The sequence below is a fragment of the Heloderma suspectum genome, chromosome 1, assembly GCF_057233095.1.
Source record: "Heloderma suspectum isolate Gila_16-S chromosome 1, 16-S_ref, whole genome shotgun sequence".
Taxonomy (NCBI): domain Eukaryota; kingdom Metazoa; phylum Chordata; class Lepidosauria; order Squamata; family Helodermatidae; genus Heloderma; species Heloderma suspectum.
In genome coordinates, this window is record NC_139458.1 from 133822813 (window position 1) to 133894901 (window position 72089).

Sequence of the window (72089 nt, forward strand, 5' to 3'; positions counted from 1 at the left end):
TGTAGAAGGACCGTGAGCTCATCGGAGTTTTTCTTCTTCTTCTTCGGTGCACCCGGTTAATGGCTGAAGGAAACTTGTGACTTCCTTGCTGCTATGGAGCAATAGCAACCAGACTGTCAATCAAGAGTATTACTATCACTTGACTGTGCATTACTCTTCTGTGTTTCAGTGAGAATTATTTCTTTTATTTCAATTTAATTTAAATTTGATCTCTGATGTTGTTTCTTTTCTTTGTTATTGCAAATATGGATGGGAATCACACTGTCAGGAAAGACTGAACCTGCCCACTTCTATCGAATGCAGAGATATTGTGGGTTACATTTGCATTTACAAAAATTTGCACTTGCAAAAATGTGCAAATCCCTCCAAATACAGAGATCCCCACCCCTTGCACATTTTCATGCTTTAGCCTCTGGGGGAAATGTGCTTTTTCGGCCAGTGTTATTTCATTTTACATATTTTTCTATTAATAAATTTGCGTAAAATTCCAGAAAGTTAAAAAAAAAAGTCTTCAAGTTTGTGAAATCTGTGCAACTCAAGAAAAGCTGGTCCTCTGCAGAACCCGTGGGTTGGATTCATAGAATCTGAACTCATTTGATTCTGTTGTGGATTTGTCCAATGTCCCTAGGGAAAAGAGGAAAGGTATGCCACACTACACTATGAGACATAATCATTCTCCATGCAAACATTAGTGACTCCTTTGGAGAAAAACCATTGTGCTGCACCATATTAAAGACTAACACTGACTGTTCTAATGGAGGTTTTGTTAAAAATGGGGTTAGAAAATTGCTTTCTTAAAAATATCAATTAAATAATAAACACATCACTTGGGGCACAATCCTATGGCCTCTGGACAGCAGCTACGCAGCCATAGGGTTTTTTGTTTTCTGGGAACTGAGCTCAGAGCCAGCACTCCAAGCTCGGATCCCAGAAACCCCCCCCCCACTGCCTCGTAGGCGGCACAGTTCATTCTTGGCTCGGCACTTGGAAGAGTAGCCCGGAGCAGCCGAAAAGGGGGTGTTCCTGGAGGTGGGGAGGGGTGGCAGAAGCACCGTTATGATGCTTCCTATGTGCCATCTGGCCTCCCCCCACCTGCTCCAAAGTGCCCTGGTTAGACAGTCAAAATCAGCTGTCTAGCTGCAAATACAGGGCAGCTCAAGCTCAGAGGAGAAGATCCCCTCCATGATCCACCCACCCTGCATTGGATAGGCAGTCACCTCTGAATTTGGAGGTGGCCGACTATCCCCATAAGATTGCACCCTCCACCAGGCCATACATAAACACACACACACACACACACACACACATATTTCTACACACAGCACACACCCTCACATTTTCCATAAAATAAATATAATAAATATCAGCAATCTATACATACTATAACAATTTACATAAATGTATACAATTCTTCCTATAATCCCTTCACTTCCACTTTTCAGGTTAAGCTAACCCAACAACATATTATGGACTTACTGCATCCTGAACTTTATTATTCCAGAATCCTATAAAAAGACTCCATTTTCTTATAAAATTGTTCTCTTGTTGTGTCCCTTCCCTAACTGTTTCTGGTCTGAGTTCAAGGGGTTAGTGATGATATCTAAAGCCCTAAATGACTTTGGACCTAAATATTTGAGGAAGCACCACTCCATGTGTACACTTACATGAATATTAAGATCTGCTGAGGGGCCCTCCTCTGTGTCCCACCATTGGGAGTGGCACATTGGGAGTGGTACATTACATGGAGACATGAGAGGGGGCTTTCTTGGGTGTAGCATCCCAGTTATGGAATGCCCCCCAGCCCCAGGCCAGCTAACACCGACTCTGGCTTCATTTCAGCCATGACCTGGCTCTAGTCTTCACCCAGACTTTTGGGACTCAGTGACCATAGCTGGATATTATGCTGGATTGTAAGATTTTGCTGTGATTTCATGATCTTATGATAAATTGTTTTTATTGCTTGAATCCTCTCCTGAGACCTTTTGATATAGGTTGGATTAGAAATATTTTGATAAATAATTAAAATAGGATTACAGCCCAAGGCCAGTGTACCTGGGATTAAGCCCCATTTAACTCAGTAGGACTTGCTTTGAGTGGACACAGTTGTGTTGTAAGGCTGCCACTGGGTGTATCTGGCTAAAGCCCAAGGGACAAAGCTTGGCTAGGCTTAGCTGGTTCCTGGCCTCTGCAACCTTGATTGTAGGTTTGACACAGAAGATAAAGCTATCACCACCACAAAGGAAGGTGCACTTCTTAGAGCTTTTAATTATGTTATTATGTCCTTACATTCTTATGTTAATTGCAACATCTAAAGTTGATCTGGGAAAATTCATTAACCAAGGTGGATGAGCATGATTCATTCTCTATGCCATGTGATGAGTTGCACTGTTGAGAGTCTCCGGGATGAATCAGACATGATGCAGAAGATCCGGAATTAGGATCTTCTTCGGGTTTTTAAAAGTAACAGCAGCCATGAAAAACCCAGTTTGGATCAGGACCATTGTTCTGGAGAGGAGCTTTAATCATTTCCTCTTACTCTGTTTTCCAAACTAAAAACCCCTCTCTGAAAAGCTACTACTTGCTCTGCAGGGCACAACATACAGATGCCTATGAAACTTCTCTGCTTTGCACAGAAGAGCAAATAGTAGCAGATGAGGAACAATTTTAAGAAGGAAATAGTGAAGAGGAGAAACTTACAGTGCAATCCTGTACATGTCTGCACAGACGTAAGTCATTCTTCAATGGTGTTTACAGTGCTGGCTCCAGGTTTTTGAGGGCTCTTGGGCAAGACACCCCCAATGGACCCCCTCATTTAGTGAGCCCACCTTCTCACCTGCATTGTCACCAGCTGCTATGGCTCCTCCTCCTCTTTTTCACCATTGCTACCACTTGCTTGTTTGACAGGCAGAGAGCCAGTGAGCAAGGAGGCAGGGGCATCTGGTGCTGCTCCTTCTCACCACCACCGTTGCCTGGGCAGGCGTGAGAGGCAGATGAACAAGCAGGCTGCAATGATGGAGCCTGTCTGGGGGGCTCTTGTCAGTGGGCCTCTGTTGCGCTGTGTGCCCTCAGCTGGTCTTGGGTGATTACTTGCTTATTCCCACATAACTGCGTATAGAACTGCAACCTCAATCCCCCTTCCTTAATGCCATGGCCCCAATCAAAATTGTGGGTTCAACAGCTTCTGTTACAAAAATGTGAAAAGGATCTCCTGTATCACATCTAGTTTGACCCTGCATGTCTGTATAGATCTGAACTTCTCTTGCAATGTGAATTTCTCCAAGGACAGCATAAATTCTACCATGGTTTTGTGTATTTCCTATCTCTGACAACCCTGAGAGTTCCATTTTCTATATCAGCATCTACTTGGAATCCATACAACCGTACAAGGGAATTATATTGAGACCATCAAAGACACTGGAGAAGATAGCTGTGTAGAAGAATGACTTTGATGGTCAGATTCTATGGTGCTGCATCAACACTTAGGTCCATGGGGTGGATAATAACAACAATTCCAAAGCAACATCACAAAATACGCTGCAGTGCTGTTATAATAAATTTGCTCCTTTGTTAGTTTCTGTAGGCATGCAAATTCATGGCTACTTTCTTAGCTACTTATCTCCAGGTTTTCATTTAGCCGCTTTTGAAAGACCCTAAAATGAATTGCTGATTTTTTAAAAGAACTTTCCTCGATATTAGTCTATTCAAATTTGGTAAACATAAAGATTTCGGCTGTTCTGATTATGCAAGCTTTTACTATGACACTTAAGTGTCTTTTTGGGGGGTGTTTATGGACCAGAAAGCCACCAATGCGTGATGTCTTCCTGAACTATGCACACAGAAGTGATGGCACCATTTGAGCATTGCAAAATATGCCCTTTATGACACAAGGATTAATCTCTCTGCTAGTCAGAAATAGTTATCTGTAAAAAATGAACCTTCAAGATTCATTTCCAGAAATTATGAGTTTTCTCTGGTTTAGGGTGCAATCCTATGCCTGCTGGTCAGCGGCTAGACAGCCATAGGATTGTTTGGTTCCTGTAGAACTGCCTCCCCGCCCCCTCCCCTGCTGCCTTGTAGGTGGCACAGATTGTCCCTGGGGTCTGGGCTCATAACAGCAGCATGGAGTGGGGCAGAAGGGGGCGTCCACAGGGGTGGGGAGTGCGGAAGCGCTGGAACAATGCTTCCTATGCATCATCCAGCCTCCCCACCCTGCACTTCAGCGTCCCGTGGCTAGACAGCCGAAACTGGCTGTCTAGCTGCAAATGTAAGGCAGCTGGAGCCTGGAGGAGAGATCCCCTCCGCGCTCCTCCCGCCGTGCATTGGATAGGCGATCGCCTCCAAGTTTGGAGGTGCCCGCCTCTCCACATAGGATTGTGCCCTTAGCTGACTAATTCCCAGGTAGATATGTAAGGTACTCAGTTTATATCTGGCTCAACACATACAGCAGGCCATATGCTGGAGTTGGTATTTTGTACTGGATAGGATGGAGGTGATCCGTAGGCAGCAGGAACAATTATTACTCTTTTGTCATGGACAGATCACTACTTCCATTCTGTTATCTCCGTTGGTTGAGAAACCAGGTAGCATCCCACCATTGCACTACAGCTAACGTAAATGACTATGCGCTAACATAAACTACGTCTAGTGCAACACCAATAGTGCATGCTGGCATGACAGGTATCCCCGAAAACCTTGTCACACCAGCAAGCACTATTGTCATTGCACTGGAGATAGTTTATTGTTTGCCACAGGGGCTGAGGGATCTAGCTGGTTTTCAGGCTGCCTTAAAGAGTTCTTCGCCAGTGTCGGAAACCTAGTTGCTTTCCAGAATAAGGCGATGTGTTTAGGTGATATTTTTATTTATGTCAAACAAATTTTATACCACTTCTCATTTTTTAAAAAAAAATCCAGAAGAGGTTTACATTACATTACAATACAAAATCATGATAAAATACAATAAAACTAATAAATCAATAAAACAATAAAACAATGTGAAGGACAATATCCTATGATACAACATGATAACTTCAAGGTAACATCTCCCACATGCTAGCACAAAGAGCCTTGTGGTACCTTACAAGCTAGCAAATGTACTAATGCGTGAGCTTTCTTGGACATCAGTCCACTTCATCAGGTGCACAAAGTGTTCCTTGCCTTCTCAGGGAAGAGAGGGGATTGCAGCAAAGTCAGAGGGCACTGAAATGCGGAAAGTACGTATCTCCATTTGTTTCTTATTATTTTTGAATTCTGTAACATATATAAACATAGATATATTTAAATGAAGGACAACTGCTAGAGTCTATGTTATGGAAGATTTAGGACAAGTCCTGCTGACACAACTTAAAACTTATTTGTTAAGCCTATTCTGTAATGGAGGTAAGGAAATTCTGTTTCTCTACCTCCATTCTCCACTATCATCCAGTAACACTGTTCTGGGGGATTGGTACAATCTTATCCCCACAATGCATTTGCAGTACTTACAGTAATCTCTGGATCACAGAGCTGCTTTTGCCTGCTAAGCACTGAGAAAGGGAGCCTATTTCAGTAGGGATGATGGAGAATTCCGCCACGGACTCCAGTGAGGCTGGATTCTTTAGAATCTGGGCCCCTGGAGTCCGTGGTGGAACGGCCTCCCTCCCCACTGCCACCCTGCAGAATCCCCCCAGGATGGACCTACCTGGTAGTGGCAGTGGTGGCAGCGGCAGCTCCGGCGGTGAATGAAGCGGCAGCGGCCGCCGCAAATGGTGGCCGTCGTAGTGGCCGCCATTTGCGTCCCTAAGCTAGCCTGTGATAGGCTACATATATATTTACATAGCCGATCATTGCTAAAGTAGGGACGCAAATGGTGGCCCCTATGCCATTTGCGTTTCCACTTCAGCCGTGATAGGCTACGTAAATATTCACGTAGCCTATCACAGCTAAAGCAGGGACGCAAATGACATAGGGGACACCATTTGCATCCCTGCTTTAGCCGTGATAGGCTACGTAAATATTAACGTAGCCTATCACAGGCTAGTGTAGGAATGCAAATGGCAACCCCTACGCAGGACGCCATTTGCGGCCACAGCAGTCCGGCACCGGGTGGAGGCCCCGCTGTGGGTTGGCCCGGCTGGTGGCTCCGCGGGCTGGCTGCAGAGCGGAGCCGGCCGGGCAGGATTCTGGGGGGGGGGAGGAATGGATCACCTCCCACCACCTGCGGACCCCAGCAAAGCCAGGTAAGTGGGGTTTCGTACACCCCTATTTTTCAGTGCTAAACAAGGGAAAGCACTTATCTCCATTCAGCAGCTGAGATAAGAGCTTTTTCCTCTGTGGCAGAGGGGGTGGGGCCATGGGAAGAAGCTTCTAGGTGGCAAACACTTGTGGTCGGTATCAGACCCACGGGCAGGACATCCCCTATCCCTGCAACAGAACTTCAGAGAACTGGATCATGGTCATTGTAATTAACTATATTGCATAGTTGCAAACACAAATGTTCAGCAATTTTAACCAAATAACCAATTTTACAGAAATTAAACCTTTCCTGTACATGTTTTAATTCATTAGACAATTAAGAATTGCTCATTTCAACTTTTTATAAATATTAAAACATTCTAATGAGTGCTATAACAGTGCAATCCTACACATGTCAACTATGAAGTAAGTCCCATTGGGTTCAGTGAGGCTTACTCCCAGGTTAGTGGGGACAGTTCATGTGTGGGCAACTTGTGGCCCTCCAGAAATTGTTGGACTGCAATTCCCATCATCCCCCATCATTGGCTATCATGGCTAGGGCTGATGGCACTTGGAGTCCAATATCTGGAGGGCCACAAGTTGCCCAACCCTGGTATAGTTAACAGGACACAAACATGCACAAAATTATCCCACATTCATAACTAAATGTAGCTTTGGAGCCTGAAGGCGCACTGCCTGCACATCAGTAGTGGCAAATCCAGAAGTGCAGGGTGCCTTCATGATAGTCACAGCCACACCCCCTCACAGCCATGCCCCCTTCTAAAATTATACAATCTTGTAAGATTATACAATACAAATGAGCTTTCAGTCATTTTGTTTGGAGTATCTGGTCACCCTAATTCCGAATTATTTAAAGGTCCACCAGAAAGGAACACACACACACACACACACACACACACACACACAAAGTCATGTCCAACAACTTGCTAGAAAATATTATTTGGTTAATCATAGAATCATAGAATAGTAGGGTTGGAAGGGGCCTATAAGACCATCAAGTCCAACCTCCTGCTCAATGCAGAAATCCAAATCAAAGCATCCCTGATAGATGGCTGTCCAGCCTCGTCTTGAATGCCTCTAGTGTGGACTAAGAAGGTTAGTCCTTTTTAATTCAAGAAACATAAGAATAATTATATAATCATGGTATATTTATTTTTAATTATTATTATGAAAGGCATTGCAACCAGGTGTGAAGCAATGCCCCATTAAAATAAATGGAACTTGGTCTGTGGTGACCCACAATTCCTTTAAGGCTGCAATCCAATACACACTTATTTGGGAGTAAATCCCTTTAAACATAATGGTACTTCTGAACAGACAAGTCGGATTGCCCTACAAGGCTACAAGCATAGCTGCACTCACGAAGGAAGTAAACTGAAGTCCGAATCAGCCCAGGCCCCCCGCCCCCCCCGTCAGTATCCACGGATGTAGACAAAACACATCCGAGTGGTGGGTTAGGAGCAGATTTTTACTGGAGATATAACAAACTTACATCTCAAGATAAGCTGGCTGAGGTCAGCATCACCTGCAGGAGGAGGAAGGAAGAAGATAGGATAGTAGAGGGAAGAGACAAGGAAAAGGCAGAAGAGGGCTCTCATTCCCTCCCACCTTACTCATATCAACCCTTAAAGTTCAGGTTAAGTGACTCATGGCCCCAGTCCCTCCAACATAAACTCCACTGAACACAGTGGGACTTACTTCTGAGTCAACAAACTAGGATCCTGCTGTCAACCAGAGGGGCTGGATCCAGCCCCAGGCCCCCTCCTGTGCCTTGAAGGACAAACTTGATGTGCAAAAAACAGCAGGTGAAAACTTTTCACTGCATGGTGCTAAAACATGATCCCCTGCTAACGTCTGCACATCAAGCCCACTAGAATACTTCTCCCACACAGAGCAAACCCCACGCATAAGCATGAGCAACAGACAATGGTGGTGGTGGTGGTGGTGGTGGTGGCGGTGGCGGCAGCGCCCCCCCCAATGGGTGGCTGGTCTGCAGAACGACGAGGGCAGCGCCAGGCGGGTGCACAGACATGGAGCGGGGATGGGCAGTAGGGTGGGGAAAGGGTCAGGAAGCTGAGGGGCTGGCTGGGGATGGTAGAGTTGCGAGGCGTGGTGGCTGCTCAGGGGTTGGAAGGCAGAGAAGCAGAGAGCTGAGGAGGAGAACAGGGGGTGCCGCGAAGAGGCTGCAGAGCTCCCTCAGGCTCCCTCTCTCACCCCCTTTGTCTGGTCAGCTCTGCGTGGTAGGCGAGAGGCAGCCGCCAGTCGCTCACACTCCCTCCCTCTGCTCCCTCCACCTCCGTCTGCGTCTGCCCCACAGCAGCAGCAGACTGCGACCCAGCTGAGAGCTGGCTCCAGTAAAAGTGCAGGGGCAAAGTACATTACATCCCTGCCGCACATATAAAGAGCATTACATCCCTGCCGCACATATAACTTTCGTAGCAACTCTTCTGACAGCCACAACAAATAGAAGGCACTTGAGTTTAAGACTTTGAAAACCCATGTCAGTTCATTGGACAAACTCTTAAATCCCCCCACCATCCACTTGTGTATGAACTTCCTTTTCTGTTAGGAAAAGCACACAGACAGAACAAATTTAAATACAGAGGAATTTGTCTTCAAATGGACTTTTCCAAGCCACTTTATTGGCCCTGTGTGTTGTTAGTTTCATGCAGCTCCTTGTCACTTTCATCTGTTCAGTGTCTCAGGTGATTGTTCAGAGAGAGAATCTGAAGCAATTGCCCCCTCTTTTTAATAGTATCTGATCAATGCCTTTAAGTAATGAATACTGGGTATGCTGATTTCCCAACTGAGAAGGACATCCTGTTCCACCTCACCCCTTTCATTTTTCACTGGAATTGCCAATACACAGCAGTGCAGTCCTGCCCTGGGGTCTAATGGTGCATTCTTGAGTACTGCCCAGGGGTGATTTCTCTTTAAGGCATTCTCTATATCCCTACTGGATGCCCTTTGCTGTTTTTTCCCAATTAATTAGAGATCTGGGGGAATGTAAGAGACAGGAAGGGTTCCCTAGAGTTTCCAGCCCTTTGCTATATTTTCCCCTATTTTTATCCCCCCCCCTTTTAAACTTTTTGTCTGTTTTCTGTGTGTGTTTGTTTTTTAACTTGACATCCTGAGTGTGTGAGTGATTATGGAGTGCGAGCACATGTGCGTGCATGTGCACATGCATGTGCGTGCTGAGCTGTCCCAGGAGCCCCCACTCCTTGCTATTTCCCCCCTCTTTTTTTAATTTTTCCATTTATTACAGTGCTTTTTTTGGTCTGCTTTGCATTCATGCACTTGCCACATTTTGTCTTATTCCTGTGGAATGGCTTACTAGTAGAGGAGAAAAATGTGGATCCAAAGCATGTTTTATTGCATTGTGGTGTGGATCTCTCTCTGCCCCCACTACAACCCTCTGCTTTGCAGGAATGTCTAGATATTAACTTGCGTCAGTTTGCCATATTTGGTCAATGTGCTGGTGCTGTGGATTCAGAAGACTGCTTTGTGAGTTGCTGAGTGGATCTTTGCACCACCAGTTTGTGTCTCAGTCTGACTTTTCTGTGTAATGGTTGCTGCTGTGGATTCAGAAGACTGCTTTTGTGTATTGCTGTGTGGATCTACCAGCAACCTCTTTCTTTTCAGGCATGATCTTAATGTTATTTTGCCTCAGTTTGCCTTTTCTATGCAATGGGTTGGTGCTGTAGGTTCAAAGGACTGCTTGTGTATTGCTGTGTGGCTCTCTCCCATCTCCCCCCAGCCCTTTGTTTTTGTTCCAAATACCAACTGGTCCAAACATATTTTTCAAGGATGAGCTCTGTAGCATTTCTACATGAGGCTTTTATGGTGCACTTGGGATTGGCCATACACTGTTTTTTGCTGGCCTTTTACACAATGTTGTCAATCTCCAGGGCCCCTCCCATCCCTTCTGGCGATTATTGCGATTTGTAACTTTCCAGTGAAATTAGGGATGGTGGAGAATTTCTCCCCGAAACTTCGGGGGGCCGAGCGCCAACGTGTTTGGCCCCCCGAACAGGTTCCGGGGAGAAATTCTCCGCACCCCCCCGCACCCTGCACCCCCCCCCCCGGGACGGGACTTACCTTTGCCGAATGTCCCTCCCGGCGGCGGGTCCGGCCAGCGGTTCGTCGGGTCTTCGTCAGGGGCGGGGGTGGCAGCCGGTCTTTCGACCGGCTGCTGCCGCCGCCGTTGCAATAAAAGAAAAAAAAATGCCCCGGTGATAGGCTACGTGACGATTAACGTAGCCTATCACGGCTAGATTTGCAAAGTCAGCCGTGATAGGCTACGTAAATCGTCACTTAGCCTATCACGGGTGACTTAAAAAAAAAAAAAGCACGTATGGATAATGGCGGCCCCCATAGGGAGCCGCCATTCGCGTTCCTTATTTGGTCGCTGTAGTCTACGTAAATCTTTACGTAGACTACGGCGAAAATAAGGGCAACGCTATTTGTGTTGCCCTTATTTTCGCCATAGTCTACGTAAAGATTTACGTAGACTACAGCGACCAAATAAGGAACGTGAATGGCGGCTCCCTATGGGGGCCGCCATTTGCGTACGCGCTTTTTTTTTTTTTTAAGTCACCCGTGATAGGCTATGTGGCGATTTACGTAGCCTATCACGGCTGACTTTGCAGATCTAGCCGTGATAGGCTACGTTAATCGTCACGTAGCCTATCACGGGGGCGTTTTTTTTTTTTTAACTGTTTAGTTCGCGGCCGGGCGAGGCGAGGCGCCTCCTTCCTGGCCTGAATTTCGGCCGGGCGAGGCGGGAAGCCTCCCCCCTGGCCTGAATTTCGGCCGGGCGAGGCAGGAAGCCTCCCCCCCCAGCCTGAACTTCACGGGGGGAGCAACGAAGCGCCTCCCCCCCACCGCGGGAAATCTTCGAGGACAGGTAAGTGACTTTCGTCCACCCCTAAGTGAAATTCTGGAGTTGCACTGTATTGCAGTGCCATCTAGTGGCTGTATAATGAAACATATAGAACTTGCCCAGAAAGAAAAAAAACAGATGAAACCATGTGAAAAGATGCCGGTCTTAATCACACAAGGAATCCAGAAGCAGGAACTCTGGTAAGGGTGTGGGATTTTAGCCTGGTGTAGAAATGCTCCTGCAGACAGGCTTCATTTTGAGGACCAGACAAGGGACACTACTGAAAGTTTTGGGGCCCGACTCCTTGTTCAAGGAATGGCGTGCCTAACTGAAAGATCAGGATGGTCACAGGGTGTGGTGGAGGCCATGCACCTTTTTTCCCAGGACAGAACTAAATGTTACATCACCCAACCCTTCTCAAGCCAAGGTAAGATGCTATTCTTCAGTTTAGTAAGTATGTAATTATAACCATACAGAGCTAAAACCAGAACCTAAACATTGATACTTGAAAGTAATTGCTGCTGTTTTCAATTAAACAGTCAATTGAGTTGAGGAAATCTCATTCCAGGAAGCAATTAATGAAGTCTGATTGCCAGTAGGCCAGGGGAAAGGCCTTGCAGTACAGGACATAAAATGGCAGGAACAGCGGTAGAAGTAGATTTACTCCCATTGAGCTTTCTGGGGGCCATGTCCCCTGCCAGCAGAGCTTGTCTGTGCCAGTGGAGGGGCACTTCCACCCATCTTAACCCCCACCCCCAGACCACCATCTAAAGAGGTTAGGTTTATGTTCTAAAATTGCAGGGAGAAAAAGTGACAATGAAGCTTCCCTTTTCTTAGCTGACATGCAAGTTGATCCATCAGTAATCCTAAAAAGCAGCTGTGGGGAGAGATCCACAGCTGGGCACCACTAGGGATGGCAAAAGATTCCGCCACAGACTCCAATGAGGCTGGATTCTTAGAATCTGGCCCCCTGGAGTCTGTGGAGGAACGGACTGCTCCCCCCCCTGCCACCCCATGAAGCCCAGCTGGGATGAACCCTACCTGGCGCCGTCCGTCCGCTGTCATCCGTCCCATCCACTGCCGCCTGTCTGCGGACGCAAATGGCGTCTGGCGTAGCGGACACCATTTGTGTCCCTGCCTATAGGCTACGTAAATCTTTACATAGCCTATCACGGCAAAGAGCAGGGATGCAAATAGTGTCCGCTACGCCATTTGCGTCCCTACCTTTTGCCGTGATAGGCTACATAAATCTTTACGTAGCCTATCACGGCAAAGAGTAGGGACACAAATAGCATCAGCTACGCGATTTGCGTCCCTGCTCTTTGCTGTGATAAGCTACATAAAGATTTATATAGCCTATCACGGCCAAAGGCAGGTACGCAAATGGCGTTCACTATGCTGGACGCCATTTGCATCCACAGACCGGCCGCAGCCGGTGGCTCCGCGGACTCCCCATGGAGTGGAGCTGGCCGGGGAGGATTCCCAGGGGGAGGACCGGATTGCCTCCCCCCCACCTGCTGACCCCCCCATGGACCCCAGGTAAGGGGACCTGTACATCCCTAGGCACCACCACATCCAGAGCCCTACAAGTTCATACCAGCCAGGATGAGGGGTGCGTGTGTGTGTGTGTGTGTGACTTTTTATTAGCCTTTGTACCAGCAGTCCAGGGAGGTAAGTGGAGCTGATCGCAGGGGGAAATACTGTTTGTTGTCTCAGAAAGAAAAAAAGTGGGTACACCAGTGCTAAAGAGGAGGCGATGTAAATGCTTTAAACAAACAAAAAAAAAGAGGATAATTCAGAATTCTGTATCTTAAGAAACACTCTCTCAGGCAAGATTTGTCTTTTTACTACAAAAGTATCAGCATAACAGCACTGAATACAAAGGCTTATGCATGCATAAATTCAACACATGAAACATCCAGCATCATCCTAAGCAAGGCTTCTAAGCAGAGTCAAGTACATTTGCCAGTTCTCAGTGATGATCGATACCGAGCTCCCCACGTTGATTCTACAGGCAACACGTTGCGGGAGGCCGATCCTAAGAGGGTGGCTCCCACTGTTGCGTGTTCTGAGTCTCCTTTATATACTTTTCGGATGCTATAAAATAAGTCCAAACTATTTTTTTACTACAGTTTATATTTCTTATCCAAGAATTCCAAAGATAGCATTTCCACCTTAAATCTTCGTATGCCTAAATAAGATTATTGAATTATGAAGCTTCTTATCAAAATTAATGAGCATAACAACATCCTTATACAAACATTTTTGCCTTCTTTGACATTTTGTAGGTATGTTTGTCACACCAAAGTATTTCCTTGATATCATCCTGTCTTGTGAGCTTGAATTTTTTTTTTTTTCGTATCTTGTTGTATTTATGATCTGGGATAAGGTTTCTGGTTACTTACCTGATGGCCCATCTGACCTCATTATGTAGCTAATTAGTTTATGGTATCCTCTTCAATGATGCTAAGTGAAAGACATAACTATACATTTAACATTGGCACCTCCTTATCTGGATTCCTTTCTTGTCAGTAAAGGGTGTGTCTCGCCAAAGGCAAGGGTTCTTTTTGGATTCAGCAGTAAGCACACAAGTGAGTGGAATGTAGAGGAAAACCCCCAGAAGACTATTGTGTATCGAGGAGATAGGATTGGTGTGCCACAGTTCTTCCTTCTATTCCCATGTCTCCTGGAAGACATTAAAGCTTAGGCCTCCTTAAGGCCTTCAGTGTAAAATTCAGTTTTCAGAGTTGGTTGCAAGTGGGGATGGCACGAATGCGGGAGGATGACATGAACAATGGGACGGCCTTGGAATGCGGGAGGGTACCATCTGGCTATGGTCCACTTGCTTCTCCTAATCTTTTGAGTGGTACTGATGACATGCATCATCAGGTGGCTTAAGCACAACAGGTGTGATTAATTGAGGTGCTGTCCGAAGCAGCACATAGCACTCAAAAGATTAAAGTATAAAAAAGCCTGCAGTTCTGCCCAAGAGGAGCTTCGATGCAGACCTGACTGGGAAGGTGCTGCATATCGGCCGCAGACTGGGATCTCCTCGTTGTCGTTCTGCTGGGGCTCCCGACAACTGATTGAGGACTGCTTGCTTGGTACTGTATATTCTTCCTGATATCTTTTTGCCTGCTTTAAATAAAACCCTTTGACGTCAATGCACTTGTGTGCTTATTGTTAGAAAAAAGGAGGCTCCATAACCGTTGGCGTCTCAAGTTACGTAAGAGCCCGAGTGGCGGGAAAATATAGGCGGAGCAAAAAGGGAATCATACTGACGCGCTCATGACTAACAGCTTGGTAAGCTGATAGTGACTGTTTATTGGATATTGACTTAGTGAGCCGATGTACTAACTGTTTCATTGGTTACTGGTAAGAACAATAGAAGCGATATGATATAAAGGGCTTTTGCACACGTGTCTCGGGGTCCAGACTGCTCTGCACCCGTTTTGCAAAACGTTCAATAAAATAGTGTTGGATCCACTGCTGCCTGCCTGGCATCCTTTTCTTCTAAACCGAAAGCAAGGACTTTTTATCTAACATTATTGCTCCTGAATCCAAAAAGAACCCTTGCCTTTGGCGAGACAGGGTGCTACTGATCAGTCTCCAGTGGCCTGCCATTGCTGTCTCTCATCTGGCAAACCTCAGAGATGTGACACCTTCATTGCTCACGGGTCGGGAGGCCAAGTTATGCTGCATTAGCCATTGGAATTTTTTTTTTTCATTTTTTATTTCAATAGGGCTGTGCACTGCTTCAGCCCCGGATCCCAGAGTGGATTGGGGCACGTCAGACTGCAGTGGTGTGGTTCCAGAACAGGTAAGGATCATGCTGAAGCACTCCGAAGCGGGTTGGATCACTCTGAAGAGCTTCAGGGGCACTTCGGCCTGATCCATGCCGCTGCCCTGCCCAGCTGCGCGAGCCCTCCGCTCTTTACTTGGACCCGTGGGGAGTGCCCGCAGCTGTTGCTGTCTTGGAGGGAGTCACCATTTTCTTTCAAAATGGGAACTCTTCTTCTTCTGGTAAGAGGAGTCACCATTTAAAAAAAGAAAAGGTGGCTCCCTTTCAGAAGCTGACAGCTGTGGGTGCTCCTGACAAGTCCAGGTAAGGAGGGGGGTCTCACTCAGCGATGGGGGGAGGACGGCAGCAGCAAGGGGGGTATGGCAGAAAACCCCCAGCCGATCAGAGTACTTGGTTTGTTTGTTATTATTATTCCCATTCTGTTTGGTCTTGAGGGGTACTAGAGGGAAGGAAGCATCAGCTGCTGCCACCAGAAGGTAGATTTCTTCTTTTGTGAGTTTAAAGGGCCACCCTGTTCAGAAAGAAACACTGGGTCCTAACTGGCTCTTTGGGAGCCAGTCAGGAACATATTAAAAAACACACACTCCAAAACCAACGCCCAGCATAGTTTAGCTTAAAGCTCTTACTGCCCAGTAACTAGGCCTTGGGAGAGGCATTTAAACCTTTAGACTGGGGGGGGGGGGAACTGTACAAAAGCCTGGAAATCAACAAAAGAATCGGTGGTTGGGAGAAAGGGGGTGGCGTCAAGGTGAGGGGAGCATGGCCATCTGGTTCAGCCCCAAGGGCCAGACTGGGACCACAGCAGCTCTGGATTTGGCCCAGAGGCCTAAGGCTCTGCACCCCAGCCCTAAAGAACAACCTTCGGCTCTAAACAAAACCAGGGGAACACACTGCAGGGTGTACCCGCACCAGGTGTCTCCTGTCATATACAAGAGGATACAAGGGTCTGACCTCACCTTGTCAGACCTCAAAATAACTTCCACACATTCTCATGCTCATACGCCTGTCACCCAACCAGCCTCACCTGGGGTGGGTGGGATGATTTGTCCCATTACTCTTTCTCCATGAGCTCAGGCTCAGGGTCCTGATTTCTGATTGGTGGCTTCCACTCCCTACCCCTTGCCTCAACGGCCCCCTCCCACACACCACTAGGCTCCTTGTTCGCTGCTCCTGGTCCTTCTCTGCATCCCGTACTCCGTCTCACGCTGTTAGCGAGTCTACTGGAGGATGATGGTAGGCAACAGACATTGAATGAAGCCACAGGAAGCTTACTGGTTTGTGATTATCTGGGTTCATGTTTATATCCTCTCTTAAATGTCATGAGGACATCACTATTATTCTCCAGATTCTACTCCTGGCTGCTTCTTTTCATGACCGAACTGGCAGGGCAAGTTGTGAGACAATGCAGTGCAGCTCATGTACTGATTCTGGCCTATATTTCTGCAGCTGTCGAATGATTGCTTCACCATGTGCCAAGAGCAAAATTTCTCTATTTATGATAGGAGGTGTGTGCTGACGTAGCAGAACCTCTGCCTGTGGTGGGAAATGTGTCTGTGGTTGCAGAGCGAAGCAGCCACACAAATGAAAATCCTTTCTTTAAGGCTCACCATTAGAAAAAATAACAAAGAGTCTTGAGGCACCTTACAGGTTCACCAATTTGTTATGGCATAATTTTTTGTGATGATGAGAACCATGATCTTAGGAGCCTTCCAGGAAAGTGTCTACCAGCCCTGCTGCTGCCCTATGAATCACTTCTCTTGCCTTTCAGACCATGTGACATGCCTCCTTAAATCCCTACCACCTATCCACATTTATATCCAGCAATGACCTCTGCACTGAGCCTTAAAAGCTCTCCGTGATCTTGCTCCTTCTATCCCTCAGATCCCAATATATCTGTGCTCGAGACCTTCACTCCTCCAACTCAGCCACTCAGATGCCTCCTGCTCCTTTAAATGACTCTGTCTGGTCCTTCACACTTGCTGCCCCTTTCACCTAGAACCCCCTTCCAGAAACTCCCACATGCAGCTGCGCCTCTCTCATTCCTCCAGCCCCCAGTTCAAAGCCTATTTCTTCTGGCTTAACCCTTCAGTCCTAATTCCCAAAGCACAACAAATTATTAACATTTATTTCATTTCTATACTGCCCAATAGCCAAGGCTCTCTGGGTGGTTCACAACAATTCACAAAAAAATACAAAACTACAACAGTATAAACACTATAAAACAACATTATAATAAAACATGGTGTAAAAAAAATTAAGGTACAAAATTTAAAACCATTAAATGGCTAAAAACAATTTCAGTACACAATTTCAATAACGGACCTGTTCGAGACAGCTGACAGAAGTGCCCCATCATATGCTATTGAATGCCTGGGAGTAGAGGGCAGTCTTAACCTGGCGCTGAAAAGATGAGAGTTTTGGCACCAGGCCTCAGTGGGGAAAGTCAGGGGGCCACCACTGAAAAGGCCAGCTCCCTTGTTGCCACCTTCTGAGCCTCCCTTGGAGGAGGTACTTGGAGGAAGGTCCCAGATGTTGATAGTAGTGTCCAGGTGGGTTCATGTCGGGAGAGGCATGCTGTCAGGTATTGTGGTCCTGAACCGTGTAAGGCGTTATAGGTTATTATCATTATTATTTATTATATTTCTATACTGCTCCATAGCTGAAGCTCTCTGGGCAGTTTACAGAAGTTAAAACATTAAAATACAATATACAGAGTTTAAAAGCCATTCATATAACAGCACACAAACAATATACACAAACAACATAGGTTAAAACCAGCATCTTGAATGGGGCTCAGAAACATATTGACAGCCAATGCAAACAGGCCAGAATTGAGCTAATGTGCTCAGAACTTCTGGGCTGAGCACGTGTCACCTCTCCATCTTTAGACCAGCCTTCTCCAAGGTGGTGCCTCCAGGTGTGTCAGACAGAGTACACCCCCCATCATTCCCAGTCAGCAGGTCATTGGCCATGCTGGCTAAGGATGATGGGAGTTGAGTCTAATGCATATGGAAGGTGCTAGGTTGGGGGAAGGCTGCTTTAGCAAGTTGGTAAAGAAGATGGGTCTTTTTTGGAAGGATATTTGTAAGAACTGAGTTAAGACTTGAGACTGGAGAAATACCATTACTGTTAGAATGAAGACCGTAAATTGCTCAGGGGGGCACCTGACCTTTTTTATTGTTTATGTTACTCTGTTAAACACTTGATGTGCAATTTTTTTAAAAAAACTGAGTGTGTCAAGAGTCTTAGCTTCTCCCCAAGTGCAGATTTGACGTAATGAGAGCTTTGCCCTGCATGCTATTTTTGTCTGAAATCTATTCTGTTCATTCCTGTCAAACAAGTATTTTCACACTCCTCACCTTTCCTATTTGCCTCATGCCTCTGCCTTGGGCTAGCCATTTTGCATTACTGCCAAATGCATCAAAAGCTCTTTGTTATGCTGCCATTTTCATTTTGCAACAGTAATTACTCACTTAAGATGGAGGGTGAAACTCATTTCCAGTCCAAAGAAAGTATGGAAAACAATTTTTGACAGGGATTTGAAATTGGCCTTTGGAAAATATTTCCAAAGAAGCTATTTTGAAATTTACAGGAACAGATCAGTGATGTGATCTGCTGCACGGAGAAATGTGATGTGCTCCTAGGTCAGACCAGTCACGGGAGGATGCTGGGCTCTGTTGCCAAACCAGCAAGAGGCCAGAAGCTACCCAAAACTTTGGGGAAAATGGCGGAACCAAGAGGCCACCCCAAGCCTTTGGGGAAGCCCTCCTCTACTTTCTGGCTGATGCCCCTGTTTGCTGAGCATCTGGATTCAAGGTGGCTGGTGCTGGCAGGCCTCTTTCTCTCTTTCAGTCACTCACACACACAACATTTATAAACACAGATTAATTAAATCACACACACTCAGTCACTCGGCTGGTGCAACAGAATGGTACAGAAAGATTTGATGCTTGCTCTGCTCAGGTCCTGCTGCTGCTTGAATGTGCGCTGCTCTAAGAGAATAAGAGGCCCATCGAGTTTGCTTGCTTCCTTTCTTCTTCTTTTCTGCTCACAGCATTCCAAAAACAAACCACAGGGATGGGCTGCGAGCGGTCTCTGTAATGCCCATTTCTTGCCTTAATCCTTTTGGAAATCTGGACAATTATATAGCGTCCAAGGCCATGGGATGCAGTCTAATGGCCTGCCTGGATGCCTGAAGGAGTCCCTTGCCAGCAGGTTGCCAGCAGTGCTGCCCTGTGATGGAGGAGGAGGCAAGCAGAAGAATTCTTGACTGACTTTGCTCTGAAACCTGGGCATTCACAGTTAATCAAGGGAGGGTGATAGGGAGCAGAGTAACAGCTGGAGAAAGCCAGGGGGGCAGAACAGAAGAAATTGTAGATGCAGGAGCAACCTGGAGGTGCAAGGGAGGGGGTTGTTGTCTGTGGCAGAGCCACCCCTGCTTTAGTAAACATTTGCCCACCCCTGGTTTTGCTGTCCACCCCTGGCTAAGTAGACATTTTCAGTTGGTAATAAATGGGTAGTAAAGATGGCAGACCCATGAAGCAATATGAGGTGGATGCGTGCGTCAGTCAACAGCTTCTGTCTGGGGTTGAAAGCAGAAAAGGAGTAGGTTGATACTGAGAGGGTTGATGGTGTCACACTTTTTGACATCACTAGAGGAGCGATGGTATTGTGGAATTTAATGGCCTTTGTAGCATAGTGGCTAAGAGATTGACAATGCAATCCTATACAAGTCTCCTTAGAAATAAGCCCCACTGAGTTCAATGGGACTTCCAGATAAGTGATTATAATATTGGATTGCAGCCAGAGCCATAAGCCAGGTTGTCAGTGATTCACATCACACCTCTGCTGTAAACTTAGAAGGTAATTGCAAACTATTATTCTCTACAATGTGATATTAATACTGTCCTACCTTAGATGGCTCCTGAAAGAATAGATGTGAAGCACTCTGAACCTTCTAAAATATTATACTTCTGCTGTAATTCTTCTTACCCTTCTAGTGTAGCACCAAATCAGTACAGGGTGGGGGACTCCTCCATGGATGTGGTCAAATCTGTGTGATAGCCTCCCTTAACTTTCTGCATGAGCTGGGGATCTGCTGCATGGGCAGCAGATCCCCAGCGGCTTCACTGGCTGCAGTGGGCCCTCCCCCGATGGAACAAAAGCCCAGGTAAGGAGCTGGGGGCTGCGCGGCATGTTGGGGGGGATTTTTTGTGTAACATGGTTAGTGTACACAAAATACACTAACCATTATCATCCAATTAGAGATGGGCAAATCTCTCTCTTCCTCCCCCCCCTCACCGCCGCAGCCCCACACAATCATAATTTGAACTGGGATAATTCTGTTGAAGATTTAAAACAAAATGGGACACAGTTGGGATTTTTCCAAGTGCTCTGTGAAATCTCATAAAGGCTACCTTGCCACACCTCTCATGTCTCTGACCACTTTCTCTCCTCCTTCCCTTTGCAATCATCTTCCCCTTTTCTAAGCCTTTCCCTTCCCATAGGAGTGACGGGGGGGAGTAGGGGGGAGGGGCAACTCTATGGCCTGTCATCAGACCCAACAGCATTACCTGAAGGAAGTTCCTAGTGTACAGAGATCTCCGGGAAGTATAGTTTAGAAGCAGGCTTAAAGCGGCAGCTCTAAAGATCCAGGGCACAACTCAGAAGATCTGTGGCCCATGCCCAGGTGGACCTTCGTAATGACACCCATGGCTTAAGTCCAGAACATCAGAAGGGCGCCAGCTCTACAGTGGAGTCTGTGAGGAATGTCTTTAGCAGTGGGAGGACAAAAGATTATGCTTGACCAGGGTTTAGGGTTCTAGAGGAGCCTGCATTACTCACTTTACTTTTCACGTTGTTATCAGCCGCTTTTTACACCAGCTAACAAAATATTTCGTATGACTTGAATTCTGAACTGCAGCAATGTTCTTTTGGAATTGCGTGTTTTTCCTTGAACTGTACATTTTGTGTATGGTTGCACAGTTTTTAAAAAACCCTTCTAGCATCAGAGAACAGGCCCACCATTTCTGGTAGATCTGGTGACTGAGCAGTGGCAAGGCCTGGGCACCAGGATCTACCAGGTTCGGTAGACCTGGCCTCTGAAACACTTGCAAACCAGGTCTACCCCTCTTTGGTCAGTGGCCATTTATAGGAGTGAAGGGTGTGGATAATATTGGGGTGCATGACCTGATCAGCTTGCACTCCTAGGTAGCACACTGTAGATGCAGATTCACAGAATAACCTTCACAACAGGCGTATTTATTACCACAATAATATATGAGAGAACACTGACTTCTGAAGAGCTGTGTGACACACTGCCTCAGCCCCAAGGCCTGCGCTAAGACGCTCCGCTTGGGCCTCCTACGTGAGCTAAACATGGCACGTTCTCTTAAAGCTACTACACATGATGAGCAACCCCCTCTAGCCCTTAATAAATTGCACTGCTGCTACAATCAAATCCCCGGTCCCATCTAAAACACCAGCGCACCAGAGGATTGGATAACAACACTGGACTGCACTGCAGAGTGCTCTTTCCCAGTCGAGCCCAAGCAAGATGGGAATAACAGCAGCACGGAGCTACTTTGTCGGACTGGTGTGACCCACACTTCCTCAGCCACAGCCCTGCCTCCTGCTGTATTATAACAGTGATGGACCTTGTCTGCACACGTTGTCAGGGCAATTCGTGAAACATTTATAAACTCAGAAAAAATATTAATAAGACCTGACTTAGAAAGTTTATGAACTCCTGTTTGTGCTGCCACCTTTTGTTTTCCGATAGACACGCTCCTGCCCAAACTCCTGAATGTCTAAATTGCTGGGTTATTTTTAATGAGGCTGCAGTTACTTCCTAGCAGGAAAGACACTCAAAAGGCTCAACACACCCAGAGTGTGGGTGTTCTAACCATTTCTGTGACTTCATTCATTATCTAAAAATTTACAGTAAAGCAGGAGCAGGCTAGTTTCTCACAAAAAGAATGGGCATAAAACTGGCTACACGTTTTGCCTCATATCTCAGGTTCTACAAGGGCTAGAGACTTGCTTTTATTTTAGTTTGAAAGAAAGCTGGGGATCTGGAGGTAACAGCAGTAGTAAAGGAGGGGGGTTTGCATCAAACTCTAAACCATGCCCTGTTGTCGAAGGTGACAGTTGCGCCACCCCCTGTTGAGATGGGAAGTCCCGCCCTAGCCGGAAGCCCCACATATGCCATCAACTGACCTGGTCATATGACCTTCAGAGTCACCTGACAGGGGTCATCTGACCCCTCTATGAACTCGCCATGCCACCGTGGACCCATCGGAATTGGTTTTAGAGGCTTAGGGGGCAGAGGCGCAGAAATGGCCCGTGGTGCCATTTTCAAGCCGTGCCCGGATTGGCCCGGTGGGGTCATGTGACCCCTCTACGAACTCGCCATGCTGCCATGGACCAATAGGAATTGGTTTTAGAGCCCTACCGGGTACGGGCACAGAGATGGCTCGCAGAGCCTTTTCCAAGCTGTGCCCGGATTGGCCTGGTGGGGTCATGTGACCCCTCTACGAACTCGCCATGCTGCCGTGGACCAATAGGAATTGGTTTTAGAGCCCTAGTGGGTGCGGGTACAGAGATGGCCAATGGGGCCTTTTCCAAGCCACGCCCGGATTGGTCCTGCGGGGTCATGTGACCCCTCTACGAACTCACCACACCACCAATAGGAAGAGGTCTTAGAGCCTAGCCCTGTAAGGTCACGCTCCACAACCCCATTGACCAATAGGGACAGCCTTGCCCCCAGAAAAACAGCCTTTTATGATGCCCAGACACGTTTTCTGCACAGAGAACATGGCGCGGCCAAGCACCCCTCCAGGGCCATCTGCTGTTCCTCCACTGGCTGCAGAACGTGACCCCTGAAAACGGCATATCAGTACCAGTTCTGATGACTCTGCTTTTCCACCACCTAAACTACTACGCGAGGAGGAGGCCGAGGTTTCCCAAATGTGGCAGAACATGTTGGAGGCCATTTCGCTAGAGAACCTTGTAGCACAGGTAAGATCTCAATGTTTCTATCTATGTGTATGGATGGATGGTTGGAGGGGATATTTTGTGGTGGTTTCTGACGTTTGCAAAAGGGTTGCAGGCAGGATTCAGCTTCATAATAGAGTGTTCCATTTTCCAGGACCCCTGTGTGAATAATGTTGGTGTGGAAGGCCTTGGAAAAACTGTAGGGGTGCACGAAAGTCACTTACCTGGTCTCGCAGCTTTTTGCGGTGGGGGGGAGGCGCTTCACTGCTCTCCCCCCAAAGTTCAGGCCGGGGGGGGAGGCTTCCCGCCTCGCCCGGCCGAAATTCAGGCTGGGGGGGAGGCTTCCCGCCTCGCCCGGCCGAAATTCAGGCTGGGGAGGAGGCGCCTCGCCTCGCCCGGCTGCGAAATTAAAAGTTAAAAAAAACAACAACGACCCCGTGATAGGCTACGTGACGATTAACGTAGCCTATCACAGCTAGATCTGCAAAGTCAGCCGTGATAGGCTACGTAAATCGTCACGTAGCCTATTACGGGTGACTTTAAAAAAAAAAGGCGCGTACGCAAATGGCGGCCCCCATAGGGAGCCGCTATTCGCATTCCTTATTTGGTCGCTGTAGTCTACGTAAATCTTATTTTCGCCGTAGTCTATGTAAATCTTTACGTAGACTACAGCGACCAAATAAGGAACGTGAATGGCGGCTCCCTATGCGGGCCGCCATTAGTCGTATGCGCTTTTTTTTTTTTTTTTAAAGTCACCCGTGATAGGCTACGTGACGATTTACATAGCCGATCACGGCTGACTTTGCAAATCTAGCCGTGATAGGCTACGTTAATCATCACGTAGCCTATCACGGGGGCGTTGGTTTTTTTTTACTTTTCTTGGAATGGCGGCGGTGGCAGCCGGTCAAAAGACCGGCTGCTGCCCCCGCCCCTGATGAAGACCCGACGAACTGCCGCCGGGACCCGCCGCCGGGAGGGACATTCGGGAAAGGTAAGTCCCATCCCGGGGGGGGGGGTGCGGGGGGTGGGGGGGGTGCGGAGAATTTCTCCCCGAAACTTCTTCGGGGGGCCGAACACGTTGGTGCTCGGCCCCCTGAAGTTTCGGGGAGAAATTCTCCGCCAACCCTAGATAGGCTATGTGACGATTTACGTAGCCTATCACAGCTGACTTTGCAAATCTAGCCGTGATAGGCTACGTTAATTGTCACGTAGCCTATCATGGGGGCGTTTTTTTTTAAATTTACTTTTATTGGAATGGCAGCGGCGGCAGCCGGTCGAAAGATCGGCTGCCGCCCCCGCCCCTGACGAAGACCCGACGAACCGCTGCCGGGACCCGCCGCCGGGAGGGACATTTGGGAGAGGTAAGTCCCGTCCCGGGGGGGTGCAGGGTGCTGGGGGGTGCAGAGGATTTCTCCCTGAAACTTTTTTGGGGGGCCGAACACGTTGGCACTCGCCCCCCTGAAGTTTCGGGGAGAAACTCTCCGCCAACCCTAAAAAACTGTTGAAATTAAAGCAGAGGGGCCATCGCCGGTGGCATTATGGAAGGTGGCCTCAACAGGAAACTTTCAGATACAGGTACATGTGATTATTTGTAGCATCGCTATTAAAGACATCCTGTGTGTGTTTAGGAGACACCAAAGTATTTTCTTAATTTCTTTTTAGGGTTGTGCTGATCTGTCAATGGAGCAGCCAGGCCATGTCATCCTGAAAAGTATTCTAGGCTTGGAAGCGGATGAAACAAGCTTCAGCTCACCCAGAAAGCGCCGCAGAGCAATGCAGTGCATTGTGAGAACCACGGTTTTTGGAATTCTGAAGCACTGCTTAATTGAATATCTACATGATACATGTATTGGATGTATAATCCAAGCACCAGGACAATCCTCACATGAATGCTTATCTTGGCCAAAGAGTGTCATCTCTAGAAAGCTGAGAATTGTATGTGGGAAAATATGTTTTAAAGGTATTCTGTATATTATTACTCTAATCGGATACAGTTTTAACTGCCTCGTGCTAACACAAGAGTGTGTCGATAAGGTTTTAATTTTGGTGACTAAAATTGGTCGTTCACACAAAGCCCTTAAACTACTGGATAAAACCCTGAAAAATACCGATCATGTATTTTTAAATCATGTAATGAAAATGATTAGAAACAGGTCCTATAAATATTTTCTTACATCTGTAAAGCAAAAATCTGAATAAAATGGCTCATTTGAAAACCGCTGCATTTTTTGTTTTGTCAGAATCGTTTTTGAAAGAATCATTAAACATAGAAATCACAAGGGCTGCAAGCAAAACCTTCAAGAGTCTTTAAAAAGTAAAACACTCCTTAAGCGCCACTTAGATTTTCTAAAAAATACCCTAGCTAGCCCCCCCCAAAAAAACTATGATCACCCCGTAAAGTGACTTTTGAGATGAAGAAGACACAGATCAAGCAAAGGAGTCCACAGAATATCAGGATCCAACCACAATGTTCCCCTATGTTGTTAGAAAGTTTTATGTTCTTTCTGCAGAACACTTGTGTCTTATGTTTAAAACCTACTATAAGCCTACCTACAATTGACCCATCACCCTAGACACATTTAAAAATGCTGCTAGGTTTCCCCAAAACTATGCTCACCCCTGTAAATTACTTTGTAGCATTAATTCCCATTTTTGAGATGGGCCCTGAAACCGCATTATGTGCTTTGGGCAGGGTGTTGCTAAACTAAATTTTAGGACTCAGCTTTTTATCACTAGCTTCCAATACAGGTCGGAGGGCTGGTTCCGAAAGGCTCATGCCGCATGTTTCCAGATGGGGGGTGGATTACATGGGTCCTGAAACCGCATTACGTGTTTTTTGGGTAGGGCGTTTCTAAATTTCAGTGTTGGGAAAACAACCAGTGTTCTAATCTAATCTTTTCACATTTATATGTAGGGGAAAACTATTCCCTCCTTTTCTTTTCTTTTTAAAAATCCTACATGGCCTGCCCTTTAGAAGAGAGCGGGGGGGGGGGGGGCAATGGTCTAGTCCTCTCACATTTGCTGTTAGCAGCTTGGTAAAAAAGCATTAATGTAAACATCTGATATTGGAGAGAAAAAAAAATCTCAATAACTGTCTTTAAAATTATGGATACATAGGTATCCATTTTTTAAAAATAAACATGATGGGGTGGTAGGGGACAACCCCAACTTTGTGCATTTATATGTAGGGGAAAACTATTCCCTTTTTCTTCTTATTATTATTATTTTATTTTTGTCAGAATCGTTTTTGAAACAATCAACTTCTATCACTAGTTTCCATTACAGGGTAGAGGGAGTGGGCCCCGAACTGTCACATGTCGCATGTCTCCAGATGGGGGGGTAGATTACAGGGGACCTGAAACCCCATTACATGTTTTTGAGTAGGGTGGTACTAACTTTTAGTGATAGGTTGGAGGCCAACCTCAGGGGCAGGGGGATCCTTAACTTTATCCAATCACAGTACCAGAATTCACACAATAGGACTAGCGCTGATAAAAAGAGCCCACACTTCTCTGTGTCTTTACACCCCCCAAACCTGAAGGGAAGGACCTGGAAGCCTGCCTACATGTGAGTATACCTTAACTCTTTTTCCTTCTGCCAACTAATGTAGATGGGTGCAGATAAACTAAAATAAAATGCAGTACAATTTATGCTTCTTTTCCCAATTTACCCCCACAGAAAAACTAAAACACCCTTCTGTATTCTAAAAGAGGTGCAGTATGCCTGCAGGCAAGTTCATTTCATATCTATCTATCTATCTATCTATCTATCATCTCCCTTTCTGGGGTTTTTATATTGTAAAAAAAAAAAAAAAAGGCTCTTTCTCTAAAACTGGTCTATCTTTTTTCCTTCTTCTATCCATAGAACAATCCCCAAAAGCAGTCTTGATGTCACAGGTCTATCAAGAAAGCATGTATTTTCTAGTTAATTTGTATGTTTTAAGGGTTTTTGGGGGGGCGGGGGGCGGGAACCACCTGCTGCTATTGGTGAAAATGAATCTGCATGACCAGGGAGTGCCAGTAGGTGGTGATGCAGGATCACAAATAGGTCTGACAGGTTAACCATTTTTTTAAATTATTATTTTTTGTACTTTCAAAATTTATATTTTCATTCAGAGCTGTTGCTGCAATCTGTATGCATAGAACAACAGCCATTTTAGGGGGAAATAGTGCATGCAAGCAGCTTTGATTTTTGTCTTCACATTGTAGGAATGTGTAGGAATCCAGGAGTTTCTATCTTCAAACGTCCTTACAAATCCTTTTTCCTGCAATAAATAGAAAATAGTAGCTTTCTCATGCCCTGTTTTTTTTATGGAAGGTAAAGCATTACAGGGGGGGTGTCTTGTTTTTAGTACAAGAGCAGTATAGCTTCTTTATCATCTTAGAACCCACACCCAACTGTGATATCCCCACCACCACCCATAATAAATATTAAGAGAACACACATCTGTAGAAAGGGATATGGATCTTAGTGTGGTGGGGTGTTTCAAACTTACCCATCCATCATGATCCATGATCCAATTTGCTTTGGTGTTTATGACATAGGCAGTGATAAAATTAGCAAGTTCTTCTATATTCTGTCTTGTTAGAGCCCCATCGTGTGTCTGTAGCTTCTGTACAATTATACCTCCAAACAGAAAAATGGTTAAAATCCGCCCCCAGTTGATTTTTCCATCAGCAAACTCAGACTGCATCACCACAGTAAAAGTGTTGAATGCATCAGCCAGACTATGAAATTGGAGATCAAGGATGAGGGGGGTTAACTGCTGTTCAATATCATCTTGAATTGTAGAAAGTGTTTTTTGCAAAATTAAGAGCGTTTTGCATTTTGCTATTTTATGGGGTATTTGTCCACAAGCTGTGCTTAAATAAGCATGAACTAGCATAGCCGTTTCCCCCTCCATTCTTCTCAAGGGGTCTGCTAGAAATGGTCAAAAGGCTCTCACACCATACGTAGTGCGGGGGGCGGAGCAAAAGCTTGAGGCAAGACTCTACATGCCTTTGAGTGATCAAACGAGCACCTTCTCCTTGTTTACTATCTCATGAAATCACACACCTGACAGAGATGCACCAAAATAAAGTCAAATGATAAAGAACTGGGTAAGGCTTCTGGGGTGGGGGTATTTTTAATGTAAAAACAACAACAACATGCTGTTTCTGAAAGTACTGGCTATGTGTATAATGTTTTATTTTTTATATATATATTTTTTACAGAAGACTTTATGGCCAGCCATCCTTTTAGCAAGAAAAGGACCAGGACAGCACTCACACCGGCATCTGGTAGCGCAGATAAAACAGAATTGTTCTAATAATTATCATGTGGTTTTTAAGGTTTCCTGTAAAGCTGAAAGCAGTGTGTGTGTGTTTTCTTTTTTAGAAACCACAACCAATGTTCAGGAGGCTGCTGTGATTAACCCCCCAAAGAAGGCCGCAAGAAAAACCAAGCACATAGACTCACCACCTTCTGATGATAAAATAGGTAAAAAGTTAATGTTGATAAGGGATTGGGGGGGTCATATCGAATGTAGGAATCTACTAAAGTGGTTATTGCTTTTTGCAGTGAACTCCTTGTTAGAACTCCTTTTAAAAAACCAAAGGCTACTGGACCGCCAGCAGGCAAGGGTAAGGCATTGACTGTGTGTGTGTGAGAGAGAGGGAGAGGTTTGTACCTAACTAATAAGGATGTGCCCTACCTAGGGGTGGGAGAGAATTCCGCCATGGATCTCGGTGAGGCCAAATGCCAGTGCATTCGGCCCCCCGAACTCCTTGGAGGAACGGCCTGCCATCCCCCCGCTCCCCTGCGGATCCCCCCTGGGATGAGACTTACCTGGGGCGGATCTTCTGGGTGGCTGCCGCTGCCACCATTTCCAGTGTTGAAAAAAAAAGAAAAGAAAAGACGTGATAGGCTACATAAAGATTTACATAGCCTATCATGGCTAGGTTTTAAAAAAAAACACGACGTGATAGGCTACGTAAATCTTTACGTAGCCTATCACGTCTGACTTTCAAAACAAAACAAAACGTGTGTACGCAAATGGTGGCGGCTATGGCCGCCACCATTTGCGTTCCTTATTTTGGGCCGTCTTAGTCTATGTAAATATTTACGTAGACTAAGATGGCGAAAATAAGGGGGAACGCAAATAGCGTCCGCTGCGCTATTTGCGTTCCCCTTATTTTCGCTGTCTTAGTCTACATAAATATTTACGTAGACTAAGATGGCCCAAAATAAGGAACGCAAATGGCGGTGGCCGTAGCCGCCGCCATTTGCGTACGTGCGTTTTTTGTTTTAAAGTCAGACGTGATAGGCTACATAAAGATTTACGTAGCCTATCACGGCTAAGGGGACGCAAATGGCAGCGGCTATGGCCACTGCCATTTGCGTCCCTGCTAGCCAGCGGCCGGATGTCTGGCTGCTGGCGGAGCCGGCCGGCAGCTCTGTGGAATCCCCACGGAGCGGAGCCGGCCGGCGAGAACTCTGGGGGGAGGGACGGAGCGCCCCCTCCCCCAGCGGAACCCGGCGGAGCCAGGTAAGGGCAATTTCCTACATCCCTAGTCCTACCCCTTCTCATTTTTTGGTTTTAGACCAGAAACCTGCAACTGAAGCCACAGGTCCAAAGGCCAAGACAATGAACATGACACCTGTTAGAGTGCCTTTTAAAAAGCCAAAGGCTACTGGACCGCCAGCACTGTGTGTGTGTGTGTGTGTGTGTGTGTGAGCGAGAGAGGTTTGTACTTAATAAGGATGCACCCTACTTCTTCTCATTTTTGGTTTTAGACCAGAAACCTGCAACTGTGAAAAGTGCCCCTGATATGAAGATATGAAGGGCACCCAGAGTCTGCAATCTCTAAACCAGGGAGGGGGCTTGCGAATTGGCTTGAATATACTTCTAAAAGACTGAAAGAAGGCTATGAGCTCATGAAGCGCCGTACAGAGATTGAAGCAGCCATACGCAAGCTTTTAAGTGCTGATAATGATGGGTTATCTGAAGTAAGCTCTTTTCAGAATATTAAAATGCATACAAAGTATCCTGCACACGGCAACACATTCTTTAAACACGTACAAGTTGGGGGTGGTAAACCATGCCGGAGGTGTTGGAAAAGCTGGCATAGGAAGAACACATTCAACAAAGTATGATTTTACTGGCGGAGGAGGGTTAGTAAAATATTAAACAGGGCTAACAAAACTCTCTCTGCCTGTAAAAATCAAAGGCCTCCTAAGAAAAGCTGCTCTCCAATGACAGATTCTCAGGATACCTCACAATTTTCTAAAGCATGCATAGAGGGTGACCCTCCAGAGGTGGCGTCTCAAGATGCCTCACAGCCTTCTGAAGCTTCCAGGGATGCTTCAGGGTTGGACCAAACCCCACCCACAAATAACACAAATGGGGACCAACTCCCACAAGTATATACAGAAGTTGTGCATAGGTGGGAGTGGGAACATGAGCATTACAGGTCAATGCACATAGGTGAAGAATTTAGATTTGTTAATTTAGAACATGTAACATCATTCTCACAGGCTGTGGCTGCATTATACACAATGATCCAGCAAATCCTGGATGATGTGAAAATCTCCTCAAGATTTTATCCAACTACGATTGGACCACGGAGGATTAGCTTATCCTCTTTTTTCAGTTAAAAGACATAGGGATGTTTTACATGTAGAAGATTTTCTATCCCATATCAGTAATCTCCTGCAAAGCCATGCTGAAATATGTGGGGATGTTACGCTGCGGCTGATTGTTAAAATTGTGAGGGCTCCACGGGGCGGTGGGAATCCAAGTAGGAAAATAGGTTCTCTCCCGAACAGTCAAATCATCCTTAGAAAATGACAACATTTGGTAGATGTAAATTACACAGGCACCAATCTCTGCTTTGCTGGGAGTCTTTTAGCAGTAATGGCTGAGAGGACACCCACAGATGCAGAATTGTTGACCGCCGCCAGACAGTTACATACGGAGCTTGGTTGGTCTGAACAGAAAAAAGTAGCCCTCAGTGACATTTCATTGATTGAAAACCATTTAAGGGTCAACATTCAAGTCATACGTTTTGCGAAAAAAGGTTGGGGGCTATTTAAAGTACCAGGGCCTAGGTACCCCAAAACCTATACTATGATGCTACACGACAATCATTATTATGGTGTGTGTAGTGTAAAGGCAGTTTTTGGAGCTCAAAACTATTGTGAAATATGCAGTACAATCTTTACCCACAGTCACAGCTGTCTATGTATGTGCAGGCTCTGCTTGAGTGCAGATTGTGCTGTAAATGTCAGTAAAATGAAGAGGTGCGGATATTGTCAGATGAACTGCAGATCCAGTGCCTGCTTAAATAGACATAGAGAATTGGCCTTAGAGGGTAAAGTAAAATGTGTCTTTAGAGAGTATTGTGAATACTGTCAGACTTTCCAGAAAGGTGATCGTGACTTTAAGCGTTGTCCAGGAAGGCGGTGCGCTGTCTGTTGGGGGTTTATCATAGATGGTGATAAGCATGAGTGCTATATGGGGCGTCTTAAGGAGCCTGAAGTGTCTGTGAAATATGTGCTTTATGGCTTTGAAGCGCACCAGTCTTCAGGATTTCATGTTCCCAATTCTGTTTTGCAAAAGCGTTTGCGGGCGAAACTTTAAGGATAAACCAGGTGAGGGCAAGAAGAAGAGAAAGCGGCGTGCGAAAGCGCATGGGGATGTAAGCCCGTGGGCCATGGCTGGCAAAACATGGGAGTTTAAGGGTGATTCCTGTCTCTCTGAATTTATCAAGACCTTCACAGACAGTGCGCAGCTCAAAGGGTGCACTTTTATAGCCCATAACTCAAAGGGGTATGATGGTTACTTTATTCTCAGCCAGCTGATAAAAGAGAAACTGAGTGTAGATCTTATTACTCAAAGGGGAAAATTGCTATGTGTCACAGTGAAGGGGCTAGATATGAAATTTATCGATTCACTGTGTCATCTACCCATGGCCCTCTCAAAGCTACCAAAAGCCTTGGGTTTTACTGGCACCAAGGGCTACTTCCCACATTATTTTAACAGACCTGAGAATTGGGACTACGTGGGCCGCTGCCTAAAGCAGAGGACTATGGTGCCCAATACATGATGCCTGGAGAGAGAGAGGCTTTTTTAGTGTGGTATGATGAGAACAAGTCAAAAACTTTTGAAATGCAGAAGGAGTTGATGTTTTACTGCAGGCAAGATGTTAATATTTTGGAGCAGGCATGCACCAAGTACCGACACGAAATCATGGACACTGACACAGACAGTGAGAGCGTTTTGGAATGGTAAGAAGTATGTGAAGAAAAGGTTAGCGATAGATCCATTCCAATACCGCACTCTGGTAGTACATCTTTTGCGATGTATAGCTTTAAGTTTCTGACGGAGTACACCATTGCCATACCCCCACCAGATAATTATCACCGGCAGTGTAAACGGTTTTCTACCCCTGCAATTCGGTGGTTGAGCTACATAGAGCATAAAGAAAACATTCAGATTCAGCACGCCTTAAAGCGTGGGGAATTCAAAGCTGGCCCTTATTTTCTAGATGGCTATGCGGTCATAGATCATAAGAAGACAGCCTTTGAATTTCACGGCTGCTTTTGGCACGGGTGTGTAGTGTGTTATTCTCCGGAGGATAAGAACCCCCTGCAGGGTAAAACATATGAATTCCTGTACAACTCCACACACAAAAGGGCTGCTGAACTGAAACTGATGGGGTTTGAAGTCAGGACTATATGGGAACATGAGTGGAGGCATATGTTAAAAACAGATGAGGACCTCAAGAGTTTTCTTGCTGGTGCTCATTTTCCAGACCCTCTAGAACCTAGACACGCTCTCTTTGGGGGGCGTACTAATGCGGTCTGTCTGTATTATAAACCTGAAGATGGAGAACGGATTCATTACTATGATTTTACAAGCCTGTATCCCTATGTGAACAAGAATAAAGCATACCCTTGTGGTCACCCCAAAATAATTTATGAGAACTTTAAACCGCTCTCAGATTACTTCGGGATTGCAAAGGTTAAAGTTTACCCACCCCGAGGTCTTTTCTTCCCGGTCCTCCCTACCAAGGTGGGCAGTAAGCTCATGTTTGCCCTGTGTGCAGCTTGTGCATCAGCGCATCAGCAGGAAACGTGTAAACATTCTGATGAGGAACGGGCTCTGCTAGGAACATGGTGCACTGTTGAGCTGAACGCAGCTGTAGAAAAGGGCTACAAGGTTGTGAAAATTTATGAAGTCTGGCATTTTGAAAAGCGGACCACCCGTTTGTTTTCAGATTACATTGACATGCACCTTCGCCAAAAACAGGAGGCTTCAGGGTACCCACACTGGTGTGTCAGCGCAGAAGATAAACAGCGATATATTGCTGATTATCTCCAAAATGAAGGGGTGGCATTGCGCCCCGATGAGATTGCTGTGAACCCCGCAAAATGGCAAATTGCAAAATTATTTTTAAATTCTCTGTGGGGGAAATTTGGCCAGAGGACAAACCTGCCTAACACACAAGTGGTGAGAGACCCTGATGAGTTATTTCAGATTCTGTTTTCTGATGCTTATGAAGTTTCAATGTGTGAATTTATCGATGCTAATGCAGCATGTGTGTCCTGGAAACATTCTGAAGACTACATGATAACTGTAGGTAGGAAGAATGTGTTCATAGCTGCCTTTACAACAGCATATGCTTGGCTGAAGCTCTACATTTTGCTAGATGGCATGCAAGAGTACTGTTTATATCACGATACAGATTCTGTGATATTTGTGAGTAGGGAGGGGCAGTGGATGCCCCCTCTTGGAGATTACTTAGGAGACCTCACAAGCGAAATCCCTGTAGATGAATTTATCACAGAGTTTGTGTCGGCTGGCCCTAAGTCTTATGGTTTTAAACTTTCAGGAGAAGGGAAAGGGTTTTTTTGAAGGTCAAAGGCATTACATTGAACATCACTAACTGTGAAAAAATTAATAACAGTCTCAAAGACTTAGTTTTTGCCTACGTCTCAGACAGGGAGCACAGACCGCCTTGTGAGATTGTTGTACAGCAGCCAGGTATTGTAAGGAACAAAAGCCACTGGACTCTGGAAACAAAGACTCTCAGGAAAACCCAAAAGGTGGTATATGATAAAAGAGTTATTACTGAAGGGTTTAACACACTGCCTTACGGATTTTGACTATGAATACACGCTGGCAACACCCCTTTTCAGCCATTCTAGCGGGGCCTAGCTACTGTGGGAAAAGCTTTTTCATCAAAAATATGCTGGACAATGCTCACAGTGTGTTCTCGGTTGTATCTGAAAATATTGTGTGGTGTTATGGTTGCTGACAGCCTCTGTACAAAGATCTGCTATGTAAATACCCATTTATTCAGTTTGTGGAGGGTTTGCCTGCAAAATTTGATGATAATGATTTGTTACCCCTCAATAAAGTAAATTTTTCGTGATAGACGATCTGATGTTGTCGGCATCTGAGAGCTGTGAAGTCGAAAAGGCCTTTACTCAGTATGTACACCACAGGTACTTGAGTATTTTTTTCATCACGCAGAATATTTTCTGCAAGGGTACAAGCAACCACACCATCAGCCTAAATGCAAAATATATGGTGCTGTTCAAAAACCCCAGGGATAAATTACAAATTGCGATTGTAGCTCATCAAATGTACCCACAAAACAGTCAATTCTTCATGGAGGCGTTTGCAGGTTCTACAAGCAAACCGTATGGTTATCTGGTGGTAGATTTAAATGCATCTACCCCAGAAACTTACAGGTTAAGAACAGGTCTTTTCCCACCAGACTGGCCTGTAGTGTACACCATGAAAAAAGCTCCATCTTGTTACAAAAGGCTTCGCCTTTAGTGCTGGCCCATCTATTGACGCCCAGTTCCTCTGCAAGGCAACATGTCTAACCGTGTAAAGAGAAATTTGGCACTCTTAAACATTCTTATTAAGGCACCGCCACGCCAGAGGAAGCCATTTTATGTGCAGCTTCTGATGATCTGATTGTGGCCATCTCAGAAATAGCACTTAATACTTTAAAAGGCAACATTCCTCTATCTCCCCAACAGGTACGTATATTAAGAAAGAAACGTAACCTTATTAAAAGCCTGAGTAACAAGAAAGCCTCTCTGAGAAGAAAGAAGCATCTGGTGAGACAATCTGGTGGGTTTCTTGGACCGCTACTAAGTTGTGCAGTCCCCCTGGTCACCGGGTTTTTAGCCAATCAGTGATGGAGTATGCTGAAAAGATGTATTTGGTCCCTAGCCAACAGCTGGAAAAATTAAAGGGTCCACCTCCTAAGGAGGAAAACATCAGAACTGCAGCAATCAGCTCACTAGATACTGAGATGCAGGGAATTCTCCACAGGAGCGACTTAACAGAACATGAAAAAGTTAAACGTTATGCTTCTTTGCTTCAAAAATATCTAACCCATGTAAGACAGAGGGAGGCGGAGAAAGAAAACCTAAACCTGTTTCTACCTCAGCCGCAACAAGCCTCTGTGGAAGTGTCAGTAATCTCTGACAATGTCTTCCAAGAAGTACTGGACAGTCTTCCTGCTAGATTATATAAGAACAATGCAAGGCTCCTATTGATCAAAATGCAGCAAAACAGAGATGTTTCTTTGTGGGATGAGAAAGGAGCCTTTGTGTACAAGGGGGTGGCTGTACCTGGTTCCAATGTTCTGGATTTGGTGAAGGGGATCACACAGACCTTGAAAACCAAGCATGCCCCAAAAGGATGGGATGTTTTTATGAGTGCTCTGGCTGAACTAAATGTCCCAGCATCTGTAGTGGGTAATCCTACCCACAGAGAAACCTTGGACTACCTAAAGACCCCCAAAGGCACGACGCCAATGTTGTTGCACACCTCTATGAGTGCTAAAAAACAAAAGCGTTCTGATGCTCCTACCTGGTTCAGCTTATGAAGTAACCTTTTGTGGTTTTTGTTTTATCAGGACTAAAAATAAATTAGTATTTATTAAAAAAAACTTACTTAAAGTAATCTGTGCTGTGCCTGTCTACTTTAAGGGTAAATGGTTAGAAAACATACAGAGATGAATTTTTTCCCTTTTTTTCTTTTAAACCCAGTAGAGGATGCTTTATTGGAAAATGTGGCTATGAAAATCACGGTATAAAGCGTTGGGCAAGTTGGAACATGTCTAAGGCATGCCTGGGCATGTTCTTCTTGTTTTTTACAAAATGATCCACCATTTATCATTTCTTTCTAAATTGTGAGAATAGGGTAAATAGTTAGAAAACATACAGACAAGAAATTCTTTGTTTTAAAAACCCCAACAGAGGGTGCTTTATTGGGAAATGCGGCTATGAAAATCACGGCATGATCTACAGCGTTGGGCAGGTTGGAACATGTCTAAGGCGTACCTGGACATGTTCTTCTTGTTTTTCACAAAATGTTCCACCATTTGATCATTTCTTTCTAAATTGGGAGAATACAGTTCTTGAATCTGTTTAAATGTTAGGCCTTTACAACGCTGCTGCAGGAAAAATACACAATGGTAGCCACAAACCACAGACTCATCGGCTTGGAGTTGCCGGGGTTGAAACACAGTCTTCCTGGCATTTTTTCTTAAAAAATTCATGACGGTTTTAGGGAAGAGGCGGTGGTTGGGCGGGTGCCTATAGGAATCAAAAAACTCTCCACTTTTATCCTCTCTCAAGTAGATGGCCAGCCAGTGCTCTCCAGGTAGGTTGTGGGTATTGACTACTAACCCCACAGGCCTTTGGTGTACCCTCCCACTGGGAAGCATGTCACAAGGAATCACGCTGTAGAAAATCTTTCTGGTGTAGGAGCTTGAAGATAGCACACGAGTTAGCTGCACGCTGTCCATGTTACATATAGTCAAACAGGACATTTCTCCTGTGATTTATTTCTATCACATTGTCAAAAACACCATAAACAATCATGTTGACCGTGGCAGCCAGGGCTTTAGCAAAACGGAATTCTGCTCTCAGGTTCCCAGTTTTAATCAAAGAACAGTGATCTCCTCATTCTTGGTCTGGCGTCAGGTCGAATGCAAAAAGTGTGTAACCGTTGGCATACTCCTCATGGTTAATTAAAAGGGCCCTATCTTTCATATGTTTGCCGGCTGTTAGTACCGGACTCATGTATCCTCTTACACAGTTTCCATCTTCAAAATTGGGTTGGAGTGGCTTCGTGGGGATTTGCTCTCCATCCAGGTAAAGAGCTGCGAAATTAATATCATAATACTGAAAATTAAATGGATTTTTATTGAAAGCTCCGCTGAAGGAATCATTATCCACTAGGCCTATAATGACCTACAACAGAATGACATTTAATAGAGATAAATGCCAAGTTCTGCACCTAGGAAAAAGAAACCAAATGCACAGTTACAAGATGGGGGATATGTGGCTCAACAACACTACAAGCGAGAAAGATCTTGGGATTGTTGTCGATCACAAGCTGAATATGAGCCAACAATGTGATGTGGCTGCAAAAAAGGCCAATGCTCTTTTGGGCTGCATTAATTGAAGCATAGCTTCCAAATCCCAGGAAGTACTAGTTCCCCTCTACTCAGCACTGGTTAGGCCTCATCTGGGGTACTGTGTCCAGTTCTGGGCACCACACTTTAAGAAGGATGCAGACAAACTGGAGAGGGTTCAGAGGAGGGCAACAAAGATGATCAGGGGACTGGAAACAAGGCCCTATGAGGAGAGACTGAAAGAACTGGGCATGTTTAGCCTTGAAAAAAGAAGACTGAGGGGAGATATGATAGCACTCTTCAAATACTTGAAAGGTTGTCACAGAGAAGAAGGCCAGGATCTCTTCTTAATCTGCCACACAACTCTTCTGTTAGAGAAAAGAAGACTGAAGGGAGATATGATAGCATTCTTCAAGTACCTGAAAGGTTGTCACAGAGAGGAAGGCCAGGATCTCTTCTTAATCATCCCAGAGTGCAGGACACGGAATAATGGGCTCAAGTTACAGAAAGCCAGATTCCGGCTGAACATCAGGAAAAACTTCCTGACTGTTAGAGCAATACGACAATGGAACCAATTAGCTAGGGATGTGGTGGGCTCTCCCACACTGGAGGCATTCAAGACGAGGCTGGAAAGCCATCTGTCAGGGATGCTCTGACTTGGATTCCTGCATTGAGCAGGGGGTTGGACTCGATGGCCTTTTAGGCCCCTTCCAACCCTACTATTCTATGATTCTATGACCTGTTTAGGCAGTTGCCCCCAAAAAAGGTTTTCTTGATTGGCAACGTGGATTCCTCTTGGAATGCTAAACACTTTCATACTCACACGATCCATGGGGTATTTGGCGTTGGCTGTCAACAGAGCCTCTGCATGGCCTAAGTGAACACCAGGGGCCACCCTCACTTTTTTCACAAAAAGGGAGGCTGACAAAACTTGCAGTCTGTAATGTCTTGCTGTGCTTTCTGTCATTAAGTGGAAAGCATATTTGCTGCGTGTAAGTTTAATTTTCACATCAACTCCATTTAACAGCAGTTTTTCCTGAAAAAAACAGATCAGTGTGAAGATGTCCCAATAGCTCTATTTTTCGGCTTTGAGCTACTAGGTTTGCTCTTTTAATGAAGCCTTGATTGTTTCCGTCCAGACCCGCAGTTTTGTGTTCCCCAGCTGTATCTTTGTAAAATAGGCCTGATGAGAATTGTGTTGCTAGAGTATCCTCACTATAGTTCAGCACAGATTCAATGAAAGCACGATAAGGGTAAGAATTATTACTCTGACTTATAAGTCGATCCCCCACCGTTACATCCAGTTGACTAAAGATGGATGCTATGGGGTAATTCACCAGGCCTACTGCCGCATCTGCAGCAATGTTGCTTCCATCTTCATTGACAGTTTTGCAGCACACATAGAGCAAGGTGTTATTTAGATCCATATAATCTTCATTTCCTGCGATGAAGAAGTCTAGGGGTGCAGATTCTGTCAGGGCTGACAAGGGGGGTACTTCGATAAACAAACTTCTCTCAATACTGGTCTGCGTAGGACCAATGCTGAATAGATCCAATTCAGATTTAGTGCATTCTTCAGAGCCGCAGTGGATAAAAGCCATGACTGAGTCTAAAATATATCTCTTTTTGACGCAGCTGGATGTCTCTTCTTTCTTACGACACGTCGCTTCTGACATCTCTTTCCTTTCACAACTTTTCTTTTAAGGGGGTGGGGTGGTCCAATCAATCTCACCCGTGATGCTTTTCTTTTTCGGCTCCTTTTCCTTTTAATATACATTACACCTGACCCCTCTTGAGAAAGTGGATTGTTCACTCTATTCAGAACTGCTTGAGTAACGTGACCAGCCACATCTTTAGCAATATTACGTGCAGCAGTCTTCGCGTGGGGTTTGATGATGTCCAAGCCTCTTCTCAAAAGGGGAACAGCTTTTTGGAAAAGGCTCCTGAAAATCCCACCGATCTCCACCCCGTACATAACAGGGGCGCCATGGAATCCTGGCAGCGCATTTCCGGCCTGTGCCCTATAATATCCCCTATACAGGGTAGGTTCCCCATATGTTTTTAGGATGACCATTTTAAGTTTCAAATACCTGGGATCTCCGGGGGCGAAAGTGCAGCTTCACAACCACCTTACCAAAACGAAATGGTACACTTTTGTTCTGATCCGTCTTTCTTTCAACAGTGATGGTGTCAATGTGATGCTTACTCACAGGTATGTAGTGAGGCTTGTCATACCCAATGTTGACACATTCCTTGTTCTGTCCACGCACTGGCACACAGCACAGTAAAGGTACATAAAAGTCCCCAACGATCTGGTGCTCCACAATGTCTGTGTAGATGTGTAAGGTGTTAAAGCCACCGGTAATGTCAGAATTTCCAGTTAACGGCCCCAATATGTGGATCAGCTCTGTACTGGCTACTATGCTATACGGTGGTGTGGCTTTAACAACAACTTTTTCCAGACACCACATCGTAGTGCATAATCGCTTCCGGGCCACCTGGTTTATCTAGTATAAGCTTGTTTATGTTTTCAACCAGATCAGGAATGCTCGCATAATAGCCACTGCGCAGAAATAAGGTCCACTTGCTTTTCCCTTGATGAATTTCAATGTGTGCATCGCTAGTTAGAGTGTACCAGCTGTGCGGGTATTGTATCTCAACCAGACCCACTTCCCATGACCCTGGAAGGTCCAGACATCTTGCTAGGCATATAGTAAATGCAGAGGAAAACCTCCACAGGCGTTACTAGTTGGGATGTACAAAAGTCACTTACCGTTTCGCGGATCTACTTCGCGGTGAGGAGGGAGGCGCTCCGTCCCTCCCTCCAGAATCCTCGATGGGGGGGAGGCACTCCGTCCCTACTCCCAGAGTCCTGCCCGGCCGGCTCCGCTCCGCGGGGCTCCATGGGGCTCCGGACATCCGCTCTGTGGGGCTCCAGACATCCGGCCACTGGGCAGCAGGGACACAAATGGCAGTGGCCATGGCCACCGCCGTTTGCATCCCTGTACTTAACTGTGATAGGCTACGTAAATATTTATCTAGCCTATCACGGCAAAGTAAAAAAAAACGCATATACAAATGGCAATGGCTACGGCGGCCGCCATTTGCGTTCGCTATTTTTTCGCCGTTCTAGCCTACGTAAATATTTATGTAGGCTAGAACGGCGAAAAATAGGGAACGCAAATGGCGACCGCCATAGCCACCACAATTTGCGTACGCTGCACCCAGCTGCAGCTGACCAGGAGACCAGCTGCCGCTGCCACCACCACCCCGCCGCCCCCACTGCTGCTGCCACCCTGACGCCGCCCTGCTGCCCCCGCCGCCACTGCTGCCCCCGCCACCCCACCGCCACCCCACCGCCACCCCACCGCTGCCACACACGCTGGACCTGCCGCCACCGCACCCGCCGCCACCCCACCCCACCGGCCCGCCCCGCCGCCCTGCTGCACCCGCCGCCACCCCTGCCACCACCGCCCCACCCGCCGCCCCACCGCCGCCTTCCTATTCTCTTCCTATTGGGCCGCAGTGGTGTGGCGAGTTCATAGAGGGGTCACATGACCCCGCAGGACCAATCCTGGCACGGCTTGGGAAAGGCCCCATGGGCCATCTCTGCACCCGTACCCGCTAGGGCTCTAAAACCAATTCCTATTGGTCCACGGTGGCATGACAAGTTCGTAGAGGGGTCACATGACCCCACCGGGCCAAACCGGGCATGGCTTGGAAAAGGCCCCACGGGCCATCTCCGAGCCTGTACCCGCTAGGGCTCTAAAACCAATTCCTATTGGTCCACGGCGGCGTGGCAAGTTCGTAGAGAGGTCACATGACCTTGCTGGGCCAATCTAGGTGCAGCTTGGAAATGGCACCATGGTCCATTTCCGCGCCTGTGCCCCCTAGGTCTCTAAAACCAATTCTGATGGGTCCATGGTGGCATGGCGAGTTCGTCGAGGGGTCATGTGACCCCCGTCAGGTGACCCTGAAGGTCATATGACTGGGTCAGCTGATCGCATACATGGGGCTTCCAGCTAGGGTGGGACTTCCCGTCTCAACGGGGGTGGTGCAACTGTCACCTTCGACAATGGGGCGTGGTTTAGAGTTTGATGCAAACCCTTCTCCTTTACTACTAACAGCTCACCCGGAGGGGGCGGCTGCACCCCCTTCCTGCTGGTGCCCATGTTCTCAGGCAATGCAGTTAAACACAGATATTTGAGTGGAGTTGTCCTTACTTAGTTACAAATGCATCCAGGCGATCAGAACAATGTGGATAGACAGGAAACATTGACGTTCTTCGTTGCCAGTCTCTAGGCCTTGTGAGGCAGCCTCCTTGAAGGAGCTTTGTATTAGATCAGTTTTAAATCTGTACCACTGTGGGGCAGAGTGGCTACAGCCAATGCAGATGACGGTCCTGCAAGCACCCTGGCACTTATTTTGATGTAGAACCCACTGTGTGGATGTGAACAGTTGTACAGCTGATGTGCCACAGACCTCTCCTTGTTAACCAATTACTATTAATTGTGAACCTATCTTGTATGGCTGATCGTGGCTAAGAATGTCAAAATATGTCACGGTCCTATCTCTTGTTTAGGGTTTTGGAAGTCCTATCTCTTGTTTAGGTTTGGAAGTCCCTAGATCAAGCAGAGTTTAGTGCCACCAGTGAGGGGGCACTGCGCATCAATTCTGTCAGTTTTTCTTAACTGATTTTCCACCATAGGAAAAAGATGGAAGGCAGAAGAAGCGTTAGGAAAATGCAGCAGGGCTACGAGTGTTGGGTGACGTCTTCTGAACCTCCATAAAATTCCATGAATGAAGTAGGGTTGGCGGAGAATTTCTCCCCGAAACTTCAGGGGGCCGAGCGCCAACGTGTTCAGCCCCCCGAACAAGTTTCGGGGAGAAATTCTCCGCACCCCCGCACCCCGCACCCCCCCAGGACGGGACTTACCTTTCCCGAATGTCCCTCCTGGCAGCGGGTCCCGGCGGCGGTTTGTCGGGTCTTCGTCAGGGGCGGGGGCGGCAGCCGATCTTTCGACCGGCTGCCACCGCCGCCATTCCAATAAAACTAAAAAACAAAAAACGCCCCCGTGATAGGCTACGTGACGATTAACGTAGCCTATCACAGCTAGATTTGCAAAGTCAGCCGTGATAGGCTACGTCAATCGTCACGTAGCCTATCACGGGTGACTTTAAAAAAAAAAAAAGCGCATACGGCTAATGGCGGCCCCCATAGGGAGCCGCCATTCACGTTCCTTATTTGGTCGCTGTAGTCTACGTAAAGATTACGTAGACTACGGCGAAAATAAGGGCAATGCTATTTGCGTTGCCCTTATTTTCGCCGTAGTGTACGTAAAGATTTACGTAGACTACAGCGACCAAATAAGGAACGCAAATGGTGGCTCCCTATGGGGGCCGCCATTTGCGTACGCGCTTTTTTTTTTTTTTAAGTCACCCGTGATAGGCTAAGTGACGATTAACGTAGCCTATCACGGCTGACTTTGCAGATCTAGCCGTTATAGGCTACATTAATCGTCACGTAGCCTATCACGGGGGCGTTTTTTGTTTTTTGTTTTAACTTTTAATTTTGCGGCCAGGAGAGGCGGGAAGCCTCCCCCCTGGCCTGAATTTCGGCCGGGCGAGGCGGGAAGCCTCCCCCCCGGCCTGAACTTTGGGGGGAGAGCAGCGAAGCGCCTCCCCCCCACCGCGAAAAGCTGCGAGACCAGGTAAGTGACTTTCATGCACCCCTAGAATGAAGCAGGCCAATGGTGAGATAAAAGCCTCATCTGGAAGCCCCCCCCCCCCATGTTGCCACTGGGGACAGAACAGTTAAATTGCTCTGCCTGCGGAGTTGGATGATTAAGTGGGGAAATGCAGGCTGATTACGAACGGATCATGTTGTCATCCGGACCCTCCTTAAAATTCCATGAATGAGGCGGACTGATGGCATGATAAAAGTACAATCATCTGGAAGCACCTTGGGCTTTGCTGAATGGACCTCTTTATCTGATGATTAATGGGCTAACTCCTATCAGTAGCTGATAGTATAATCAGCTACTGATACTAAATAACTGCAGTGAAGAAAGCAGGCATTATAAAACTGGCCTAGGTGTATGGAATGGGTGGGCTAAAGCATATGTTTCCATTAAAAAACAACAGCCCCAAATGTGCAAATGTTTGCTCCCAAACCAATCACAACTATGTATTGTTCCAACTCATCCTAAACTGTGGTAAAGAAACTAGTCCTTGGTGCTTTGGGGAAGCATCGTTTGTTCTAGAATATGGCAGCCATCTCTATAGAAGTTAAGAATTCTGGGGAAGCAGTTTGCTTCTGGTGCATTCTGGAACCTGTTGAGAGCAGGCTTTTTCCCATTGCACGAGATCTAAATACCTGGAAAGGACTTGTGGGTCCGATCTAGGCATTCCATTTGACTTAAACTCAACAGTGGAACCTTTTTCTGCTGCAGGCTGGACAAAGATGGACTTGTTAGAATAGATCTTTAAACTGGGGATTTGGCTGAGGGAGCTGGATTAAGCTGCTCGCGGGATGGGGTAAGCGAGAAGTGGATGCATTTAAAACAGGGATGTTATCTGAACACTTAAATATTCCCAGTGCCTGGCAGCAATAGGGGTGGCAATTCATTCCTCCCTCATATTTGGGACACTCCCCATTTTGTGCAATGAGACGGGAGTGAAATTGTGAACATTTTCTCTAATGCATCTGCAGTGGTTCGCTCTGGACAGTGATGGTGACACTTTCATGCTATGTTCCACTCATATGTACATTAGTCCCCTTTTATGCTCATCCACAGGAGGAAGCATTGCAACTACGTCTTTGCAGATTACTTACCAACCATTTTTTCCTCTGTATTGCAAAGCAGAATATAACGACCTGCACAAACACCACAAACACCAGTGGCACGAAGATTATGGTGAAAAAGAAAACAGGAATAATACAAAGATGAGTCCTTTCCTTCAGCTGTAAACTGTTTAAATTCAAATCCAGTTAGATAATTTCTGTGAGATTCCTCCTCCCCTTCCAAGTCATACTGGCAAATCAGTTCTTACTGTAGCATTACATCTGTGCCCCCAACTGCCCATCCTGTCCTTTATCAATACACTGCAGCCATTGATCCCACATGCTCTTGTCCTACATCACCAAGAGGCATGGCCCTGTCGATGGTGGCAACAATGCCTAGATTGAGGTTCCTGTGCAAAATGGCAGAGATACTCACAGACAAAGTATTTGTGCTGGAGCTGGTAAGGTAAGTATTTCTTTTTCTACCTCCCAAGCTGCAAATGGGGAGCAGAAGCACAGTAGTTCAGCTAAGGGCAAAATAAGCCATACCGTACACTAGAGTTGCTAACATCTGTTCTTCACAGTTCAGGACAAAACTGCCCAATATTATTGGCCTATCATGAACAATGATGGGCCAACAGGCATTAAGGAAGTTGTAATGCAAACCTTGGCCAAAGCCAGACACCTCTTCCCTGTGCCAATGTCGGTGCGAGTGGCTTATGAAGGGATTTTGCGGGGCCTCACAGTCCCCAAGTCATGCAGGGGAACACCCATGTAATCTCCGATCTCTGATTGGAGAGAATAAAGGGATTCCCCTTTATCCAATTGGAGGGCAAGCACCACAAAGGGGAATCTTCTTTATCAAAGATTGGCTGTAACATGGAAATTCCTCTCCCCTGTGTCCTCTTGAAGCCTCCAGATCAAGGGCAGGGTTAGGGGAAGGGATGGGGACTGGAAAGGGGAGGGGCCCATGGACTAGGCACCTCTGCAGGCTGGATTAAGCCCATTGTCCAGAGGCTGCCCACCGCCATTGTAGATACTAGCAATCCAACGGGGTCTCAGCCAAAAGCTATGATACCAATCTATCTGCATCATAAGCAGCAGTATATCATAGAATCATAGAATTACAGAATAGTAGGGTTGGAAGGCGCCTACAAGACCATCGATTCCAACCCCCTGCTCAGTGCAGGAATCCAAGTCAGAACATCCCCACCAGATGGCTGTCCAGCCTCATCTTAAATGCCCCCAGTGTGGGAGAGCCCACCACCTCCCTAGGTAATTGGTTCCATTGTTATATTGCTCTAACAGTCAGGAGGTTTTTCCTGATGTTCCGCCCGAATCTGGCTTCCTGTAACGTGAGCCCATTATTCCGTGTCCTGCACTCTGGGATGATCGAGAAGAGATCCTGGCCTTCCTCTCTGTGACAACCTTTCAGGTACTTGAAGAATGCTATCATATCTCCCTTCAGTCTTCTTTTCTCTAACAGAAGAGTTGTGTGGCAGTTCTTCTCCTTTTCTCTCACTGTTGCTCATGAGGAGCAGGGATGCCTGAGGAATTGGTTCTTTACCAGATCTGATACAAAAAACCTGACCTCATCTGCACCTCTAGGGGGGAACCTCCACGACAACAGAAGGAGAAGCAAAGGGAGGATTACCTGAATTTTTCAAGGAATTGTCTTTGGTCCGCGCAGGGACCCATGAATGAGTGCACCATACCTGTATAATTCGCTTGAGAGGAACATACTTCCGGGTGGGCTGGGGGATTGCAACTGAACTTCACCAGGTTGGCAGGGGTTGCTCAACCAATGAGAGAGGCTTCCTCCCCCCCATCCAGGCCCTACCCCCCCTTTCTCCTTCCCCCCTGAAGCTTCTGTTATACAATGCTGGGAAGGATTGAAGCTGCACATTAATTACTTCCTAACAGCAATAAACCTAACATTGAAGAAACACAGCTTCGAGATAGCGCTTCACAGCCTTTAGGGGAGTTACTCCAGTCAGCCTTTAACCCTATCAATACTTGATTTAGTTAGTGCTTTAAAGCTCTAAAATGCACTATTTCATTTGATGGGAATCTCAGTAACTTCAGGAGTGTGCATTTAGGGAACAAGCTTCATTGACCACAATGGGAGTTACTTCTGAGTGGGCACACATAGGTTTGCGAAGGGAAACACAGGGATTGGGAACACAGGGATGGAAAACACCCCTTGACTGGGGTCACGGTGAAAGACACACCCCTGGGCAGGGCTAGCATACCTGAAGTGAATGTGGGGGTTGGGGCACACAACAGAAGCTCGGAGAACCTGACTTAAGGAAAACAATCAAAGTATTCTCAGGAAAACCAGTTTTTCCACAAAAAGCTCCAGGATGGCTGCAGGATGGCCACAATGTCATGTACCCCGAACGACTTCCAAACGCAGCCAGCTCACAGCAAATTGCCCATGGAGACACCCCCTCCCCCAGGACTAAGGTGCAGATTGGAACACAATTAACCTCAGATTTTGCACTTCTGTAAATGTTGTGATGCAGTTCTTGGCTTAAAAAACATATACAAATGCATATTTTCAGATACAATACATTTAGAAAAGTGTACTTTGAGAGAAAATACATTTAAAATACATACATAATATGTTCAAAAATATGTATTTCAATTCTCATTTTTATGCAGACATATTTTAAAAAATAAATCACAGGTTAATGTAGAAATGGGATGGAGTGGACTTATATGAAACTCACTTGCAAAACTCACATAGATCAGAAACTTATCTGATCCATCCCTCATTAGGCTTATCTGTCTATCCCTCATTAGGGGTATGAATTGCTTTAATCTACCGTCTTTTCTTTTCTGTGGTGTGAGCCATTCCCATCCTTCTATTTACTCACCTCCACAGAAAGTGTTTTCCCCAGGCTGAACAGGAGTGGGTGCATGTTGAGATCAGGGTCCTTGCGAAAGCAGTTGGGTTTGGCATGATGCTGGTTATGCATATGCCTCCACCAGCTAGGCGGTGCACCCTACATGTAGAAAACCACAGCTTTTTCATTTATTCATGGCAAGAACCACATCATAAGCATAGTGTAGTGGCTAAGCGTGGGAGTTGTTCAAGTCACTCTTCTCAATTTCTGCTCAGCATAAGCAGTATTGGGATGGCAATCCCAGTCTACCTTAAAGAGCTGTTGTAAGGATGAACGAGATCAGCTAACTGAAGCACTTGGGATGATTGAAATGTGCTATATGCTGTAGAAGAAAACAAAAAGGCAAGAGATAAAGATTTCCTTGATTAGGAAAAAAAAAAAAGAGAGAGAGAGTTGCTGCTTTGAAGAGAAATGTGACTGGTTGATTTGAACTGGATCCTCTTTTCCAAAACATAGTGTAGCAGAATGGGGAAGAAAAGAGTGGGGGGGGGGGTTGGAATAAAGGAGAAGTCAAAGGAATGGTGCCTCCGTCTGAGCACATACAAAAAGGAGGTTGGTTTTACTTTGCTAACTTGTAAGCCCTATCAAAGAAGGGATAGGGGTAGTTGTTTCTTCTTCCCATTGCAGGACTCTTGACATGAGATCAATCAAGAAAAGTAATGACCAGTGACATTTGCCATCTGCATTATGAGTTTCATGTTTTGTTTGTATCTGTATGTTTTGTATTGTAAGTCTATAGCCATTTCCTTGTTTTATTTTGATATATTCTTTGCTTCTCCACTGGAGGTTGGAGCCTATTCCACAACAAATTCTTTTTAATGGAGCCAATGTACATTACAACTTTAAACTGGTTTCAAACTGGTTTATCTAAAGGGATCCTGCAGTTTCACGAGGGTACTGAGAATTCTTTGCTAGAGACCCCTGTCCCCTGCCCAAGTGGCCCCTCTTCCTAGAGCTACAATTCCCAGAATTCCTGTATTTGGTAGCCGTAATCACTAAAAACAGGTTTGAAACCAGTTTAAAGTTGTAATCTAGAATGGTCACTTGCAGCTGACATTACACTGGGGTGGTGGAGGGTCAAGTAGCTCTTTCAAATATGGGGTGAACTGTTCCTGGCGGAGAGGAGAAGGAAGGATCCTTGCCTGTCTTCCAACAAATAATGAAGCGCTCCTTTCAGTTTGCAAGGATCAGACATTTCTTTTGGGATTTAAACAGGCATCTCATTGGTCTCTTGCATGACCCCTGGCTGCTTAAGAGGGACATCTAGTTAAAATGTGGTTTACAGTTATGTATATATCAATTGAAGTACCAAATAAGCCTCACATGTGAAAATGCTGCCTATGCATTTGCAGCCCAAACTTAAGTATTGAATACTTTACTTTTATTAGGAAATGTTGTGCATGAGAAAAATATGAGCAAAAGTTGCATTTGTTAGGGTTTGCTTCATGTAAGAATATGGAGGATTGCCCAAGACTTGCATAGCTGACATGCATCTTTTTCTATTATGGAATAAGATTTACATCATGACATCATGAGGTAAGCAGCCTGCTCTGCACCTATCTCAGTCACATCTTTCCAGATATTAAATTTTGTTCCTTTATAGCAGTCATATTACTGCTGGCGAAAGCAGTGGCCTCTGCACTCCTCAGGCTACCCAAAATTCTACCCTCCAAGAAGGTATTTCCCACACAGAACTCTTGGCTCTGGTGGGCCTGCAGTCTCGGGCCCTGCCCACGAGATAGCTCGGTGGGAAAGCAATGGATGCAGTTTGCATCCTGACCACCTGTGACGCTGTCCAGATGGCCGCTTGGTAGCGCAAGTGGCCTTACTTCTTCAGCTTGCATGGGTGGCCCATTTGATGGAGACCTAGGCAAGGGAAGGGGGATGCTGCAATTAGCGAACAACTATTGGTATGCTCCTGGATTTGCTGCAGTAGCCCAGCAATATTGCCAATCTTGCTCAATCTGTCTAGCCCACAATGTGGGAAAACCTGTGAGGGTTGAGCAAATAGCCCATCTTCCCCCACGGAGGATGTAAATATTTAGACTGTAAATATTCAGATTGACTTTATCCAGATGCCCAAATGTTGTAATTACCAATATGTGCTTGTGATAGTTGACATGTTTTCCAAGTGGGCTGATTTACAGCCCAAGTCATGCAAGAACTGTGTAAAGGCCTAAGAATCAAACAGCATCTACACTGCCCTTACCATCTGCAGTCAACAGGTGGAGAGACAGAATGCAATCTTAAAGAACAAACAGTAGGGATGTACGAAAGTCATTTACCTTTCCGCGGATTATGTTTATGGTGGGGGGGGAGGTGTTCCGTCCCTCCCCCCGGAATCCTCGATGGGGGAGAGGTGATCTGTTCCTCCCCCCCCCGAAATCCTTGACAGTCGGCTGTGCTCCGTGTAAGCTCTGCGGACCAGCCAGCCAGGCCCAGCCCAGGCCAGAGCCGTCTGCAGCTGGATTTCCAGCTGCGGAGGGCTCTGGGTAAAACAAAAAACAAAAAATTGCATACGCAAATGGTGGCAGCTACGGCCGCCACCATTTGCGTTCCTTATTTTTTGCCGTCTTAGTCTACGTAAATATTTACGTAGACTATTACGGCAAAAATAAAGGGGAACGCAAATAGCGTAGCGGGCGCTATTTGCGTCCCTTTTTGATTCACCGTTTTAGCCTACGTAAATATTTATGTAGGCTAAAATGGCGAATCAAAAAGGGACGCAAATAGCGCTCGCTACGCTATTTGCATTCCCCTTTGTTTTCGCCTTCATAGTCTACGTAAATATTTACGTAGACTAAGACAGCGAAAAATAAGGAACGCAAATGGCGGCAGCTGCCACCACCCGGAACATCCACCCCAGGTAAGTCTCATTTGGAAGACCAGCCGCCACCGCCAAAGCCGCCGCCGGAGCTGCCACCACCCGGAACATCCACCCCAGGTAAGTCTTGTCCCAGGGGGGATCTGCAGGGGGGCGGGGGGGTGGCAGGCCATTCCACCACAGATTTCGGGGGGGGCGAATGCACTGGCTTTCGGCCTCACCGAGATCCGTGGCGGAATTCTCTGACATCGCTAACAAACAGTCGAAGTTGTGTGATGAGCTAGAGTTCAGACGGCCAGATGCATTGCCACATGCTCTCATGAGCATGAGGAGCACTCCTGAGTCCTGACAGGGTTAATGGACTGAGCCCACATGAAGTACTCATGGCAAGGCCAATGAGGCTTCCAATCTCTCCTCCATGTGCTAAAGAATTTTCCTTCACCGACAATACCGTATTAGAATATTGTAAAGGAGGACTGATGAAATGTGTCAAGCTTTCATTCGCAGGACAAAGAAGCCTTGCCAGCTCCACCTGATTCAGGCCACTGCATCGGCCCAGGTGACAAAGTGTACATGAAAGTTTTCCAGAGGAAAAACACCTTGCAACCATGGTGGAAAGGTGCTTGGAAAGGACCAGGTGATCCTAGTCACCAACACTGCTGTCAAGTGCCAAGGCATCTCCATGTGGGTCCATGCTTCGCTCTGGAAGGAGGTGCAGGGATTTATCAATGCAAGTCAAGAGAAGGCTGCAAGGGACAAAGACAGCGATCCCCAGGATGATTCAAGGAGACCTCTCCAGAAGCAGATGACTCCAGAAGTGGACTGCGGTACCCAAGACTTATCAGGCTCCCAGAAGTACAACCTGAAGTCAAGGAGAAAGCACACTGTTGATGGGTCCACTTCCTGACCTGTGCTGCAAAGGTTGGAGCGCTTGCCCTGCCTGGTCCCTGTTTGGACTTTTCCTGTTTAGACTTCTCCTTGTTTGCACCCTGGTGGCTACTTTGGGGGGTCTTTTTTGGTGCCATCAAAGGGCCATGATAATGCCCTGCCACTCCTAAGAGACCAGTAAGGTCTCCGCTCTGCTGGCAGAGTTGGCAAAGTCCAGCAGTGAGCCTAGAGCCAGCTGGCAGAATACAAAGAGAAGACAAAGATGTGGACCAAGTGGGTTGCGCATAGTAACCAGCCTAGCAGCAGGGAAATCAAATACCTATGTACAAAGGACTCAAGCTATGGCACATTTTTTAAGATTCCTCATTTTTATAGGGATTAGGTAGTGTAAAATGATTTGATTAAATCAAACTTTTTGTAACCAATGGGGGAGGCTCAGTGGGTACGTGATCATCTTATGACCAGTTTTGAACCTTGCCTGCTTAACAATACTGAAGGAGAAGGCATGTGTACCTGGGAAGCTTTGGGAGACCAAACTCCAAAGGTAATTGAAAATAGGTGTCATTGTCTGTGGGTCATCACCAGACAGAGGGTCTGCTGGTAAGCTTTGATGTGTGAAGGCCCCACCCCACCGCACCCCCATGCAAACATGCAAATGTAATGTCACCTTTGTAAAGACAACAAAGATTTGCATACGCTATACAATATGAAGTTAGACAAATACAACAAGCTTGAGAAAGGCAGAATTGTAGCTTAGGCCCTACCTTGTACATACAGCAGCAAGGGTTAATAGAAAGAAAGATGTCTTTGAACAAGAAAATGCAGGCAAAACTGAATGTTTGTTGAGGGATGGTGTATGTGCTAAAATGGCTGTGATGAGAATGAGAATGGGATTTTTTAAGTGGTCAAAGCAAGTGTAACTTTTGCTGAAAGTCACCGGTAGGAAGCAAGTAGATTATTGATTGGAGCATGTGGAAACTCTGATGGAAGTGAGTGGAACTCTGTTTAAAGGTTACTGATGGGATATATTTGTTAGTATATGAATGATTTTGTGTTGTGTACTGTACTGCTAAACGCAACCTGTTAAAACAATGAATACAAGTGAAGTAAAAGAGATGTGTGTGGAGTTGCAAGTAAAAAAGACAAGCAGAATATGAAGAAATTCAAAGAATGATGGAAATAGAAGTGTGAGTCTTCTTAGACTCGGGGGGGGGGGAGTGTGGGAGCATAGAAAAGTACCAAAGAGAGAAAAATATCCCAAAGGCCAACTGTGATATGACACAGGAACTAAGGTCTTAAGGCAAGATGTGATAAGCAACTACCAGTCAGCAGTATTTATGTATAGCAAAGGTCTTCAGACCAAGAAGTCCTAAGGGCAACAACATTCTTGCTGAGTTAGCAGGAGACAGTTGCTTTGTTTAAGATAAGGATAAAGTGCTTAACTTGCTTATGCTGTTGCTGTGTAGTTTTAATCTCTGAGCATGTGCAGATGTACTTAGGCTATGTAAAGAAAAGTATGTAACCTCATGGAATGTGGCAAAGGGGTGTGTTCTCTCGCCCAGGCTTGAGACCACCACACAGCTGTGTTGTTTTGGGAATAAACCAGACCTTAAGAAAATTGGAGAGTTATGTTTTAAATTCCTCCATAGAACTGTACGACTTTTTTTTTTTTTAGAATACCCAACCTGGTGCCTTTCAGAAGTTTGGGGTTACAACTTCCAGTACTTCTGGCCTTGGGCCATGCTGGGTGGGACTGATGAGAGCTGAAGTCCAAAACTTTTGGAGGGCACCAAGTTGTGGAAGGGGGCCTTAACACTATCAGTGGGGATTCTCATTTCTCCCTTCTGCTTTCCAGAATCGCAGGGCAACTCTGTCCTCTTCCATCTTTTTCCTTAGCTGAGAAAACTCATTTGGGAGGCAAAGGCAGAATAGCTGCACAATATCGTTTGACTGGCAGTAGCTCTAGGAGCCATCTGTCTGGAAGGGTGATTCTGGTTGGCATCTTCTCAATGGAGAGTAGCCAAAAGGGCAGAGTTCGAGAGAGTGCTGAACTTTCCCAGGGTTGTTACTCTCTGTCTTCTTTCATATCTCTTTTCCACAGTTTGAAAACTGTCTTCCGTAGCCCTAAGTGCTGTTTGGGGCTCAGTTCTGTGTAATAATGTCCTAGGTGTCTCTAAGGATGGACGAAAGTCACTTACCTGGTCCCGCAGCTTGCTTCGCGGTGGGGGGGAGGCGCTCCGTCCCTCCCCCCGAAATTCTGGGCAGGGGGGGAGGCACCCCGTCCCTCCCCGCTGAAATTCTGGCCGGGGGGGAGCGCCCCGGCTCTCCGGCCGTGAAAGTTCTTCTCCTGCCGGGATGCAAATGGCAGCAGCCATAGCCGCCGCTGTTTGCGTCCCTGGCCTGCAGTCAGCCGTGATAGGCTACGTAAATCTTTACGTAGCATATCATGGTGTTTTTTGAAAATCTAGCCGTGATAGGCTACGTAAATCTTTACGTAGCATATCATGGTGTTTTTTGGAAATCTAGCCGTGATAGGCTACGTAAATCTTTACATAGCCTATCACGTTTGTTGTTTGTTTGTTTTTTTTTACTTGGAAATGGCGGCGGCGGCAGCCTGTCAGAAGACCGGCCGCCGCCGCTGCCACTGCCGAACTGCTGCCAAACCGCCGCCGAACCGCCACCGGGAGCTGCCGCCGCCAGGGACATTCACCGAAAGTAAGTCCCATCCCGGGGGGGGGTGGCGGGGGGGTGGCGGACCGTTTCTCCAGGATGTGTTGGCATTCGGCCTCCCAGAGATTCATGGAGAAATTCTCCAACATCCTTAGGTGTCTCTAGCAATTCTTTATAATAGTCTTTTCATAGCCTTGTATGTGGTACATGAGGTTTCCCAGGTCTATTCAGACTGAATTCTATAAAACCTCCTTTTGCAAAGATTTCATCCAGTTGACCTGTAATACTACATTGTAGCATATGCCCTGAGAATCAGAGATTCTCTCAAATTCTATTGTCAGTATGTTGGAAACCACTGATCACCTATCCACTATGTATACAGTCAGATTTCTCTTACAACCAGATACCATCTAAAGCCAGTTCAATTCTTCACTCTGATATCATAGAATCATAGAATCATAGAATCATAGAATCATAGAATAGTAGGGTTGGAAGGGGCCTACAAGGCCATCGAGTCCAACCCCCTGCTCAATGCAGGAATCCAAGTCAGAGCATCCCTGACAAATGGCTGTCCAGCCTCGTCTTGAAGGCCTCCAGTGTGGGAGAGCCCACCACCTCCCCAGGTAATTGGTTCCATTGTCGTATTGGTCTGACACTCAGGGAGTTTTTCCTGATGTTCAGCCGGAATCTGGCTTCCTGTAACTTGAGCCCATTATTCCGTGTCCTGCACTCTGGGATGATCAAGAAGAGATCCTGGCCTTCTTCTCTGTGACAACCTTTCAAGTACTTGAAGAGTGCTATCATATCTCCCCTCAGTCTTCTCTTCTCAAGGCTAAACATGCCCAGTTCTTTCAGTCTCTCTTCATAGGGCTTTGTTTCCAGTCCCCTGATCATCTTTGTTGCCCTTCTCTGAACCCTCTCCAGTTTGTCTGCATCCTTCTTAAAGTGTGGTGCCCAGAACTGGACACAGTACTCCAGATGAGGCCTAACCAGTGCTGAGTAGAGGGGAACTAGTACTTCCCAGGATTTGGAAGCGATGCTTCTATGAATGCAGCCCAAAAGAGCATTGGCCTTTTTTGCAGCCACATCACATTGTTGGCTCATATTCAGCTTGTGATCAACAACAATTCCAAGATCCTTCTCGCTCGTAGTGTGGTTGAGCCACGTATCCCCCATCTTGTAACTGTGCATTTGGTTTCTTTTTCCTAGGTGCAGAACATGGCATTTGTCCCTATTAAATGCCATTCTGTTGTTTTCTGCCCAGCGCTCCAGTCTATCCAGATCACTTTGAATTTTGTTTCTGTCTTCCAAAGTATTAGCTATCCCTCCCAATTTTGTGTCATCTGCAAATTTGATCATCATTCCCTGCACCTCCTCCTCCAAGTCATTAATAAAAATGTTGAAGAGCACTGGGCCCAGGACTGAGCCCTGCGGTACCCCACTCGTTACCTCTCTCCAGTTTGAGAAGGTCCCATTGAGAAGCACTCTTTGAGTCCGATTCTGTAGCCAACTGTGGATCCACCGGATCGTTGTTTCATCTAGCCCACTTCGAGCTAGTTTGCTCATCAGGATATCATGGGGCACTTTGTCGAAAACTTTGCTGAAGTCGAGGTATATGATGTCTACAGCATTCCCACGGTCTACAAGGGAGGTTACTTGATCAAAAAATGAGATCAGATTTGTCTGGCAGGACTTGTTTTTGACAAATCCATGTTGGCTTCGAGTAATCACGGCATTGTTGTCAAGGTGCTTCTAGATGGATTGCTTTATGATCTGCTCCAGAATTTTCCCAGGGATTGATGTCAGACTGACTGGTCTGTAGTTCCCAGGTTCCTCCTTTTTACCCTTTTTGAAAATAGGGACAACGTTAGCCCTCCTCCAGTCATCTGGCACTTCCCCCGTCCTCCATGATTTCTCAAAGAGAATAGACAGCAGTTCTGAGAGTTCTTCTGCCAGTTCCTTTATGACTCTAGGATGCAGTTCATCTGGCCCTGGAGATTTGAACTCATTCAAAGTAATGAGGTGTTCCTTGACCATATGCCTGTCGATCTCAAGCTGCAATCCTGCCCCTTCAGCCTGTACTTCGCCTTTGCCAGGGGGGTCACAGACCCTCTTTTGGGAGAAGACTGAGCCAAAGTAGGAATTGAGCACCTCTGCCTTTTCTTTGTCATCTGTTATCATTTTTCCATCCTTATTTAATAGCTGAACCACCATTTCTTTCCTCTGCCTTTTACTATGCACATAGCTGAAGAAAGCCTTTTTGTTGTTTTTAACATCCCTTGCTAACCTCAGCTCATTCTCAGCTTTAGCCTTCCTGACACCATCCCTGCAATTCTGTGCTATCTGCCTGTACTCTTCCTTTGTTACTTGGCCTTCTTTCCACTTCCTATATGTGTCCTTTTTTGTTTTCAGGTCATCCCTAAGCTTTTTGTGAAGCCACATTGGCTTCTTCTGTTGTCTTCCACCTTTTCTTCTTGTTGGAATTTCTTGTGATTGTGCCTTGAGAATTTCCTTTTTTAAAAGCTCCCACCCATCTTGGACTCCTTGTCTCGCTAGCATCGCTTGCCATGGGACCTTACTGATCATTGTTCTGAGTTTATGAAAATCAGCTTTCCTAAAATACAGGGTACGCGTTTGACTACACTCGGCTTTTGCTTCCCTTAGAACGAAGAACTCAAGTACAACATGGTCGCTTTCCCCCAGAGTTCCTGTAACTGCTACTTTATCCACTAAGTCATCTCTGTTGGTTAGGATCAAGTCAAGGATAGCCGATCCTCTAGTTCCTTCCTCTACTTTCTGTAGGAGGAAGTTATATGTCACACAAGTCAGGAATTTCCTGGAGGGGCCATGTTTTGCAGAATTTGTCTCCCAACAAATATCGGGGAAATTGAAGTCCCCCATTACTACTACATCATGCTTCCTTAAAACATTGGCTATTTGCTTTTCATAGGGGTGGACGAAAGTCCCTTACCTTTCGCCGAAGCTTGTTCGCGGTGGGGGGGAGGCGCTTCGCTGCTCCCCCAGCGAAGTTCAGGCCGGGGGGGAGGCTTCCCGCCTCGCCCCGGCCGAAATTCAGGCCGGGGGGGAGGCTTCCCGCCTCGCCCGGCCGCGAACGGGAAAGTTTTTAAAAAAAACAACCGCCCCCTGATAGGCTACGTGACGATTAACATCGCCTATCACGGCTAGATTTGCAAAGTCAGCCGTGGTAGGCTACGTAAATCGTCACGTAGCCTATCACGGGTGACTTAAAAAAAAAAAGCGCGTACGCTAATGGCGGCCCCCATAGGGAGCTGCCATTCGCGTTCCTTAATTGGTCGCTGTAGTCTACGTAAATCTTTACGTAGACTACGGCGAAAATAAGGGCAACGCAAATAGCGTTGCCGTTATTTTCGCCGTAGTCTATGTAAATCTTTATGTAGGCTACAGCGACCAAATAAAGAACGGGAATGGCGGCTCCATATGGGGGCCGCCATTATCCGTAGGCACTTTTTTTTTTTTTTTAAGTCATCTGTGATAGGCTACGTGACGATTGACGTAGCCTATCACGGCTGACTTTGCAAATCTAGCCGTGATAGGCTACGTTAATCGTCACGTAGCCTATCAGGGGCCTTTTTTTTTTTTCTTTTATTGCAATGGCGGCGGCGGCAGCCGGTCGAAAGACCGGCTGCTGCTCCCGCCCTGCTTGAACACCCGCCGAACCGCCGGCCGGACCCGCCGCCGGGAGGGACATTCGGTGAAGGTATGTCCCGTCCCGAGGGGGGGTGCGGGGTGTGGGGGGGTTTGGAGGATTTCTCCCCGAAACTTGTTCGGGGGGCCGAACATGTTGGCGCTCGGCCCCCCGAAGTTTCGGGGAGAAATTCTCCGCCATCCCTAGCTTTTCAAAAGTTTCATCCTTGTCTTCTCCTTGATTGGGTGGCCGGTAGTAGACTCCGACCACCAGGTTCCTTTTATTCTTTGCTCCATTTATTTCAACCCAGATGCTCTCGATGGGGCTACCAAGCTCCTCCTCCTGTATTTCTGTGCAGAGATATGTATTTTTCACATACAGTGCAACCCCACCTCCCTTTCTGTTCCTCCTGTTCTTTTTGAACAAGTTATATCCTTCAATTGCTGTATTCCAGTCATGAGAGTCATCCCACCAAGTCTCAGTTATACCTATCAGGTCATAATTTCCCTCTTGTATTAAGAGTTCAAGTTCGTTCTGTTTGTTTCCCATACTCTGGGCATTAGTATATAGACATCGAAGACCATGTGCTTCATAGTCTGGCTTTCTTCCTACATGTGTCTGAAGACTATTATTGGGCGCTATCAGAGCTGTTCTCTCTATTGCAGTGCATGCGCCTATGTCCATTGTTACCCCCAACGTTACATCTCCCTTCCCTGTAGGATTCAGTTTAAAGCCCTCCTGATGAAGTTCTTCATGCTATGGCCAAACACATTCTTCCCAGCCTTTGTGAGGTGCAACCCATCCCTAGCCAACAGCCCATCTTCCAGGAAGTATAGCCCGTGGTCCCAGAATCCAAATCTCTCTCGTCGGCACCACCTTCATAGCCAGTCGTTCACCCCGAGTATTTTTCGTTCCCTTTCTGTCCCTCTTCTAACTACTGGAAGGATGGATGAGAAAACTATCTGGACCCCAAAGTTCTTGAGTTTCCTTCCCAAAGCTTCAAAGTCTGATGTGATCTCTTCGTAGCTCCGCTTGGCGGTATCATTTGTTCCCACATGGATGAGAAGAAAGGGATACCTGTCATTGGGCTGTATGAGTGCAGGCAACCTTTCAGTCACGTCTCTAATCTGTCCTCCCGGGAGACAACATACCTGGCAAGTCCATGGGTCTTCGCGACATACTTGGGTCTCGATCCCACGGAGCAAGGAGTCTCCCACTACTACCACTCTTCTCTTCTTCTTCTTGTAGGCCTGGGTTTCATCGCCTCTGTTTGACTGACCTTTAGCCTCTTGCTCACTCTCATGCCGGTTCCCCTGTGATTCTTCCTCTGCAGGCTGTCCTCCAGTCTCATCTGCAAGTACCTGGAATCGGTTCTACAGCTCCACTGCTTCCACTGGTGCAGAGTGGCGTCTAGTTCTTCTTCTCTTAACTGTCACCCTTTTCCAAGGAGTATCCTCTATTCCATTTTTCTTCACTTCAGCATTTCCCACTGCCTCATCTTGCTGTTGCTCTTCAAGCTTCTGGTCTGCCCTTTGCTGCTGTAGTTCCCCCATTCTGTCCAAGAACTCTTCGTGTTCTCTTATTCCCCGGAGGGTTGACAGTCGCCGCTCCAGTCCACTTACTTTTTCCTCCAGCAGCGTGATCAACTTGCACTTGTTGCAGGTGTAGGCCATGTTGTTCTCAGGCAAGAAAACAAACATTGCACACACCTTGCAGGTCACCACTACTGGAGAGTCTTGTCCTTCCATAGCCTCTTTTCCCTTTTTGTGTCTAGCTTTGTGATTGTTCTAGACTAGCCTGTGCCTGCTCCTCTACTCAGTAGAGGTTAAAAGCAGAGTCCCACTGGTGTGGAAGTGTGTGTTACAAGACAAATAAATGAAAAAAAGTTAGTAAAAAAAATAAAAAAAATGTTAGGGGCCTCCCCCTTGACCTCCCCCGGCCAACTCCTGTTTGCTCCCCCTGTTCACTCGCTCTGTTCGCTCGCTCTCTGGGAGCTTGCCTGCTTCTGTAGTCCCTGAACCAGCTGGAGCAGCTTGCTCTGGTCTGCTCTGCTCAGCCGGGAGGCGAGCACAAAGCATGACAGTAACTATTGCCTATTCCAATAATAGTCAATAGGAGGAATGACAATATGGATTTCCAAATCGAGATTGGGATTAGGGTCTGAATCAAAGTGAGTGGCCTCCAAATTTGTTCAAGCCAGATCTGGATGTTTTCTGAACCAGCAACTCAAGGTACAAACTGAATTTTGTGGTCAGAGCAAACTCCAATCCTAGCTCTTATTACTAGTACTATCATCTGACTAAAGAAATCTTAGTGGTTTAATCTTCTGAGTTTAGTTGGTTAATGGATTAGATTAGCATATATTTGCATATGAATAGACAATACCTCTACAGAGAAATATACATTAGGTTGCATCCAGTGTTAGTCCTACTTAGAGTAGATCTATTGAAATGAATGAGGCTAAAGTTCGATTAATATTGGATATACCTTGTTATGGACATATTTCAGCAAGCACGATTTTTAAAAAAGCATATTCTTCTACCCATCATTTCAAAATTATGTATTTAATTTTAAAAAAATATCTACTACCCAGTTGATTGGGAGCAGCTTTTAATCATATATATCTGGAGGGAGCAATCCTATGTCTGCTAGTCAGCAGCTAGACGGGCATAGGATATATTGGCTTCTGGGAACCGACCTCAGACCCCCCCACTCCAAGGTTGGTTCCCAGAGGGCCGACTTTCCCCCGACCCTTCCGCGCGGAACAGCCCTGTGCTCTGCACTTGGAAAAGGAGCGTGAAGCAGCAAAAATGGGGCGTTCCAGGGGGCATTCCAGGGCAGGGAAGGCAGAAATGCCAGTATGACACATCCTATGTTTTGTCCGGCAGCCTCCTCCCCCACTCCGCCTTCGCATTGCTAGACAGCCAAAATCGGCTGTCTAGCCGCAAATGGAGGGCAGGAGAAGCCTGGAGGGAATGAGCCCCTCCATGCTTCTCCTGCCCTGCATTGGATAGTCAGTCACCTCTGAGTTCGGAGGCAGCTGCCTATCCCCATAGGATTCCACCCTTAATTGATTAATCTACATAATTATTGATGCCTTCTATATTACACAATAACCTAAATGTAGGGATGTATGAAAGTCACTTACCTTTTCGAAGGGTGACTTTCGCGGTGGCGGGGAGGTGCTCTGTCCCTCCCCCCGAAATTCTGGCTGGGGGGGGAGGCGCTCCATCCTTCCCCCCCTGAATCCTGGCCGGCCGGGTCCGCAAATGGCGGCGGCCGTAGCCGCCGCCATTTGCGTCCCTGCAGTCAGCCGTGATAGGCTACGTAAATGTTTACATAGCCTATCACGGCTGATTTAAAAGAAAAAAAAAGTGCATACGCAAATGGCGGCGCCCATGGGCGCCGCCATTTGCGTTCCTTATTTTGACACGTCTTAGTCTACGTAAACATTTACGTAGACTAAGATGGCGAAAATAAGGGGAACGCAAATAGCATAGATGCTACGCTATTTGCATTCCCCTTATTTTCGCCGTCTTAGTCTACGTAAATGTTTACGTAGACTAAGACGTATCAAAATAAGGAACGCAAATGGCGGCGCCCATGGGTGCCGCCATTTGCGTATGTGCAGGTTTTTTTCTTTCTTTAAAATCAGCCGTGATAGGCTACGTAAACATTTACGTAGCCTATCACAGTATTTTTTAAAAATCTAGCCATGATAGGCTACGTAAATCTTTACGTAGCCTATCACTTTTTTTTCCGTTGTTTTTTTTTTACTGGAAATGGCAGCGGCGGCAGCCAGTCAGAAGACAAGCCGCCGCTGCTGCCGCTGCCAAACCGCCACCGAACCGCTGCCGCCGCCGCCGCCGCCAGGAAGATTCGCCCAAGGTAAGTCCCGTCCCGGGGGGGGCGGGGGGGCAGACTGTTCCGCCACCGATTTTGGGGGGCCGAATGCGCTGGCATTCGGCCTACCCGAGATTCGTGGTGAAATTCTCTGACATCCCTACCTAAATGTCAGGCAGGTGATGACTATCTATGAGGTAAGTAAGTAGCCAGAAGTTGTAATAACTGGCTCCCCTAACAGTTGACAGAGTGTAACATCTTGTATAATCTACCACTTCTAAATCTTATTTTTAATTCTCATAATCGTTGACCATCAGAGATCCCTAGAGATGGATGAATCTGTCAGTTTTGGTTTCTCTCAGTTTCTCATTTTTCCAATCTTAAATTAAGTTTGTCTCAAACTTTGAGAATTTCTCCAGTCTTAAGTGTGGTTTATCCCAAACGTTGTTTGTTTTTTAAGTTTCCATGAACATTCATAAGCATTTTGTGCACATTTCTCCTAATAAATGCATTTTGTATGTGTTTTGCCTACGATACATATTTTTTGCAAGTAACTTTCTTAATATACTGCATTTTTAATTTTATTTTCTCTAATACACACATTTTTAACATTTTTTGATTGGAGAACTCCATTGCAATTTCACAGAAGTGCAAATTTGGAAGGATAACTGAGTTTCAGTTTGCATAGTGGTTCAAAAGTGCAAAATTAGGTAGGTTTGCATTTAAATGTGACTGGAACAAATTTATCTCACATCCCGGCATCCCGAAAGAAAAGCAAAATTTCTAGAGCAAGCCCATTGAGAAATGTGGTATCTGAAATATAGTTGTTAGAAAGTTTCCATCCATATGTATTAATTCTGAGTCAACCACCATTTAGTAAAAGCAACAGCATAGCAGAATCTGGCTACTGATTGTCAGAGAAAAGGAGAATAGGAGAGTATTGTTCCCCTGCCCTCTGTTTTCAGAGGTGAGGCTTCCCATGGCTAATCTTCATCAGCCAGAGGAGCAATTGCTTGGAATGGTGCAACAAGAACTGAAAAGATTATGTAAATAAAGATGGCAGCATATGAGTGGGTGCTTTAGGTGTATCACGGGTACTTTTTTTCAGTGCAAAGACATGAGCCAACATTTTGAGAGGTGGATCAGTGTCATCCTATTCATTAGAGAATGAGAGACAAAGACAGAAGTACATTTAATAGGATAGAATGCTTTAAGGAACATTAGGCAACTTACACAGGGTGTGTGTGTGTGATGTCTTTCAGTCTGTTTTCTGAGGGATATCAAATGGAAAATATATAGTACCATATACAGTGCCTTGCACAAGTATTCACCCCCTTTGACTTTTCCACATTTTGTTGAGTTACAACCTGGGCCTCATCTTCACCGGGCTTTTACTCTGGGGCGGGTGCAAGTCGAGGTCCCTCGTGATAGACAACGCAGTCGCAACTGCGCAGCCATCCGTGGTTTTCACCCAGAAAATGCAGAGTTCCAAGGAGTTGTTTTACTGTGATTTGGGGGGGGGGTGCTGCGGGTTTCCCCATGGTTGCGGGCCATCTGTCCCTTCCCCAAACCGACTTTGCATTTCACAGTGGGTGTGTTGTAGGCGTACGTAGGGATGTCGGAGAATTTCTCCACGAATCTCTGGGAGGCCCCCCGAAATTGGTGGGGAAATTCTCCGCCCCCCCGCCCCCCTGGGATGGGACTTACCGTGGCTGAATGTCCCTCGCGGCAGCGGGTCCCAACGGCGGTTCGGCGGCGGTTCGGTGGCGGCAGCGGCGGCAGCCGGTCTTCTGACCGGCTGCCGCCGCCGCCATTTCCAAGTAAAGTGTAAAAAAACAACAACAACGTGATAGGCTACGTAAAGATTTACGTAGCCTATCACGGCTGGATTTTCAACGCTGCGTTGCCCTTATTTTCACCGTAGTCTACGTAAATCTTTACGTAAACTACCCGTGCCCAAATGAGGAACGCATTTGCGTACGCGCTTTTTTTTTTTTTCCAAAGTCAGCCGCGATAGGCTACGTAAAGATTTACGTAGCCTATCACGGCTGACTTTGAAAATCCAGCCGCGATAGGCTACGTAAATCTTTTTTTTTTTTACTGTACTTTTTTCTTTCGCGGCCGGGGAGACGGGGCGCTCCCCCCCAGCCAGAATTTCGGCGGGGAGGGGCGGGGTGCCTCCCCACCCGCCAAGAATTTCGGGGGGAGAAACAAAGCGCCTCCCCCACCGAAAACAGCTGCAGGACTAGGTAAGGGACTTTCGTCCATCCCTAGGCGCACGTAGTGCCTGCGTCACTCTGTGATGCCCATTTACTCCCCCCATCCCTTCGTAGCTGCTCAGTTACAGAGGCACAGAAGGGCATTTTCATCTATTTAATCACACTTTCGCACAGTTTTGCAGCTTCGTATCTTCACAATGGTTGTGGACTCAGTACCAAAGGGCCATGGGGAGGGTCTTGGGGGAAGACCAACATCACTCCGGCCACCATTTTGGAGCAATAGCTAGGCACACGACGCTCACACTTGTGAGTGTGAACCATCACAAGAGTCTCGGGCTGGGGAACTGACAAACTGATGGTGTGGAAATGAAGAAGCACAGAACACCCACTTTTTACCTAAAAATGGACAGAAAGACACAGCAGAGCCCCTCAAATACAAAACAGCCACTGCAGTGTCGCACCAGCACACTCACAGGACTGCACAGCTGCGCATTTCAGTATAATGGCCAAAAAAAAGAGGGCACGGTGAGTCTTTTAAGGGATCGTGCAGTACACCGCGAGTGTATCTCAGGGCATGCTGACTCGAAGCCACATTGCTGCGCAGTTGCAACGGGGTGGGGAGTCAAAGCGGTGCCATATAGATGCGGCCCTGGATTTAAAATGAATTCAGTTGGCTTTTTTTTTTTTTTTTACCATTTCATTTACACAACATACTTAACATTTTGAAGGTGCAAAATATTTTTATTGGAGCACAAAAGTTAATTAAACAAAAACAAACTGGCATTTGTTGGTTGTATAGGTATTCACCACCCCCACCCCTGAGTCAATAGTTGGTAGAAGCACCTTGGGCAGCAATTACAACTGTGAGTCTTTGTGGGTAAGTGTCTACCAGCTTTGTGCATCTGGTTCCTGCAGTTTTTGCCCATTCTTCTGGGCAAAATTGCTCAAGCTGTGTCAGGTTGGATGGGAACTGTTCGTGAACAGTAACTTCCAAGTCTTGCCACAGATTAACAATCAGATTGAGGTCCGGGCTTTGACTGGGCCATTCTAAAACATTCAGGTTCTTGTTTTTAAACTACTCCAGTGTAACTTTGGCTGAGTGTTTAGGGCCATTGTACTGCTGGAAGGTGAACCTCCACCCCAGTCCCAGGTCCCTTGCAGACTGAAACAGGTTTTCCTCTAGGATTGCTCTGTATTTGACTCCATCCATCTTGCCCTCAATCCTGACCAGTTTCCCAGTCCCTGCTAGGGATGGACAAACCCACCTCTGTCCAGAGGAGCAAAAGCAGCTGGTGACAACAGTGGTGAGAAGGCAGACTCACTAAGGAAGAAGGCCTATTGGGGGTGTCTTGTCCAAATGTCCTCAAAACCATTGGCAACCCACAATGCTGAGTGGGAAATTCAGGACAGACAAGAGGAAATACTTCACAGAGGGCATAGTTAACGATGGAATTTGCTACCATAAGATATATTGATGGCCACCAACTTACATGGATTTAAAAGGGAATTAGACAATTTATGTAGAATAAGGCTGTCATTGGCTACTAGTCATGATGACTATTTTGCTACCTCTAGGATCTGTATACTACTTGCTGCAGTAAGGAGAGCTATTGCCCTCCTGTCGTGCTACTGGACTTCCAGGAGTCATTGGGCTGGCTACTATGGGAAACAGGATGCCTAACTAGCTAGACCTTTTGTCTCATCCAGGAAGGTTCTTGTTACATTGTTATGACTGTACAGTCATTCCAGCCAAGGTTGTGGAGACATTGTGAGCTTGCTCAGAGACAACCTAAGGGTCTTTATTCAACCATCAGTCTCCTTGATCTCTCTGCTACCTCCTCTACAGTTGAACTTCCTCTCTCGCTTTTCTCTCTCTTTATGCCCCAAGTCTTTATGTCCTCAGCTGTTCCCAAAGCATTTCTTCAATATTTCCATAGGGGAAAACTTTTCCTCTGCTTTCCTTTTCTCCATTGGGATCCCACCTGGCTCTGTTCTTGGCTCTCTATTATTCTTTCTCTATACACTGTTCCTGGGTGACCTAATTACACCTCATGGCTTTCAGTATGACATATGCTGATGACAGCCAGCTCTATATCCATGTCTCCAAGTAGCTCTCTGATACTTCCATTTGGATGCTTCATTTCAAGCTCAGTATGTCCAAGACTGAACTTCTCATTTTCCCCCCTCTCAATCCCACATCTCCTTGTACACTGTTTCGCAGACAACATCATGTTTGTGTTGAACAGGTATGCACGCTTGTTTAGTTTTCACTCCTCTCTATTCCTAATATTCAGTCAATTGTCAAATCAGATCACATCTCCCTTAACATTTCAAAATACAGCCCGTCCTCTCTGCCATGTGGCAAAACATCTGGTTCATGCCCTGGTCATTTTTTATCTTGACTACTGCAGTTGTTTTCTTCTCTGGTTTCTATTGTCTCACCTTCCCCCCCCCACCTCACCTCTATACAGCACTCTGCTGCCACTCTTGTCATTCTGATCATGTGACACTGATCCTCAGGGCCCTACCATTACTCAGGTTGATGCACCCGCATCAGGCGGCAGAACGGGAAGACTGGCGAATTGCACCACTTTCCCCTGCCCCTGCCAGGAGGGTCCACTGCTGCCTCCCTGTCGCCTCCAGCAGGTGCTCTGGAGAGCCCCCCGAAATGCTCTCCTGCTGTGGAATTTGGTGCAGCAAGAGAGCAACTGGCAGGGCTCTCTAGAGCAACCTGCTGGGCACACTGCTGGCCACTCCTTTTTACTGCGGGCAGCCACTCCTCCCTCGTCCCCCAGAAACCCAGCTCCCATGAAAGTCAGCCACACTATCATGAGAGGTCAGCTGACGTCTCGCAGGACTTTGGCTGACTTTTCACAATAGTTCAGCCAACCTCTCTTGGAACTTTGGGCAGCCTCTTGTGGGAGTTTGGCTGACCTCTCATGGGATCCCCACAGCTGGGGCACAAGGTGGGAGTGGCCGGGTTGGCAGGACTAAGTGGCCAGTGAAGCCGGCTGGCCAAGCAAGTGAGTGAGCAGCTGGCTGGCTGAGCGGGCAGGCCAGCCATTTGGGCAGGCAGGCGGGTGGGCAGTGGCGGTGGCGGCACTGTGGCCTCGCTTGAGGCAGGCCTGCTGATTCTTAAATCCCTATGCTGCCTTTCTCTCAGTGAGTCAGCTCCCAGATCCTGCACAAGCTCCTCAGACTTACCTTCAAAGCCCTCCATGACTTTGTCCCAGCTTATCTTTCTGCTCTTCTATCCTGATACATCCCTTCCCAAGACATTTGCTCCTTCAGCTGTACCACCCTCAGCCATCCAAAGCTCTCCTGCTCTCTCAAATGACTCTACCCTTCTCCCCACACACACTTGCTGCTCCTTATACTTCAAACTGCCTCACAGTTCACTTGTATAATGTGATTAATGTCACATCTCTTACTCCCTTCAAATCTTGTCAAGATTTGTCTTTGAAGCTTTTGGCACAAACTCTTTGCTCCCATGCCCTACTGCAAGTAAGCATGTGATTAAGATTATATACTGTGTCCCTGTTTATCCCTGTCTCCACTTCCCGCCCCTTCCTGGGTTATCTCCCCTGTATCACATTTTAGATTGTAATCTCCTGGGGGCAGGGACCTGTGTTCCTATAATATATAAAGCACAACGCACACTGATGGCTTACTATTATTGCTATCATCATCGAGAACAACAATAATCCCTTGTAGTGTTGACAGCCCTACCCAAGGCTAGGGCGAAGTCAGTGCTATGGAGTGTGTACACATGGATATCCACTTCAGTGGCCACATATGTGGGAGTGTGAGACAATGAATAGGTGCGTTTAGGATGAGGCTGTAAGATCACAACTCACATGCTCCATATACTCTCCATAATCACCATAATCACAAAGTAAGCAAATGATGGTAGCTATGGTTCCTATAATTCTGTTTGTTCTGGCCTACGTTAGAACAAAATCAAAGAGAATTAAACATGTAGGATTAGTCTGAGAATGCCAGTATGATCACACTATATACAGATGGAAAAATGAGTGTCTTGAAAATGCCCAGAACTGCATCTCCTAGGAAATTCTCCATCTCCAATATCCATAGCCTTCGGGCTTCGTTCTTATTCCATCCCCAGCAACTGAGATTGTTTACTCCATCCAGCTAGACTGGACAGGAGAACTGAGTATTTATGGAATTTGTTGAGATTCCATTATATTCATTACACATTCCCCGTAAAAGATCTTTCTGTAGCAAAAGGTGTATTTGATGAGAGAACTATTTTTCAATGTAACCCATGTAAGAAATGAGTCTCCCTGTTGCCAAATTCTGAGCTAGAATTTGGGCTGAGGCTTGGAAAGAGGAGGCAGAGATTCCGCGGGGGTTGAAGAGCAGAGGGGAGAGTTCCAAGGCAGTTGAGGGGAGAGTTTGAAAGGGCCTGGTAAACTGACCACTAGGGATCAATCTAGTTATGACTATTGCCTCTTCATTTTTCCAATAATTATTGAGATTATTTTCTAAACACCTGACTCTGCTGCCTGTTCTATGCCTTTGTCATATAATTACTACATTAATTCAGCCAGGTAATTGAGGTGGTGAAACGGTCTGCCCCCCCGCCCCCCCGGGACGGGACTTATCTTGTGCGAATGTCCCTGGCGGCAGCGGCTCCGGCAGCGGTGTGGCGGTGGTGCAGCAGCAGCGGCGGCCGGTCTTCTGACCGGCTGCCGCCGCCACCATTTCCAAGTCAAAAAAAAAAAAAAGAACACGTGATAGGCTACGTAAAGATTTACGTAGCCTATCACGGCTAGATTTTTAAAAAACACCGTGATAGGCTACGTAAATGTTTACGTAGCCTATCACGGCTGACTGCAGGGACGCAAATGGCAGCGGCTACGGCTGCCGCCATTTGCGTTCCTGGCCGGCCAGGATTCGCTGCAGGAGGGATGGGGCGCCTCCCCCCCAGCCAGAATTTCAGGGGGGAGGGACGGGGCGCCTCCCCCCTGGCCAGAATTTTGGGGGGAGGGACGGAGCGCCTCCCCACCACCGCGAATCAAGTTTCGGTTCAGGTAAGGGACTTTCATACATCCTTAGAATTCTCTTGGATTATCTCTCTTACAGCGCAATCCTATACAAGTCTATGCAGAAGTAAGTCCCACTGAGTTCAGGGGGACTTACCCCTAGGTAAGTGCATATAGGATTGCAAACCTGGGCTCCAGTTCTTTACCCACTTACCTGGGAGTAAGCCCCAGGTAAGACACCACTAGTGTCTATGAATCCAACAATACAGGTCTGTTCCCTTCAGTAATTGTTCATGGCATATACTGTCCCAGCCTGCTTCTTGGCCTAGCTGGGGAGGATCATGCTAGGGGGCTGGTAGCCCTTGTGCCCAGCACCAAAAGTGCATTCCAGCACCAAAACCAGCAGTGGTCAGCAGATATTTGTTGGAAGAAGTAACTTCATGGACAGACAGGCAAGAGAAAAGCAGTCATCAACCCTCCTTCTTTGCCAAATGAGAGAACGCTAGGTCTTTTTCCCAGCTGCATGGAACAAACTATCTGTGGACCAAAACAGACATTTCTTTAAACCTGTGTCTAGCAGCTATGTTATTTTTCATTTTTACTCTAGAGTAGCTGCAGTGGCCCAACTCCAGATCAGGCTCCTAGTGTGGGGAATAAGGGCGCTTTCAAGATCTGGACTCTAGAGTAAAAATGAAAAGAAGCCATATGTGCTTGGCACACCTTTAAAGTAATGTCTATATTGGCTCTGAGACAGCAGCTCTGAGGTTACAGATTAGGCACCTAGTTGATGCAGTCCCACTTCAGTTGCCTCACGTGTCTCCATGAAGTAGCATTTCTGCATTGTCTTCAGAACCTTTTCCAATGTCTGGTATTTTTATGTGGCCTGGAGTCAGTATGGAAAAAAAAAAAAAAGGATGTCTTGGAGGTACAGAAGCACCCTTACAATTCTCTGTACTATTTGCTAAATGAATAGTTGGTGAGACACTGAAATATGGTTCAGCCTCCCAGTAAAAACAAAATCACAGCATAAGCTATGTGGTAGACATTCTTACAAATCATGTGTGTTGAACCAAACAAAAAAAAAACCAAGTTATGTCTTGTTTGTGGATGCCTATCCAAACAAGATCAGCCTCGGATGGCCTTCTCTCTGTCCCATCAGCCAGGACAGCTAGACTGGTGGGGACGAGGGAGAGGGCCTTTTCTGTGGTGGCCCCCACTCTGTGGAACTCCCTCCCTAGGGAACTCCATCATGCCCCCTCTTTAATGAGCTTCCGTCGTGCATTAAAAACACTGTTGTTCAGGCAGGCATTTGGGGTGGGTTAGGGTATTTTAGAAAATGTTTTTATTGTAGAATTTTATTGTTTTAAACTGTTTTTATTGTATGTTGTACATCACCCAGAGTGGCTGGGTGACCAGCCAGATGGGTGATTAATAAATTTAATAATAATAATAATAATAATAATAATAATAAAAAAAAAGAGGAGTTGGAGATCAGTTCAGTTGGATAACCAAGTCATTTAGTGAAACCCACCCATAATAAGGTTGTCAAAGTGATTATATTTCAAGCAGTCAACATGTTAAATCTTTTTTGGAATGTTTCCTAGTATTCATTATTCAAAGACTCTTCCCTACAAAAGCCCATGTCACAATGTGAAAGATTGTTGTCTACGATACCACAACAGTGTTTGCTTACATTCATGTGACTTCTTCGGCCAAATATAAAAAACAAAGATTAGGTTGACATCTTTACTCAAGGGGAAAATAAGCCTTTATTAACTCCAGGTGCTAAATCTTTTAAATATATGCTGATTAAAACTCCCCGTTGCCTAATTGAGTAGAAATAATTTCAGGGGCTATGGAGCTTATTGGGACACAGAAATTGCATATCCAACATTGCAACATAACAGGAAGATATAGTCATGAGATGTTTGTGAACAATATTTAGTATGGGTGTTCACTGACCACAAGATTTGGCTTGGACCCCAATTTGGTGCTTTGAAAACAACTTGATTCAGCTCAGTCCAATCTGAAAGCCACCAGCTTCAACTGGAGCACCAAAACCCAAGTTGAGATTCAGAAATCTGAAGGTCTGTGCCTCCCATTGACTCTCATGGGAAATTTTTAAAAATGGCTACAACATGTTTTCTCTTTGTCAGAACTGGATGAAACTTTTAGGCATAGGATCCCCTTAGAAGTGGATCACACCTGACAAATTTCAGATAAATAGGTGCAGGGTTTTTTTGTGTGCTATGTGCCCTTAAAGTCTGATAAAAAAAAGTGGGACTGCCAATCACTTCTTTATTTCTTAGTAGAATTGGATGGAATTTGCAGGCATAGTCACCTCTTCTGAGGGACTCAAGTCTGTCAAGCTTCAGATGAAAAGGTGCAGGGATTTTTGTTCAAGAACACACTTTACATTTTAAGGATATCCCCCCAAAAAGGATGTGCTTATCCCCTATGTTCCTTGTGAACCATTGCTTTGAAAATGACAGGCATGGCCCTACGTAAGAAAGCTGCAAAGTTTCAGAAGGATAGGTGAAGAGGTTTATATGGAAGGGGAGTCTGAAAACAGTGATTCTCTCCCCTTTCTTCTACCTATCGGTTTTGGGGCAATCTTTATGAAAATGGCACATTTCACGGAGGTGTCCCCAGACAAGAAACCTGCAAAGTTTCAGAAGGAAAGGTGCAAGACCTAGGCAGTTATGATAGAAAACCAATGTTTCACTGTAGGAAAAAGACTAAGAGAATGATTTATTTAATAACTGATAAGGGGAAAAGAAAGGATTTCTTCATTGAAATCATGAAGGATGTATTCATTGAAATCATGAATAAAGAGAACAGGAAGCCACCCCACAACCCAACACAGAAACTCAGACTTCCTTCCTACTTGCTTGGCACAGAACAACTTAGTAACTGATAAAAGAAAGCTGGGAAAAACATTTTTATCTGACTTGATCCCTTTCCCAAAGCACAGTGATTGGAAATCCCCTAGTGAAATGTGCCTTATGATTAGAAGATGCACCTTCCCTCCACTCTCTGGATTTACAGGAAACAAAACCTCAAAGGACTTCTTCATTTTCCTTTCCCTTTTTGTCTTCTTTTTCCTTTGCAGTCAGACTGTTTGCCTTTCTAATGCCTGAATCACAGATAAAGTTTCATACAAGGTCCAGCTTCATTTCTAGTTGCTTCAGAGGAAAACCTTCTTTGCCTTGGGAAGCACCTAGGGATGTACGAAAGTCACTTACCTTTTCGCAGCTTGGCTTCACGGTGGGGGGGAAGCGCTTCGCTTTTCCCCCCGAAGTTCAGGCGAAGGGGGGGAGGCTTCCCGCCTCGCCTGGCTGAAATTCAGGCCGGGGGGGAGGCTTCCCGCCTCGCCCGGCCGAAATTCAGGCCGGGGAGAAGTGCCCCGTTTCCCCAGCTGCGAAACAAAAAGTAAAAAAAAAAAAAAAGACCCCGTGATAGGCTACGTGACGATTTACGTAGCCTATCACGGCTAGATTTCCAAAGTCAGCCATGATAGGCTACGTAAATCGTCACGTAGCCTATCACGGGTGACTTTGGGGAAAAAAAAAGTGTATACGGAAGTGGCGGCGCCCCATGGGCGTTCCTTATTTTGGCACGTCTAGTCTATGTAAAGATTTACGTAGACAACGGCGAAAATAAGGGCAATGCAAATAGCGTGCCCTTATTTTCACTGTAGTCTACGTAAATCTTTACGTAGACTAGACGTGCCAAAATAAGGAACGCAAATGGCGGCGCCCATGGGCCGCCGCCATTTGCGTACGCGCTTTTTTTTTTCCCAAAGTCACCCGTGATAGGCTATGTGACAATTTACGTAGCCTATCACGGCTGACTTTGGAAATCTAGCCGTGATAGGCTATGTAAATCGTTACGTAGCCTATGCACGGGTGTGGAGTTTTTTTATTTTTTTATTTTTTGC